Source organism: Phytophthora cinnamomi, assembly GCF_018691715.1.
Source record: "Phytophthora cinnamomi strain GKB4 chromosome Unknown Contig119, whole genome shotgun sequence".
In the NCBI taxonomy this organism is placed as follows: domain Eukaryota; phylum Oomycota; class Peronosporomycetes; order Peronosporales; family Peronosporaceae; genus Phytophthora; species Phytophthora cinnamomi.
Genome location: NW_027151052.1, coordinates 396,482 through 457,429, shown reverse-complemented (window position 1 = coordinate 457,429; position 60,948 = coordinate 396,482). Strand labels below are relative to the sequence as shown.

Sequence of the window (60,948 nt, the reverse complement as noted above, 5' to 3'; positions counted from 1 at the left end):
AAGAGAGCTCACTTCTTGCCGACGACAAATGCTGCATCCGCCGAAGACACAGCTCGACTGTTTTGCAATTTTTACCAGCGTTTGCATGGTTTGCCACTGTCCATCACGTCCGATCGCGACTCGAAGTTTACATCTAAGCTATGGACGCATATCATGCACCTACAGGATACTCGACTTAACCTCAGTACCGCATTCAAGCCTTCCACCGATGGTCAGGCAGAAGTGACGGTGAAATTTGTGAACGAATATCTGCGGCACTTCATTAATGTGGTATCGAGAAATGAAGCCGAAGCCAAAACCCAAAGGCGAGACGAAGGGCGAAGAAGAGTTAGTGGCCGGTGTATTGGTAGCGACGAGTCGTCGCCAGGAACTGGAGGAGCGAGAGCGCACTCCATTTATTTCTTCCCGCCGGAGTATAGCTCCGGCACCCTCGTTTCACGCCGTAAAAGGCCCGGACCCTTCCTTCTGAGGGCCTGCGAGGTATATTTTTTGTGTGAGAGCGTGCTAGCCTTTGCACGTGGCTAGTGACGCTGACTCTTCCGTCGGTCGACTAGCGGAAGCTCGGTACACAGACGAAACATCAACCCGGTGCAAGGGAAAGTTCCTGGGCCTTCAGGTTCTAACCCTAACAAGCCCATTGAGTCTTCGGTGACTTGGTGGGTGTTGTTGGTGGGGAAAGTGTGCTTTATATAAGTTAGCGCGTGTTCCTACACGACATTAATCTGCACCACACTGACTGGGACCGGCTGTTGCCCTTTGCTGAATTTGCCTACAACTCCAGAATACATATCTCCATCGGCATGTCGCCGTTCATGGCGGACCTGGGATATCACCCTCGATCTGTCGCTGATTGTGTCGTTTCAGCGTCAAGACCCACGCGCGCTTCCCGTTTCGTGACTCACCAGCAAGCTATACTCGCTGAAGCTCAAGACGCTATGGCAGCGGCCCAGTTGAGCTGGCACGCTGCATACGATCGCAATCAACCACGTGTCCAATTTGCTGTCGGTGACTGTGCTTCTGGATACTAAGCACCTCGATCTCGCACACTTGGGTACAAACGTTCGGCTCGCTATATTGGACCCTACCCTATTACCGCCGTTGTGGGTCCCGATACATACAAGCTCGGCCTGCCTCCAGGCCTCCGACTGTACCCGGACCTTCACGTGTCTCGCCTGCGAAGATACAATCGAGATGGCCAAGCAGCCCGTATCACTCGTGTACCTCCGGTCCCCGTCGCCGATGGCTCTGAAGGTCATTTAGTTGCAGCAATCCTCGGTCACCGTACTCGCCAAGGAACTCGCCAATTTCTCGTTCGCTAGCTGGACACAACTTTGACACCTTCGTGGGAACCGCTAACGAACTTAGGTCAAGTGACCGGGCTTATTCGTCAATACTTGGATAGTCTTCGCTCAACTCGCGCTATCGCGCGTCTAAGGGGGGAAGTGTCACAAGTATAATCCATGCCCGCGCAATCGCAGACAAGAATGCACTCAGCCCAGTCCCAGCCAGACAAGAAACATACGCGAGGAATCGCACACACCTCGCCTCGAAACTCATCGCACAAGAATAACTACTTCTCTGTCCCACCAATTTATAGGTACTTTGGTTTTTTGTGTACCACTCAACATTGTTAGAATGATTTCATTGGTTAAAATAGTATTGGCTAAGGCGGGCTGAAGTCCACCGTAAAACGGTTGGTGGTGGACATTAAATCGCCACAACAGTTTCGGCAATCAAGATGACACGCACAGTCGGGGCCAAGGACATCTCTCCGCAAACGCGCGTTGCGGTGGTGGTCTTCCTTACCACCTTGAGTAAGGAAGGCCGCCTCCGCTACGGAACCATAGCGCGAGCCAAGCGGCTCTTCAAGCTTAGCCGCGCTTCCGTAGAGACCATCTGGGGTCTACGAAACGACTCCGCTGCCCTCGTCCAGCCTCGGCGGCCGTACCCGCCGAAGAAGACCCGCCTCAGCGCCAAGGAGGTGGGGGAGCGAGTTGCAGCAGTGCCGCTCTGTCAGCGGCAGACTTTGCGTGCTCTCGAAGCGGCCTCCGGCATCCCAAGATCGACGCTGCACCGGCACCTCAAGTCGAAGGCCCTGCGGCGCTTCATTTCAAGGGTCAAGCCGACGCTTACCGACGGACACAGGCTTCAGCGGCTAACGTGGGCTCTCAATCAATAAAACAATGTTTATATTTGTTAATTCCGTACCTAAAACTATATCAATCGATGACTGGATGAAATTATCATGTGATTTGACGCATATCGTCATAACAGCCAATCAAACCTCACTTTTTTGGGTGCCTATTAGAGAGTGTTCCGCACGTTTCTGGCAATTTTGCTGTTACATACGTGGTCACCAAGTCGGAGTGGACATCTGGTAATTTGTTTTACTAATATCGCTAATTTGCCTTGTAATTACGAAATAAAACCTTATTTCTTTCAAAAATGTTTTCGCGTTTGTATTGTTATTTACTTGCTGAGCACTGTTATTAATCTGCAAAAAATATGATAAAGAGTGCGCTAGTGCGGGCTTTTAAACGCGGCTATTCCGGTCTTCGGCTCATATGTGTAGGTGAATCTATGGTTCGAAATATCAACTACCTATAAATTGGTGGGACAGAGAAGTACATCTTTATTTACAACTAGCCGTAGTCAGCCCTAACTCTGCGCTGCCGGCGTCTTTATAATGATCAGTCTTCATTTTTCCTGCTAGTTCACAAGCTCCTAGTCAAGACTTAAGCCTCGCTCCACAGAGTGCAAGACAATGAGGGAAGAATCGCGACTTTCTGGGCTCACGTTCCATCAATGTGGTCTGTGTGATCCATTAGTCGATACCGAAAGCTCACGATCCAGAACAAAGTTGTTCATGACAAAGATGCGGTGATTTGAAAAACAAAATATGTGTGCGATTCAATCCAAATCATCCAATAGAGAAATATGCGAGGTCATTTCCGAATTGCCATCCGAGGGATGATTACCTGCGTGGGTTTCGTGCTACGTCAATGTCCCGCGTTGGAGCGCTTTGAGCGCAGCACCTGGACGATCTCTACATTACTTGGACCACTGCCAAGCCTCTTACTCAGTGAGGCTTGCAGTTGCGGGTCAGTAAGAACGTTGGACTGGATTTGGGCCGCGAGTTGTACGTGCATCGAAGACAGAAGCCCGAGATGGACGCTAACTAATTACCTGCGATCCGATCCGCAGTACTACCGCTGGCAGTTTTCGAAATCTGTGCTCGCGGCAGCCGAACGGGGGATATCATGATCGTGGAGTGGTTATTCGCGCACTTCTTTGGCTGTGAAGTACCCGGGGAAAGGCCGCTCAAAATTGCCGCAGAACGGGGTCACCTGCGAGTGTTTTGTTTTTTGTTAGAGCGCCGATCTGGAGAACGGCACGACACCCACCAGAAACTGAACAGGATCAAGACTCATCTAGAAGAAGAGCGCACCGATCAAACCCAGAGTACCGTGCTAGTCGAAGATACCTTTGACGCTAGATACTGGGGACGCGTAGTGATACACCAAGCTACGAAGAATGGACGACTCATTCAATGCATTCACGATGGTATGCAGCTTGAACGGGACGAACGCGAAGTCGCTGTTATCACTGCGTTGAAACTAGGCGACTACAAGCTGGCTGAGCTGTTATTGCCAAGCCGCGAGTGCTTATTCGATTATGCTCCCTGGTGCCCGCCTGCTGAAATGGTCGAAGAGATGCTCGTGCGGGGGTATTTTCACTGGTATGAAGAGCGCGCCGCAGACACGATGGCTGAATTAGCGGCTAAGGGGAGGCTAGACCTCATGCAGCAGATTTTTCAGCTTTTTTCACCACTTCAACAAGATCACACGAGCTGGAAGAAGCCTTGGCGTACTGCTCTGAAAGCGGCATGCTCTCGTGGGGCCTTTAATGTGTTACAGTGGCTGGTGGACCACCCCTTGGGTTGTGAAGAAATGACGTCTACGGAAGATCATGGATCCTTGTGTCGCGACCTATTTGGTGGTGGAGTCACAAGTGGTCAAGACGGTATGATGCAGTATCTATTCGAGCATGGCGTTCTAAAATACGCAAACACGCGTTCTGATTTGATCGATGAAATCTGTAAGGGTCACCTTGACTCCGTAAAGTGGCTAGTAGAGCACAACTTGATCGGTGATCAAAAGACATTCGGTTTCGTTATCGCGCGCGCTGCGCAATACGGCCGCTTGGACATATTGCGGCTGTTCCAGGCACTGGATTCCGATGAAGCTGTCGGACTGAAGCGAAAGCGAACGGATCGACAATTTTCAATCTGGGGTGGCAAACGAGATACATTTTACTGGGCCGCCCTTGGAGGGCACGTAGCTGTGCTCGACTGGCTGCAAGAGAACTACCCTGCGAAAAGTGGAACGGATACAATGGACACTGCGGCCTTCTATGGACATCTCGATGCGGTGAAATGGCTGCATTCCAATCGGACGGAGGGTTGCACGACGAATGCAATGTACTATGCTGCTGGTGATGGATATTTCGAAGTGGTGAAGTGGTTGTATGAGAATCGGCCCGAGTCTCACACGCCATTCGCCATCGTGAAAGCCGTACAATATGGCAACGTGCGCATCGCACACTGGCTCAGCAAGAAGTTCCCCGATTTCACTCTGAGCCGTCACGACGTGTTATGTCACGATAATATCATCAAGTGGCTTGACGAGGAAATGTTGGATGTGCTGCTCTTTATGCAAGTCGTATATCCATGCGTGTTCACGAAAAGCTTTCTGAAAGAACTGCGGCACAATTTGTCAAACGAACAGAAAACGCAGAAGGTCGGCATCGCTCTGGTTTGGCTCGACGAAAATTATCCCACCACCGAGGAAGGCGAGAACTAGCTGACTGTAGCTGTTGGGGTTGCACTTGAAAAACAGTCATGAATAAATCTCCACTTTTTTACTGTAGTTCTTCCGAAGGTTGCAGCCATGTATTGTCAATTTTGCCCTGCAATAATGGTGGCGAGTCCAATTTACCGAGTTTCCTCCGGCCCACACTATCTATGATACCGTCTAGCAGACAATGAAGATGATCGTGTCGCGAATTATTCCGTCAGGATCTAAACGTGAATGCCCAGGTGTGTGTGTGGGGGGGGGGATCCTCACCCTGCACATATATCAGGCAGCCGTTTGGGTTCAGTCAACCTCAACACACGGTCTCCACTGCAGGATTCCAGCACTCCTCAACCCGCCAGCTTTTTAACAACAACACCAATGTCCATCGAATTGGACGGCACGAGCTCCGATCTCGCGCGGCAGCTCTACTACCGAGCACGGGCCAACGACTCGATCGACCAGGTTTCCATCAATTCGGTGCCGGATACGGTTCAAAATCGCCTGACCTCCTTGAAGCTCGACTGGAGCAAACTACCGGGTCTCGCGCAGCTAGCGCTGCTCTGGGACTCTGGGTTCGCCATCAACTCAAAGCAGGAAGCAGTGCAAATGTGGACTTTAAGGGACAACAACATGTCCACCTTGGCTCTCACCTTGCAGGAGTACCAGGCTGCCGGCTGCCTGCCCAAGAACTGCACGCAGCCCGACAACTCGACCCTGTACGAGAGCTGGCAGTGCAATGGCGCCCAGATGAACAACGCCGCCAAGTGCGTCGTGAAGGAGTTCGCCGATGACCAAACGTACCACGCAGCCATGTGGGGCATCGGGGGTGACCCGAACTCAGCCCCCAGCCTCCGGATGGCGAAACATGACTGGGTGGATAACAACACCCACTACATCGTCATGGCGCTGCACACCGTGGGCATCAACAGCGAGCCTGGCTGGGACGCGTGCCCGAGCAACTCCGAGAACGGTGGCTACGGATCGCTCGTGTTCCCGTGTCGGACGACGGCCAACTTGACGGCGGCAGATGAAGCTGCCATGAAAGGTGTCGAGGGCAGTCGGTGGTTGTCAGATTGGCTCAAGGAGGACTACTCCAGTGTAGCACCAGCGGACGACTCGAGTGGGTTCGACAATATTTTGCTGATCCCTATCGTTGTAGGGGGTTTAATAGCAGTCGTGTTGGTTTGGCTCGGATTCTACTGCAAGAGGAGGAGGCAGCGGAGGGCTGAGAAGGAATATGAACAAAGCACTGCTACTGATCAGACACCGTACACTGTGCCTCCTGCTGCCAGGGAATTTGAACAGAGGGATACAAACGCCCGGCCGACGCTGGGACTGAGTGAGGATATGACGAGTATTTACGCAGAAGATGATCAGACCATACAATTCCCGAGACTTCTGGGGGATGAAGTCGGATCGAACACCACGCTGAGGGTTCTTCTGACGAGTGAAGTTTTGGTTGGAAAGAGGATCCCAGTAGAGAAGTTGATTTTTGAGACAGCGCTGTCGAAAGGGGCGTCGGGAGAGGTTTGGTTCTGCGAGTACGCAGGTCAGAAGGTGGCTGCGAAGAGGCTTCTGCAAACTAAGGAGCACAAAGCGGAAGACGTGCATGAATTCGCCTTGGAAATCGAGTTGAACGCCCACTTGGAACATCCGAACATTGGCGCATTCATTGGCGTAGCATGGGGCAGCTTGAATAACCTGACTATGGTGAGCGAGTACTTCCCGCTGGGGGATCTACAGAGATATCTGAAGAAGAACGCGGATTTATTATCCTGGGCGAAGGATAAAAGCCATATTGCTGTCGGCGTTGCTCGAGCGCTGGAATATCTGCACGGTTATTCGCCCCCGATCATTCACCGCGATCTCAAGTCCAAGAACATTCTTCTTACAAGGCAGTTGGAGGCAAAAGTGATCGACTTCGGTGTCAGTCGCGGCCGTCTGGACAACACTATGACTGCAGGTGTCGGCACGCCGTTTTGGACTGCACCAGAGATACTTGAGGGCAAGCGCTACTCGGAGCAGGCCGACATTTACTCTTTCGGAGTGGTGCTGTCGGAGATAGACACGTGCAAGATCCCGTACCATGACTGCATCAGGGCTAATGGCATGAAGGCCAAGCCATTCCATATCTTGCAGGAGGTCATGACCGGGGTCTTACGCCCGAGTTTTTCGCAGGATTGCCCCCCTCGATTTCGTCGCATCGGTGTAGCGTGCTGCCAGCAGGATCCGTCTCGACGACCAACTGCTGTCCAGCTTGTGGAAATGCTGCAAGACTAGTAAGTATATGGCATTAAGCTCGTATTCTGACGGATACAAACACTAAGACACCTTACGGAGGTGCACAAAGAGATTTACGGGGTGTGAAAGACTAATCTAGCGCATGTACACCTGGCAAAGTTGCGTTGAAAGATGAAAATATAAACACAAAAGCTGCTTCGTTAACTAACTATATTTGCTTTCTACGCAGTAAGAAGCGTTGTGCATACGAAGGCAAGAATCAAATTTGGGAAAAGCTCCTTCTCCTCGTGTTTAGTGGTCACTACCGAAACGCGCGTAATTTTCTTCGAGCCAACCTACTGGCGTCGCGGAAAAAATATTCGCAATCTCCCTTTCCACAAACTTTGGCGTCGACACCTCCGAGTAGTGGAAACGCAGAAACAGCAGGATGTCGAACTCGTTTCCAGCGTCAGATTTAGATATAAGCACGTCCTTCGGCAGGCATCGAGGAAATTGTCGAATCAACCAGTACGCGACACCCAATCGACCGCTTCCAATTGCGTTTTCGAGTGCCTTAACAGTGCACCCTTCCGATCTATTGGCCCACAACAATTGAAGCATCGTCAAGTGACCGTTCTTGGCGGCTTGGTCCATTGCATCTGTCGTGCAGCCTTCCGATCGGTTTCGTTGTAGCCACTGCACTACCTCGAGGTGCCCATTAGCCGCGGCCCAATTCATTGCTTTTCCGTGCATCCCTCCATTCGATGAGAATGAAGCCATTGCACCACCGAGAGATGTCCGTTAGCTGCAGCATTATCCATCGCGTTAGTCGAACACTTTTCCGATCGATGTGTGTGCAGCCACTTGTCGATACGTAATTGCCCATTTTGTGGCCGCCACATCCATAGCTGAACAGGAAGCAGGCCACTAAGCTGTTTTTTTCTATTGGACGATTGGTTATTCCAGTGCGAGAGCAGCGCATCAGAGCTGAGTGTACATCCAACTTGTGAAGTAGGTTGAGGATATCGAGCTGTCCCTGCTCCGCGGCGCGCTTGATAATTCTCTCGGATGAGTACGCCACTGAGTTTGGAAACCTCTCGATGAGCCATTCGAGCACTTCCGCACTCCCTCCAGTAGCTATCGCATATTTCATATCTGAATCACACAGTCGAGTAGATTCATGCTGGAAGATGAACTCCATAACTTCAGTGTGCCCGTGAAGTCCTGCCACGCAGAGGAAATCACACGTTCTGTTCGGCAATTTACCGCAAATGTAGCGGCCTGTTAGTTTCAAATCGAGGTTTGGTTTGCTTTGGTTTGCTTTGGTTTGCAGCGTCTCACTCGGTTCAAACCACTTCGAACCAAACCACGAAACCGTTTTGAACCTGGCTCATTGGTAATTTTGTTTGGTTTATTCTAGGCGTGCATTTTTCGTGGTGCGTTGTGCCTGCTCGCGCAATTGAACTGGCAGCATCCCAGGGCTGCCTGGACAATTTAAAGTTCCTGCTAACTCATAGTGCGGACTATCTGGAAACGATCAACGAAATGAATCAACATAAACAATCAATATCGTGTACCGGAGGAGAGGGAAACGTGGTGGAATGGTCATTCAAAGCCGTCCAATGTTCTGGTCGCCACATTGACGCCGCCTGCTGGCTGTATGAGCACGCCCCACACAGTAGTGGGCCCAAAAGTCTAGCCGAGCTCATTGGCCACATGCTCGATGCTGGAGGTATCGAGCGCGCTGAATCATTGTTGCCCGCTGGCAGGAGTATTTTCGAGTATGCCAGGCTTTGCTCGCGAAGGTCAAATATCATGTCAATCGCATTAATGTGGATTAATCTCAAACTCGCGGATAATTTTGGGACGGCGTCGGATCCTGCACAAATGCAACGTGGACATTGTTGAAAGTGTCTCGAAATGCTCATAACGCGAAAGGTTTCGCGAATTACGTGGTCCTGTGCATGAATCGCTCTGGGCGCATGTAAAGCAGAACACGCAACTCCAGTCAATGAGTTCATTGCTGGTGCTCTCGACATTCGATGGTCCAATGTGGTGAGATGCGGTGGCAATAGCGTGATGCTGGAGAGAGTCGAGTGAAACGCTACGATGAACGACGAGACCCTTCATCATCGCTCACACTGCGAAGTGTAAGGGATGGGATGTAACACGAGAAAATGGTGTGACCAGGCAGCTCGCCTCAAGCAGTGGGAGATGCATCGTTGAGTACACCATGCAGCTGGCTTCTAATAGAGAAGTTCTCGCGCGTCTCGCCGGTGTGCTTGGAAAAAGCAACCAAATGGACTACTGACACGCGAAAGTGGACAATCGTAGCAAGGTTGGCGAGCTAAACTCACTGGCTGCAAATATGATTTCGAGTTTCATGTCTGCAGGGGAGCACAACAAGAAACCAGCAGCTTCGATATCGAGAATCCCGATCGAACAGCCAGTTTGATAACATTTTTTAAACATCAATAAATTGCGAATTTCAGAGAATTGTAGAACGATTTTTGCATGAACGAATTTTGTGGATTGGTCAAGATGGATAGCCCCCGGTTATGATTGTACCGTACTGAGTACTGTAGGCAGGAATATCATGCTTCTGGTCCCGCCGAATGTTGGATACTAGGCTCGTGCCGAGCATCTCAAAACGAAATGCAAAAGAAGGTCTGTGCTGCTAAATTATCATATCGCGTAAAACGCTGCTATTCTCGGACTCAGTTCGCCAAGGTACTTGTAAGCTTTCAACTCGTGCAGCATCTCATCTGGAAGTTCCGGTGCGTCCACAGTTGTCTATTAATGGTATATTGCATATTGCAAACAAACTGGCAGCAGGGTTCCTACTACAAGACATTATTGGTTTAGCTGATTAGGCCACAGTCCAAAGAAAGCTATGGCTGAAGTTAGCCACCACGGAGATATCACAGATGAGGACACGGTCGCTACGGGATTGAGCCTCCGCGCCAAAAAGATAGAATCGGGCTCAAAGCAGCGAGATGCGGCCTTCACCATCTGCGGTCGACTGCGCCAACTCGCGCTCTTTTCCATCTCGGCCATGGGCCTCTGGCCGCTTATCCTGCAAGTCATACTGGTACCTGAAAGCGTGTTTGGAGACGGACACGGAGACCGGTACGAGCAGCTCTCGTACTTCGCCTTCGAGAATGACCACTACCAGGTGCTCGAGCCTCGCAAAGTAATGTGCAGTGATCTCCAGTTGGCGCTCTTCGGTGGCGCGACACCCACCCCGACGACAGACCTTTTGCGCGCGATACCCCAAGCAACGTTTGAAAACATTCGCTCTCTCGTGGTGAACCAGACGACGGGGGACGGTAGCACAAAGTTGTCGGTGGATTCAGGGATTTTCGGGCTTGCAATCGAAAGCAGCGTGTGTTTAGGCGGCGTGGACGGCGAAGGCGCCATCCAGATTGAGGCATTGCTCAGTGCACAGGATTCTGCTGCATTCGGTGTAGATGCGTCGTGTTTGCAAGGAACTGCCTCGCACATGCGCCTGCGTCTCCAATCGACAGAGTTTTTCGTCCCGGACACGATGGGGGAACTCAATCCGTCTCGCGTGCCTGGGGCTGTACTGATAGTGTCGCTCGTTGGGCCAGATCTAAACCCCGTATTGAGCTCGTGCTTCGACGATACACGAAAATCGAGGTACGCAGCAACCGAGGCTCGTACCGAGTATCGTCGACTGGTAACGATGTACTCGAAGCAGTTGCTGGTGGTGGAGACCTGCGCAGAATTCACACTCTTCGGTGGCGAACGAGATACGTTTGGGTGTGCGTACTCGGCGCTCGGTACGTCAGGTGCTGTGGCTAATCTCAACTTGGACGGGTCTCAACGCACGTTCTCATACCCAGCACCATGGCGCATGATTCAGTGCAGCCTGTCGGGAGAGTGTAGCTCGCTGCTGTTCACGCAGCTATGGCTATCAGAGTGGACGGCCCAGGAGACAACGTCCGGCGTGGTGCTGCGGCAGAATTTTGTTAACCACAAGGTGAACGAGGTCACAGTGGACAGTACGTTCAGCATTCGCCTGCTGATCAGTCTGCAGATCCTGTCGATGGCAGTGACAGCATACTTGACGAGCGTGCCCGGGTGGTGCAAGATTCGACGAGCATACGGGTCGCCGTGGACGAAGGTGATGAACGCAACGACGTCGTGCACAATTGCCAAGGTGGTGCGAAGTAGCTACAACTTCATTCTAGTTGCCCAAATGCTTTTGAGCATGATGCAATGGCGCAAGCAGTTGACGGTCGACTTGCTGGTGGGGGCCGACACGAACCAGACGGTGCTCCGCGCGTTTGGATGCGGCACGCTGGTTGTAGTGCTGGCGATCAACATTGTTTTTGCCCGGGCAGGAGATCTGAAGATGCAAGAGATGGAGCCAAGTTTCGCGCACGTGGTCGGCTTTCTTACGTCGCTCATCCTGTTTCTGGTAAGCCGAGCAAACTCGATGTCTGTATCCGCTCGAGCTTTGCTAGCAAAGGGGATGCACTCGGTCTCAGCGAGCGACGTGGCAAAATACTCAGGGTGTCGAGGCTCCTCCGTGTGCGCTACGAATGCTTCTTTGGGTATGTACACGGTGGTTCTGGTCGTCGTAATTGTTGGGGCGGCGTTCATAGGGTTGACATCCCACACCATGCTGCAAGCCACTATCCGCATAGGACCTAACAGTAAGGTTAGTGCAACCAGTGGAGCCTCCTACCGTGTCGGACCTTCGAAACGAGTGTGGTCATCGGCAGTGGTCAACTCATTTACGAGATTTCTAGATGATCGATCGCGCAACACTGCCTTGTATGACTGCAGCACACAGGTGTACGTAGAAGCACCCGGACAAGAACTTCTCTCAACGCGTGCGCAGCTAGAAGCCTGTGGGTTCGTTTTAGCATCGACAATTCTCTTCCGTTACCGAGATCTACCGCTATTTTTCATGGCGCGCGCACTGCCCATTCAAATCCTCAACTTCTTCAACCTTACCGTGACCACGTACGAGCTAATACACACCAGCGAAATGGTTGATGGAATTCCCGTCGACCTCGTTGCAGATCAGGTGATTCACACGCACTGGTCCAAGCTGAAATCCGCGCGGCTGGACTGGAACGAGGGGTATGTTGGCGGGGATGGAGACACTTCGTATCCGTCCATGTCAGGAGAAACGATGATACGGCAGTCTACGCAGAAGCGGTCCTAGTGGAAGAATTAATAGACACATAGCGGATTGTTTGAGTTACTTGCATCGGGTGTGTGGTGGTGTAGGTTCAACGAGCTGTATGAGGTTTATTTATTATTCGTTGTTCACAACGCTGAGCGCAGTGGGGTCACATCACTACTTCTGATCATTCGGCCGTGCGTTCATGTGCCTCATCGGCGAGTTTCGTCCATGTCCAACGTGCAAACAGCATGTAGAACTGCAGAGATACAGAAATGAAGATGCAGAAGCCGACCCCCAGCCAGAGATCCTCGATGCCCATGCCAAAGTGAAAACCCAGTAGGCTGGCTTGCAACGGAGATACCGAAAATGTAGTAGGCTACTGCGTTCACACTGGCAGCCACCTTCTGCTTACCGGCGCCGTGCAAAATGCCCTGGACGACAGCATGCGCAACGCCCTGGGGATCGTTGAGAAAAAGACTCGGAATGCTTCCACGCAGTATGAACGGCGTGAACGAGAAGGTTGACGAAATCCCCAGCATCAGTAGCAGCGAAACCGTGCTCACCTGCTTTGGGGCGTTGGCACCGAGACAATTGCCGACACGAATGTTGGAATCTACCTCAAGACCCATGAACGTCTTCCAGACGATGCTGTTGCTGTTGATCAGCACGGCATGAGCGCTGACCGACACAACAGCATTTGCAAGCACGCCTGTCATCAGCGTAACAGCTTGAATGCCCACCATTCCATCATCATTGTCAGAGCTGACGGGATGGAAAGTCGCAGGAACGGCCACACACGCGCCAAAGCTTCCACCCGCGCTACCACCGAGTACAGTGGTGCGGGTGGTAGTAGAAGCACGGGATCATTAGCAGCGGCTGCACGATGCTGCCGAGCAACCTGGAGAGCTCAATACCCCCGAAACCCGTCGATGTATGGTGCGTCAGCACGTAGCCCATCACGATATTTATGACGTTACCCACCACCGCGGTAGTCACCTGCGGCTTCATGATGTTTTGGGCCTGTAGCACATTGCGACAACTCGAACAGGAAAACCGAAGGCACGCAAAGCATCACCCACCGCGAATAGCTCTACGCTAGCTTGGAAACCTCAGGATATTGCCCAGGTACTCTCGGAGTACCAGTTCATCAGGAAAATCGGTCCAAGACACAGTAGGATTATCTGCAGACAGGTTTGAAAATAAATGCCAATTTTCTCAAACCTCCCCGCTCCGTACGCCTGCGAGCACAGCGTGTCCAGCGCCGCCGTTAGCCCATACCCGATAGAGTACACCGATATGTGATGAACTGCAGCATCAGCAACACCGAAGCCGCACCAGAAACAACCGTTAGCCAAGAAACCATAACACGGTACTTCGAAGTATATACAAGTAGAACAACCTACCATCGTCGAGGGTGTAATTGCATCCACGTATTGCTGCGTGTGCGGAGACTGGAGGTGTCCCACCAAGATAATACGCGTGATGCCCGGCAAAAACTCGAGTGCCGACGTCACGACCTGCACTAATTACCACAACGTCGCCGTTTAACTGTCCGCATCAACGCCAACCGCTGCTGAACTACAAGCAGAACCCAGAGACGGTCGTAGGGATTGCAGGTGGCCTCGAGATCGCGGTCGAAGCCAAACCCGTGTCGTCGAGGAGCCCAGTACGCTGCTCAAACTGGTGTGTCTAGTCGTTAGTGCCTATACGAACAGCTACTGTACTGACGTGCATATCGGCATGACAATACTGGTCCCTACCGTTTTTTTTTTTTTGCGTGAATTGGGCTGTGTGCGCAAACGGCATTTTGTAGGAGCCGTGCGGTCAAAGTGATACTGAGCCAATGCGGTGTTGGTGAATCAGTCGTTACGAGGAGGTTGAAAATGATTGACAGGGCAGGGGAGTATTATGCTGCCAGTAATCTATTGCTGGCGGGCCGATACGGGGATCTCGTTGCCCAAACGACCAGGGTTTTCGCATCATTGCTGACAGCGAAATTTCGAGTCCTCCTTCTCCAAATATAACCGCAATTTGCATGCAGGAATCTTAGTTGCTCGGCGATATACTACTTCTTCAGATGAACTACTGTCCTCTTTTCATGTACTGTACGTATTGAGTGAATAAAAATTCCCGCAGCTGTATCCATAGCGGGTGTCCCATGGTTTAAGTTCTGCTGCTACCAACTGCATGTCCTCCTTCAACGGCCTTGTATACCACATTATTTTCCTGAGTAAGTGTTTCTGACTTGGTTTTATTCCTGCTGCATCACAATCGCCTTGTGCATCCAGCGTCTTCAAAAAGCACAGGATATCCACGCGACCACACCCCACGGCTGTTGTGAAAGCATGGGTGAAGGCCTTTTGGTCGACGAGTAGATCATGCTCTGCTACCCATTTCAGCCAGTCAATGTAACTCTTACACATCCAAAAAATCGTAGCGTAATTGACGGAATCTCCTCCCTTGAAAACCTCTCGACCATAAAGATATTGCAGCTCATTGATATGGCTGCCTGTAGCTGCAGCATCACGTAGCTCGACAAAAGAAGAAGGCTCTTGTGACGTTTCCACTGCACCGGTGTTTTCGCGATGTAACCAGTGGCCTATCAACCACTGCGATACGAACATGTTTCCAGAACTGCTTGACGCATATACTGCGCCACGCCGAGCTCCATTCCAGTTCCGGTGATCTTCCTGAAGCGGCGAGAAAATCTAAAAAAGCTGTTGCCTAAGATCCAACCTACTTCTTCGTGCTAAATCAACCATGACGCTAGTGACACGCTCTTCGTTCCACTGGACATACTCCAGTTTGAGCATCTCTTCGGTCATATGAGGGCGTGGGGACCAGCTGGCATCGTTCAAAAAGTGATCTCCACTGAGCAGTAACAGCTCAGCAAGCTTGTAGTCCCAGATCTTTAATACGTGCCGGATAGCGACATCTCTTTCATCATATGAAAGTGACTTGCCGTCGTTCAGACATTCCATTCCCTGTAGCTCGCTCGATCACAACACGCACCCTATACTCAGTGCGGTAAGAATCTTCAACTAGAATGGTACACTGGCTGTGAACGGCACACTCGTGCTCTCGAGATGCTTCGACCCTCTTTATCTGCACCCACAAAATCCGAAACACCCGACGGTGGCCATGGGCTGCAACAACCTGTAAGGGCCACTTCACAACCGAAAGAATGCACAAATAACTACTCCACGATTGCCACATCTCCTCGTTCAGACGACTCGAGCACGAGTGTTCAAACCACGCGGACGGTGACATGATCATCCAAGGTCTTTATAACTGTGTCGAGATCTCATGAACCTCTGTTATTAACTTAAAACTAAAATTGCTGCCAGGACAAGACAAGACGCCCAGGCACATTACATTGCGCGCGCTCCGCACTTGTTACCGTTGCCGAATGAGGGCGGTCGTAATCTGCCCCGACTGTAACCCCGTTGCCCAATGAGGGGTCTCCACCGACCATCACTCCTGTTTTGGCGCGCAAAAGCACCCGCGGCATTCCGCATTCCGCACTCGCCGCCCCCAGAGACGCACGCGAGCGACGAGCATGGAGCAGCGGCGGCGCCAGGCGGCCGAGGCGCTGCTCAGGCACAGCCTGTTCGGCTTCCAGGTGCACGACGCGGCGGTGGCCGAGCGGCTGCGCGAGCTGCGCGAGCTGCTGCTGGCCACGTGCGCCGAGCGAGACCAGGTGGCGCTGCTGAGCGAGAACGTGCGCGAGATCGAGGAGCAGCTGGGCAGCCGCAGCGAGCGCTTCCTGCTGGAGCCGCTGCGGCGCTTCGAGCAGGAGATGGAGCTGCTGCTGGACGTCGGCAGCGAAGAAGATGAAGAAGAGGAAGAAGAGGAAGAGGAGGAAGAGGAGGAGGAGGAGGTAGAGGACGCGCTGCTCACGGACGACGACCCCTTGCTGCTGCTCTCGCCCGCGGCCGCCACGCCGCTCAAGGCGGCCACGCCTGCCTCTGCAACGGCCAAGAGCGACAAGAGGCAGCCGCAGGAGGACGAGGAGGTACTGTGCGGCGTGTGCTGCGCGCCCGACTCGCTCGAGAACGACCCGATCGTGATCTGCGAGGTGTGCGGCGTGGCCGTGCACCAGACGTGCTACCGGCTGGCGGCCGTGCCCGAGGGCGACTGGTACTGCCACCCGTGCAGGCAGTACCTGGACGCGCAGGACATCGAGAAGAACCTCGTCCCGACGCACGAGCTCGAGTGCGAGGCCTGCTGCTCCAAGGCGGGCGCGCTTGCGCCCACGATCGACGGCGGCTGGGTGCACGTGGCCTGCTCCATGTTTCTGCCCGAGCTCTACCTGCAGGACAAGCACGCGGCCAGGTTCCAAGGCCCGCTGGACGATTTGCAGGTGGTGTGTGGAGTGGACAAGCTCAAGCCCAGGAGACGGCTGCGATGCTGCTTCTGCAAGAAATCCAAGTGGGTAGCTGCTGTGGCTGGTGATTGAGGAGTGTGTGAGGGAATTAACGGCTTTGTGCTGGACCGTGGCTTGTAGTGAGAAAGGAGCGTGTGCGCAGTGTGCAGTGGGGAAGTGCGTCGTGGCGTACCACGCGCTATGCGCGCTGCGCAATGGCATCAAGCTTCGATACATGGAAGATCAGGTATACACCATTTGCTTGCATGCAGGCGCTGCGCATCAGTTCTAATACCCTTTTCACGTTAATGACAGGGGCATTTTGGCAGTGGGTGCCTAAAACACCAAGCTAAGTTTCTCGAAATGGATGGTGGCGATGAAGTTGTCGTTCCCGAGGCTGCGAAAATTTCATCAACGGTAGACAAACCGAACGCTAAAAGGGCACGGAAAAACTCCTGGTCGGATGAAGATGGCAGTGAAAGTGAAGGTGGCAGCGACGACGACAATGAGTTGGACAGCGATAGTGATAATGAAGGCAGCCAAGACTCGCTGTCCGATGAGGATCATAATCCCCATGACAAAATCAAACCAAAGACCCAACCGAGTCCAGCTAAAATGTCACCGCCACGGCTGCTCGGTGGGCCTCCACTAAGGAAAAGCGGGAACAAGCCAAAGCGAAGTCGCCAAATCAAGCTTTCGTTTGCATCAGCAGAAGACACGCCGGCGAAGTCTACAGCTGCGAAAACACCACCCATTCTTGCCACCTCAGCTTCGTCTAATCCCGTCCCTCCGGTCGCTGTTTCTGCTTCGCAAGAAGTGATTCCAGCGGGGGTTCATCGCAAGGAAGACGTTCCCACTAGTCGTGCTATACTCCAGTCCAGTGTTTTCGCCCCCGCATTCTATCCTTCAGAATACGAGCGAAGAGATACCAGTGAGCAAGATTTTGAGTACGTAATGGTGTTGATTACTAGTCGCCCTTTTGGCGTCGGAGTTGCATCTCCAAACAAGGGCACCGGCATTTTTCTCCTCGCACGAAATACGTCCAACCCCGCGATCCTGGAGGCTATCAACCGTGGCGTCATTCAGAATGGCGATGAAGTATTTGCTATCAACGACCAGGTGTTGCGATACTCAGATACCAAGAGCTTTCAGGAAAACGTGGTTCCGTCGCTGTCGTTGCCTGCTCGTTGTTGGTTTCGGACTAAGCGAAAAAATAAGGTGTTTTCAGCACCCTCGGTTCGCGTTGTTTCGGCTGAAGTAGAGGCCTCATCTCCATCGATCGTTGTCAAGGTAGCTAGCACACCGCTCTCCGGAATAGCGACAGTGACCTCCAACACTGGCTTCATGTCGCCGAACAGCCACCAGCCTGTTACTCCGTCAAATCAAAACACCCGTGGAGATGTCGGAGTTGTGTCTCTTGGTATCGATTGGCCGTGGGTTTTTCTTCGATCGGACGGGAAGCTGGCGATGAACCTCTTCTGGAAATCACTTGATTCAGCATTTTTTATCCGGAAAGTTAATAAGCGTACGTTCTCGCAGACTCAAGAAAAGGTTGAAGACATGTCCGGTGTGCGTTTGAGCAGTTCTCATCCTGAATACGAACAAGTCCGAGATCTGCTGGTGATGCCGCGGCGTGAACGTGTACCGGCGTATCTCGTTGAATTTCGTAAAACGCGCGAGGAGAAGCAGAAATTTCTTTCATCGGATATAATTATGGGTGTCTCGAGCGAATCAAATGATTCTGAGTCAAAAGTGGATGAACAAACTGCTTTAGCTGTGGGCACGACTGTCACTGTTGCAAAGCGCACTTGGCCTGGAATGAATAAGCTTGGTGGCGTAGGTCGAATCAAGAAGGTGAATGAGGAAACTCTATCCGACGGTGCAAAACGATTCACGTACAACATCGTATATGTCGTCGCAGGTGGATTTGAAAAGAATGTGGAGCGCAAATATATCAGTGTCGTTGACCTTGAAGCGGAAGAGTCCGAAAAAAACGAAACCAACAACTCGACTGCAACCAGCAGAAGACAGAAAACGGAACCAGAACCTGATGTGAATGCAGACGAAGTCGACGTAAGCACATTGAGTCTTCGACTTGCTTTCACGCTGAATCGGACATCAGATGAGGAAAGGCTGGCCGCGCTACCAGACGCTAATATTGAGCATCCGCCTAAGAAACGTCGTTTCCAAATGCAGTTCTCAACAGATAATGCCACCGTTTACTGCGAGAGGAAAAGTGAAGCGAAAGGTATCGACTCGCGTGAATCTGAAAATTCCTCGTCTGCAAAGGTGGTACTTCTGCATCGCCATTTCGATGTAAAACTGCCCGAAGTTGAAGCCCTCACAAATGCATGCTTCTCTTCGGAGTTGCTTCACATCGAAGATCGTGTAGGCGATGAAGTGGATGAAGATGATACGGATAGCGAGGGCGAAGCGGACGAAATCAAGTCCGAGTTGGCAACTCTGCAAAAGCAGTTCCGTTCTGTGATGGAATCAAATGAACTTGCATTTGCCTTACTCACGAAGAAAGTAGAGGAAGAGTACGCTTCGAAGGAGTACCGTCAGCAGGAGCTTCAGGATATTCAGTGGCGAAACTATGAGCGCATGTACCAGGAACTCCAGGTTGCTAAACGTCAGTTTGACGACAGCGACGACGATAGTGATTCTGATCACGAGAAATCAGGGGCTGGAACCAGGGCAGACAGCGGCGAAGAGGAAGAAAGCGAGCCTGAAGATATATCTTTTGGTGGAATGTTTGTGAACAAACTGAAACAAGAGGGTAGTGAAGTGTGCGCATTATGCGAGTTGAGTGGCGGTGATTTTACCGGAACTGATACGGGCAAAGTTGTGCATCCTCAGTGTGCAATGTTCACGCCTGAGACCTTCTTCAAAGATGGTGTTGTACACGGTATCGACCTGGTGGATCCTGAACGTCGGAAGTTAAAATGCACCATTTGCGGAGGCAAGAAGGGATTGAGCAAGATCCAGTGCGCCAACCGAAAGTGTGTACAAGCATTCCATGTTGCATGCGCTTTTGTGAATGGTCTTCTTACGAGGGACCCCTACTATCAGGCTTGGTGTCCTCGCCACTTGAAAACTTCGGGAATGGGACAGTTTGTTGAGCTGCCAGACCACTTAAACAAGCACGCACAGTCAAGTACAGCGACCAGTAACGACACCCCGAGCGCAACTCCGGCATCCTCCCCAGCTCGCCGTAACAGGAAAAATAACAAACAGCGGACAGCTCGTCAGAGAAAAGGGCGCAACCGTCAGGACTCGACGCCCGCGGAAGCTACTACTGCGGCTCGTGGGGATATATCCTCTTCGAAGACGAACCGGAAACGCAAGCGAAAGGGTAACAATGCCAGTGCCCCTGTCAGTGCCCCCAGTGCAAGGAATGCTACTCGTGGAACCCGAGGTGCCAGCCCTCGAAGCGCTATCGTTATCGAGGACCAGGAGCCTCGATGCGCGAGGCGTCTTGAAATTGACGAGATTAGCGATGACAGTGATCACGAGAGCAAAGCAGTGGAGGCATGGCAACGAGGTCAAGATTCAGAACACGTTTTTGCTAAGAACGATGTTGTAGAAGTGCTAGAGCGTGTGTGGCGCGGTAGGAACAAACCAGGTGGCGTTGCTCGGGTGCGCGCTGTGGAGGTCGTGCCGAACCAACAAGGCGGGAAAGACGTGTTCTACGACGTGAACTACATCCTTGGCACGTACAAAGAGAAACGCTTGCCCTCCAGGTTCGTGCGCAAGTACAACCAATCCAGTATTGAATAAAACCAAACTGACATAGAGTTAGAGTAATAGAGATAACTTCGTAGTTGTGTTCACCAGCTTCGGCTCGAGCCCCCTTCATCCTTTAGAAACTGCATCACCAGGGTGCTTTTACATAGGTTGGGCTGGTAGTCTACATGGTTAAAGCCTCGTGGACACAAAATGACAGCAGGCAGAAGAAAGCGTGCGTGCTGGGCTGGTAAGCCTGTCCTCCCCCTCCAACACGAGCTAACATGAACTTGATAAAACAAACTCCTCAAACGTAATTATAGGGGATAATTATCCAAGCGCCGAAGCTATCCATGTGAAGATAGATCTTCACGCTTTAATAGGGGGATAGTTTTCGTCGAGCCAACCCAGAATCAGGTTGACCGTGTGCGAACCGCTTGAGTAGTCATCCCGAAGTTCTTGAAGGAAGCTTGTCGTGAACACGCTTGGATATGCAATAGGAAGAAATAGAAGCACCTCCAGCGTGTTACCCATGAAGCAGACGCCACCGACAATGGATTTATGACTGGGTACATGGTAGCGGCTCAGAGTGAAATTGGGGAATTTCTTGCTGAGCCAGTGTGCGATGCGCACGTGATCATTTTGTACGGCTTTCACGATGGCGAATGGCATGTGAGACTCGGGTCGGTTCTCATACAACCACTTCACCACTTCGAAATATCCATCACCAGCAGCATTGTACATTGCATTCATCGTGCAACCCTCCGTCCGATTGGAATGCAGCCATTTCACCGCATCGAGATGTCCATAGAAGGCCGCAGTGTCCATTGTATCCGTTCCACTTTTCGCAGGGTTGTTCTCTTGCAGCCAGTCCAAGGGCGGCCCAGTAAAATGTATCTCGTTTGCCACCCCAGATTGAAAATTGTCGATCCGTTCGCTTTCGCTTCAACCCGACAGCTTGCTGTAATATGTCCAAGCGACCGTATCGCGCATAACGCAGCTGAATGTCTTTTGATCACCGATCAAGTTGTGCTCTACTAGCCACTTTACGGAGTCAAGGTGGCTCTTACAGATTTCATCAATCAAATCAGAACGCGTGTTTCCGTATTTTAGAACGCCATGCTCGAATAGATACTGCATCATACCGTCTTGGCCACTTGTGACTTCACCACCAAATAGGTCGCGACACAAGGATCCATGATCTTCCGTAAAAGTCATTTCTTCACAACCCAAGGGGTGGTCCACCAGCCACTGTAACACATTAAAGGCCCCACGAGAGCATGCCGCTTTCAGAGCAGTACGCCAAGGCTTCTTCCAGCTCGAGTGATCTTGTTGAAGTGGTGAAAAAAGCTGAAAAATCTGCTGCATGAGGTCTAGCCTCCCCTTAGCCGCTAATTCAGCCACCGTGTCTGCGGCGCGCTCTTCATACCAGTGAAAATACCCCCGCACGAGCATCTCTTCGACCATTTCAGCAGGCGGGCACCAGGGAGCATAATCGAATAAGCACTCGCCGCTTGGCAATAACAGCTCAGCCAGCTTGTAGTCGCCTAGTTTCAACGCAGTGATAACAGCGACTTCGCGTTCGTCCCGTTCAAGCTGCATACCATCGTGAATGCATTGAATAAGTCGTCCATTCTTCGTAGCTTGGTGTATCACTACGCGTCCCCAGTATCTAGCGTCAAAGGTATCTTCGACTAGCACGGTACTCTGGGTTTGATCGGTGCGCTCTTCTAGATGCGTCTTGACCCTGTTCGGTTTCTGGTGGGTGTCGTGCCGTTATCCAGATCGGCGCTCTAACAAAAAACAAAACACTCGCAGGTGACCCCGTTCTGCGGCAATTTTGAGCGGCCTTTCCCCGGGTACTTCACAGCCAAAGAAGTGCGCGAATAACCACTCCACGATCATGATATCCCCCCGTTCGGCTGCCGCGAGCACAGATTTCGAAAACTGCCAGCGGTAGTACTGCGGATCGGATCGCAGGTAATTAGTTAGCGTCCATCTCGGGCTTCTGTCTTCGATGCACGTACAACTCGCGGCCCAAATCCAGTCCAACGTTCTTACTGACCCGCAACTGCAAGCCTCACTGAGTAAGAGGCTTGGCAGTGGTCCAAGTAATGTAGAGATCGTCCAGGTGCTGCGCTCAAAGTTCTCCAACTCGTGGCGTTGGCGCAGCGCTAGTTCCACACGGGTAGACATCGCTTGTCACGTTCACTACTTGAGTGAACGTTCAGAGAGAACCCCACGCGCCAAAAGTATCGTATCCCATCAGTCAAGTTATGAAATGGAAGTTAATGATTGAAAAAGCCACAAGCACGAATCTAGTTTAAGGCACGGAATCGGATTCGCTTATAACAGTATGAAAAAATACTCCATTATCACAGCCAGAACTAAACTTAATTACACATCTCCTGCCTGGGCTTCTTCCGACCCCTTTTCGCCAGCCTTCTTGACGCGGGGGATCATACCCAGCTGCATCTTGGTCATAATGACCACGTAGAAGAAAATATTCACCACCATGACCGCAGCCAGCGTGAAGAACATGTACTCGATATGTCCGTTGTTGAGGTTGGACGGGATGTACTTGCCGAAGAGCAGCACGATGATGGAGAGCAGGGTGCTACCCATGGAGTTGACGAAGAATCCAAGCGCGATGGACGTACTGCGCATGCTCTGCGGCACCTCCGAGTAGTTGATGTCGTACGACGGGATGGCGATCATCACACCAGCCAATGCCACAAGCAGGTACTGCGGGATGGCCGTCCACCAAGGGATGTCGTTCATCACCTGTTTACCGTCGTCGTTCAGGATGAACTGGGTCACGCCGTCCGAGTCGACGTACGTGAGCGGGGAAGTGCTGCGTCGAATGATCTCGTAGCACCCCGTCCAGATCATGGCGATGACCGCCACGCAGTAACCAGCCAGCACCTTGCCGTAGCGACTTGCGGGCTTTCCCGCGTGCTTTTCGTAGAGCGGGTAGACCACCTTCTCCATCAGGGGCACGAAGATCAAGACGCCAATGGGGTTGAACATCTGAACGGTGGGTCCGGGCATTTGACTCGAGAACGGACCGCTCCCGAGGCGAGTGTCGGTCTGCTGGACGATCGACTGGTTGTTGCCGCGTTGGTTCTGGCAGACCCACCAGAAGACGTTGAAGGCGTTGAACGGGAGGATGCGGATCACCTGCTTCACACCGTCCACCAGCTCGGGGTCGAACCGGCCGCCCACGGTGTCCTTGGCCGACTCCATGAACTCGGAGCTCTGGCCGAAGTAGACCCAGAGGACCGTGGCGATGACGATCATCACGCCGCAGGCGTACGAGATGTTGTGCCCCACCTCGCCGTGGTCCGACAAGACCGACGCCAGGATGTTGAGCAGGAAGGCGGCGATGTACAGGACCGTGCCGAGCACTACCATCTGTGCGTTGAAGTTCTTTTTGGCGTGGTGGACCACGATCTTGATCACGAGTGCAATGGACTCTTTCGTGGGGGGTACGTTGACGTACCGGTTGCGCGTGAACCAGAGCAGGCCCACGAAGATCACCAGCATGGCAAAGCCGACCAGGTAGACGGAGACGTAGCCGTACTCAGCCGGAATGGCCCCAAAGCCGTGGATAGACACGGACGGGAACACGGCATAGCCGATGAATGCGCCGATGTTGGCCACCCAGTACTGGATGCTGAAGAACAAGGCCTTCTCCGCCGGAGGAGCAGCGGGCGAGAACTGGTCGCCGCCGTACGAAATGACCAGCGACCGCAGACAGATCTGCGAGACGGCCACGCCCAGGAACAGCCCGACGTTGAAGATGGCCTTGCTCACGCCGAGGTGGTTGTTGACGACCACGGGCAGCGCGGCGATGACGAGGAAGAGCAGGCCGAACGAGTCGAGCGTGGCGGCCGACAGCAGCGTCTTGAACTTGCCCAGCCGTTCGTCGGCGATGTAGCCGGCCACGATGCACATGAACTGGCTGAAGGAATCGTACGTCAGCTTCATGGACGTGGAGCCCTTGTTGGACCAGCCCAGCTTCTGGAAGAAGTTCTTGAGCGACTGACCGATGGCGAAGCTCGTGACCTCCTCGCACGCGGTGAGGATCAGCAGGAAGATGCACACGTGCTTGAGCACGTTGGCGGCGTACCGCACGGGCCGCTCATCCCAGAGCTTGGTGTTGATGTAGCCCGAGACGGACGGCGTCAGCTGCGGCGTGAGTATAGGCGACTGCACCTTGGACATCTTGGCACGAGGCGGCGAATTCCGGAATGAGCTTCTGGGATGTTGTAGTTTTTGCCTCCGTCTGGCGGTATGATAGGAACGTTGTATTTCGTTGCAGATGACATGCTCTCGCTTGTCCTGCTGGACGATGGATCGGCCACACCTGGTGACAGGCTCCAGCTACCGACTTTGGCCCCAGCGTGTTGAAGTGTAAGCCGCATTCGTCCTCGCCATTGGCCTTCGGCGGATACCGATACGGCCAATTGGAACTCGAGCACCGCCAAACGACAAACTTAACGCCCGACACAGTACCACGAGTTGACAGCTGGCACTGCGAAGGACACCCCGGGGGTCGATGGGCAGGCTCTCGGCTGCCTGCAAATTGCAGGGCCGCCTTCATCGCGGCCCTCGAGCTACAGCTAATGTGTGAGAGCACAGCACCTACCCGGTTAACACCTGGCGAAAGTTGAGGCAGCCCAACCATCGGAACGTGGTTATCGGTGTTGGTGCCACCGCTCGAGTGTGCCCTGTCTACCGCGGCGTTCTCGCGTCCATTTTGCTAGTTGAGCCTCCTCGGTTATGCTAGTCGCGCGCAATGGAAGTCTCTTCGGCATCAAGTCCCTTGTGTGCGCACTATGGGTACACGGACACGAACCCCCTCCTGCTTTCGGTTGATTCCTTCGCTCCGAGGGGCGATAGCGACGCAACCCTCGTCAGATCGGGGCCTGGCACGCGCTTCACCGGTGATCTTCCTATGTGTGCGCGCGACCCGCACGTAAGCTGCGCTGCATACGTGAAAAAGTCCTTCCCGCTCCGGAACGTCCACGTTGAAGTGGAAACATACGCGGTCGTGATTCGCCGCCAGCCGCAGCCAATCACCAAGCACCCGTTAAACAGCGGCATAATGGACCATTTGCCGTGTCCTCACGGTCTGGCTGCACATTGGCCTGCACCTCGCCAATCGCGCGTCCGGCAATCGCCCGTGTCATGGCCAGCGCCGTCACCCCGCCATATGGCCCATCCTCGCTGGTGATGTGACTGTGGAGCCCCTGATCCGATAGTTGTTAGCTCACCGGAACCAAAGTGCCTGACATGACTGTCGCCTCGCCACAAAATAATGCAACCACGATGAGATGGGCTCTGGATCCCGAACGACACGTACGTAGGGGGCTCAAGAGTTCACTTTGCAATTCGCGTAACTCGGGACACCCTCACAATGGCCCCACAGCACCAGAACGAGCCGACCAAGACGTCGGGCGCCCAGACCTCCGAGCCCGTGGCCATCAAGAACGCCTTGAACCAGGAGGTGGAGCACGCCAAGTTCGAGCACCCGGAGCTGCTCAGCGTGTACTCGGATGACACGTTCGATCCGATCCCCGAGCTCCCGTACGAGGACCGCGGGCTGCACGCCGACCCGACGTTCAAGAACCTGCTCAAGGACGCGACGGTGACGCACCTGGCGCCCAAGATCGGCACCGAGTTGTCGGGCGTCCAGCTGCACGAGCTGAGCGACGTGCAGCGCGACGAACTGGCGTTGCTCGTTGCCCATCGCGGTGTGGTCTTCTTCCGCGACCAGGAGATCAACATGGAGCAGCAGCTGGAGCTCGGACGCTACTACGGGCCACTGCACGTGCACCAAAACCTGGGCCACCCCAAGGGCCACAACGAGGTGGTGGTCGTGGAGAACTCGGTCGAGACGAGCGACGGCTTCCTCAAGCGCCAGATCTACGATCCGTTCAACGCCTGGCACAGCGACGTGTCCAACGAGCGCCAGCCGCCGTCCTACACGAGCTTCAAGGTGCTGACGAATCCGCCCGTGGGCGGCGACACCCTGTGGGCGTCTGCCTACGAGGCGTATGACCGCCTCACTCCCCCCATGAAGGAGTTTATCTCAGGTCTCACGGCGATCCACACGGGCATCGTAAGGAGTTGCTGTTTGGTTGATGAGGGTGTGTTTGGATCGTTGTCTTAACGTGTTCATGTGTGTCGACAGCCTCAAGCTGCTGCCGCTGCAGCGAAGGGCCAAACGATCCGCCGCCCGCCGGTCGAGTTTGAACACCCGGTTGTCCGCACTCACCCGGTAACGGGCCGCCGATCGCTTTACGTGAACCCGGCGTTCACGAGGCGCATCGTGCAGTTGTCTGCTGCGGAGTCTGGTAAGGAGTTAGTGTTTTGGGGTAGGTGGACGCGGCTCGCTAACTGTTCGTTCACGTCTATTCGACTGTCGCAGACGCTGTGCTGCGACTATTGTACCAGCACGTGACGGAGGGTCACGAGTTCCAGGTGCGCTTCCGCTGGACGAAGAACGCTGTAGCGCTTTGGGACAACCGCTCCACGTTCCACTACGCCACCTTCGACTACCTACCTGGCAACCGCCACGCTGTCCGCGTGACGCCGCACGGGGAGGTGCCGTACTTCGACCCCGAGGCTGCCCCCAAGTAAGTGAGCTATGCAGGTGCGGAGTTATATGGAGATTCGGTCTTGAATTGATATAAAAAAAACAACTCGATGATTTCAAAACCTCGAAACCTTCATCGGAAGGCACAGCATACGTTTTACTAATTCACCATCAAAGGTTCTCGACAGTTGCCGGTTCAGTAGTCATTTCACAATTCAAGAGACCCTAAATTCGCACTTGCAATGCTCACCTCTGTCGAGGTAGTGCTGCGCCAGCACCCAGGCTTGCGCTCGAGAACGTCCGTCGGCAAGAAGATTTAAAGCGTGTCGGCCCCTCGCCAACGCTTACGTTGCATCGAGCTTGCGCCATGGGCTCCCTCAAGCTTCTCGATCTCATGTGAGAGACAAGTTGTACATGGGTGGTCAAGCGGTCTGCAGGGTGACCTCTCAGCACCTTTCTTCGGCCAGAACCCCACTATTACCGTTGGGGAGTCCATTCTATCAGTCATGGTAGCTGCGGACTGTGGCGATATGGCTACGGTGCAGTGACTTTTCGTTCATTTCTCGGGTTGCGAAGCATCAGAGGATGCGTTTGATGCCGCCGCGACAAACGGTCATCTGTCTGTAGTGGAGTTCTTGCTAGCCAACAGCGGCAATTGGCGACAACAGTTCCAAGAAGAGGAAGATGTCTGCTGGCGATGACACAGCATCATCGGAAGTGTTTTAATTCAGGGCAAAGGTAAGCGGATCTGCAGCATGTGGTGGACTAAAACCACTCACGTAATGGATCTGGCTGCAAAAAGGAGTCATTTGTCCGTTCTCGAATGGCTGGTGGTGAATCCGCCCGAAATTTGCACAACGAGCGTTTTATGGATGAAGCGGCGACATTCGGGCATTTCCACGCGATTCGGCCAGAAAGCTGGACTACGGAGGCTATGGACTCAGTAGCAGCCAGCGGAGGCTTGCGTGTTGTGTAGTGGCTTCACGCTAATCGACACGAGGGATGTACGGCTGGCATCATGGGGACCACAGTCAGTTTCGCGTCGTAAAGTGGCTGCATGAGAATCACTCCGAGGGCTACACGGCCAAGGCGATCGAGAACGCCTTCTGGATGGGGACCTGCAGGTCGCCGCTTACTTGACGCAGCGATACCCTGGACTGACTCCCCACATCGACTTGTCATGGCAGATGAACAGCTTCGACGCCCTGCTCTTCGTACAGAGGTTCTGTCCCTACGCCATCAACTTGATCGCCGCCAAGCGGCAGTACGTTCTGAGGTGGTTGCTGAAGAGTGTTGGGCTCTGATCGCTCGACTGGTAAGGATGGCAGCGCTGGAATATAAGACCACTCTTTCGATTCCACCGCAGTAATGAAGCGTGTCGATCCGCACGAAAAAGCCCAGCTTTGCTTGTCAAATCATGTTGAAGTTGTCAGGCGGGACGTGCATCCACGGACGCTTCCCATTGGCTCATAAAACATCCTTCACCACCAATGAAAACGCTTGAGGCATTCTGGTGGTGCGACGCTCCCCCTTTCTATGCCCACGCGGGTATCGACAATGCATAGCGCCAGTGACGTAGCAGGCCTCCGCTGGCCGAGCGTGTCTTGGTGGAGGCCAATGAGAGGCGCCATGAGCACCAATGTCACCTCCGCGGTGGCAGCAACCCTACATGGCACACGCTTTGCCTCGAGATAAGCCCAGCAGGAATCCTCAAGCGATGCATGAGAATCCATGTGTGTTCAACAATGGGTCCGACGTGTTGTGGAGAAAGAGGGTCTGGTCGTCTCTCACTTTCCAATTCGCCCCACCCGTGACAAGCCATGGCTCCGCAGCAGCAAGACACCCTCCAGACGGTGACTCCGACTCGCGCCTCGACCGTCCCCGTTGCGGCCAAAGCAGCCTCGTCCCAGACCACTCCGAAGCCCGTGAAGAACGCTCTGAACCAGGAGGTGGAGCACTCGCCGTTCGAGCACCCGGAGCTCAAGTCCGTCTACCCGGCCACCACGTACGACCCGATCCCCGTGCTCCCGTACGAGGACCGCGCGCTGCACGCCGACCCGACGTTCAAGAACCTGCTCAAGGACGCGACGGTGACGCACCTGGCGCCCAAGATCGGCACCGAGCTGTCGGGCGTCCAGCTGCACGAGCTGAGCGACGTGCAGCGCGACGAACTGGCGTTGCTCGTTGCCCATCGCGGTGTGGTCTTCTTCCGCGACCAGGAGATCAACATCGACCAACAGCTAGAGCTCGGACGCTACTACGGGCCACTGCACGTGCACCAGAACCTGGGCCACCCGGAGGGCCATCCGGAGGTGCTTGTGGTGGAGAACTCGGTCGAGGACAGCGCGCGCATCCTCAAGCGCCAGGAGTACGACCCGGACAACGTGTGGCACAGCGACGTGTCCAACGAGCGCCAGCCGCCGTCCTACACGAGCTTCAAGGTGCTGACGAACCCGCAAGTGGGTGGCGACACGCTGTGGGCGTCTGGTTACGAGGCCTACGAGCGTCTCACGCCGCTGTTCAAGAGTTTCATTGAGGGGCTCACGGCGATCCACAGCAGCAAGGTGGGCATTTTCATCGGTGGCAATCGTGTTATCGTTACCAGTTACTGACAGTCTGATCCTCGATTTGACACTTGCAGGGTCAAGCTGAGCGAGCCGACCGTCGTGGCCACACCATTCGTCGTCCGCCGGTCGAGTTCGAGCACCCCGTCGTGCGCACCCACCCGGTCACCGGTCGCAAAGCTCTCTACGTAAACCCGGCCTTCACCACTCGCATTCCGCAGCTCTCCTCTCGTGAATCAGGTACGGACAAAGTGGTTCGTTTAGCCGTGTTGTAAGGAGGGAAAACTAACTGCGTTTGGGCAAATGCAGACGCGGTACTCAAGGTGCTGTACAAGCACATCACGGAGGGTCACGAGTTCCAGGTCCGCTTCCGCTGGACGAAGAACGCTGTGGCTATCTGGGACAACCGCGTGACCGCACACTACGCGACATTCGACTATCTGCCGGGCAATAGACACGCCGTTCGAGTGACCACACAGGGAGAAATCCCTTTCTTCGATGGCGAAGTGAAGAAGCCGTAAGAGGCTTGAAAGCGTCGAAGTAGATCGAGAAATTCTACTTGTACTGTAGCTACAAAGCAGGTATCAAAATATAGTTACGCATTGTATTTTCATTGTGGTATCACGGAGGCAGGCTCAGATGACGGATTGTGAAACGAGTGCGATGTTTTCGGAACATTTCTGTTGTGGCACGCTTTGCGCGTTGGCAAATGCTAATTTACTAACACGTCTCTGACTTAACAAAGTTCCAACGGTCCCTTGACGGTCTTCCTGTACTCAAAGATGGCGAGTAAATAGCACGATGCAGGTGTAGCATAGCCGGCACCTGGGCCACTAGCCAACTCATTGGTTGTATTCCATAAAGCATTAAGAAGTAGAGTACCGAACCAGATATTGATGAATCATTGCCGCACGAGTTTTACGACGCAGGACAACAACACACTAACTGAGGCAATTTCTTACTACTGTATTTAACACGACAACCAGTATCACTGTTTAGTGGGACGCTCAGGATACTCCACGTCTAGCCAGTTCTGTCACTCCCCTTTCAGTACCCCCAGCTAATTCAGATTCCGTCCGAATTCCAGAGTGAGTATATCAGGGTAGTTTGCCAGAATAAACAGCAGCGTGTCAAAAAAATTCTCCGGGTACATTCATAGTCGGCTATGACTAGGAACGAACTCAGGGTAGTACCAGCATAACCAGCACGTAACGCGCAGATTTCCGTTGTCAATCGCATTTTCTACTGCTTGCATTGTGCACCCATTGCTTCCATTGTGTGCAACCACTTCAGCAAATCGAAATGGCCACATTCCGCAGCGGGATCCATCACTTTTGACGTCAACGAAGCAGTCGTAGCTCTTTCCAGTCATTTCACTACTTCCAAGTGGATATTGAGGGCGGTTTTCTCCAAGACAGCCGGCGTGCACCCTTCAGACCGGTTAACCTGCTGGCTTCGTCGATGACACCCCACTGTCTTCAATTTTCCTTCACTTGGAAGCTGAAGCGTACAATGGCGCATGGAAGAGCTTTAAGATGTCCAAGTGATCGAGCTTTGCGGCTTCTAGCACAACACGGGCACCCGATCACTGTGGGTGGTACTGGTAAATGTGTTCAAGTAGCCATTCGATGCAGTTCATGTGTCCCTTACGAGCTGCGTTCACCATACCATGCGAGTATTCATCGCGGCATCCTTGCGCGACGAGATACTCCAATGCCTCGATGCGGCCTACTTCAGCGGCTTTGTGCAGCAGTACCATCGTAGCTATTCATGACGGTGTCTTCCTTCATTTGCTTGCAAAGCAGCCGGCCGGTTGGGTGCTCCATCATCCACTCGATCATCTCAACGTCTCCCCCTTCGCACGTTGAAGTCATGGCGTAACCCCAGAACTGAAGCCACTCGTTGTTCTTGCCTCGTGGTGGTTTCGGATGTTGCGCGGCGATGCGCTTCATGAGGTCTAAGTTTCCTTCTCGGGCAGCGACCCAAATCGCTCCGATCGCAGCAATCTTATTGTCCTTCAGATATCTTCGCTGCAGCATGGGCTCCGCTGCTCGAGGTCCCATCAAGTACCCAACATAGTTCGCGATTTTGCGTCCGCGAGGCAGCAGAAACTCCGCAAACTCGAAGTCACCATTAGCCACGGCGCGTTCCACGGCGCGGTTAACGCCGTCTGCGTTTGACTGGTGAGGCGTGTTATCGTACAGCCACCAAGCAGCCTCCATCCTGCCCGAAACGACGGCGGAGTACATCGCATGGCCTCTCCACCGGACTGCGTTGCCCGAGCCGGTCCACTTGGCGTCCATCACAGGCGCGCTGTCCCCCCACTCGTTGTCCTCCAGCTCCACTCTGTCCACCTTGTGGGGACGTCCCCGCCCTGCGTCCCTCTCCAGCAGCAGTTGCAGGTGACCCTACGGCGGTCATTTCGCGGGCTGCGATGCGTCCTCCGGCGTCGGAGGACACATCGCAGCCCGAGAAGTGGTCCATAAGCCACGTCACCACGCTCACGTCACCCTGACCGGCTGCAACTTCAATGGCCTCGTGGAACTGATAACGGTAATAGTGTGGATCGGACCATCCGTCCGGTCTGGCGTCAGCGCTGACGCAGCTGCGCTCCCAGAGCCAGTCGAGCAGGCGGGTGGACCCGAGCTTGCAGGCCTTGGTCAGCGACAGGTTCGGGTCGGGCCCGAGGAAGTCGGACACGAGCGGCACCAGGTGCGGCAGCGCGGCCTGCAGCGCTGGGTGGTGGCGCAGCACCCACGCCGCGACTTCGAGCTGCATTTCACGACACTGGAAGTGTGCAATGGTGGCAAATTGCTGTCAGAGATTTGACGTGGTGTTTTGGCCAATCAGAGAACACCATTTAAATGTGGTGACTGCCATATCTACGTATTTGTTTGTGTTTCTCCATAAACAAAATCGAACTTAGCAAGGTTCGGGGTGAACCTAGCACGCTATCGTTTGCTGCTTCTAATTTATTTACTAAGCCGTGCTAAAGCACGGAGAAGCTCTGGATTTTATCGTGAAGTAAGTTCCTACACAGCCTCTCTGTTACTGCCAGTGCCTCTTGTGTTGGCGTGAATGGGCGATCCCGAAGTTGGTTGTCGTCGCGAACATCACCGCTGACCCCAAAAGAGCCGCCTACCTTGCTCAGCAAGCGCAAAAGAGAGTAAGTTTGGCTCACATTGCGCGGCGCCTATGTCAGACCACTATGAACAGAACCTCGTACGAGTGAGAAGAGTGCCATCACGCTGGTAAATGAAAGAAAGGCAAGCAACCAGTCGAGCATAGAAACTTCGCTTTAATTATGCTGCCGCACTTGCACTGCGGTGTGCAGGGTCAACTGTATTTGTCGACTAGGATATCTTACACGCGCCGCCGCCCTGCTCGCGCTGAAGTGGTCAGCTGTCATGAGCTTGGCTCACGCCGAAGAGGACATGTGCTTGAAGACGCCCTCCTCCGAAGCGAACAGCTGCACCGCCTTCTTCAGCTCAGGCGCCGCCAGCAGCGCCAGGTCCGTGTCCACCATGTCCTTGCCCTCCGCCTTGTACTCCTTCTCCGACGGGTACCTCGGTTCACGTCTCGTTCAGGAGTACCTGAACTTAATCGTTCGACAGCGTGCGCGAGTCGTTACTGTACGAGCCGCTATAACCCAGCACCTTCTGCTGCGCCACGCTGCACGGACGGCCAGCCCGAGCCACCGCCTTGTACGGAGACACACCCAGGATCTTGATGTTGCCGCGCACGGAGATCAGTGTCGTGTTCTAGTACTCGCGCGGGGCCAGGATCTCCGTGCCGTTCCCGTTGTTGGAGTCCGTGCGGCCGCCCATGAAGTCGATGGTCACGTTGTTGGCGTCGTCGAGGGCCACCTGGCCCGCCAGCTCGAACCGATCGGCCGTCGACAGCGTCGGGTACGACTCCTTCACGGGCTCCAGCGCGGAGATGATCTTGTCCACACCGGCGTTCACCGGCCAGTTCTTTTGCGGCGAGAAGCGGCGTGACGTTGCTGGGACCTGGCGAAAAAGCGTGGATAGCTGGGTCCTGAGCCACCTGCTAATAGCCACGCAATTCTGGCGTTATTGGGACTTAGCAAAAAACCATGACACCTACGGGAGATCATGCGTGACCGAATAACGTAGCCTTGGCTAGGGAGTATGAATCTGTTAAAATGAACAGAATACTGTAGGTAACTCTCAACAATATATTACTCTTAACCTCTTATTCCTATGCCTACTACTCTAGGTCCGTGCTCGGTACCTGGGGGCAAAAGAGGAAGTGAGCTCCTGCGTCCTCGACAGCTCACTCCTCGGCCTCTTGTCGTCATCGCACTATGGATGGCAGGCAGCTCTCTGCCTGATCGCAGCTGGCGATCTGAACATTTTCCAATCGTACTTGCTAATATAAACATTAACAACTTAACGAGGTTTTTCTTTCATTATCCAATTACTCGACTGGCAGACAGGCGTTGCCTGCTGCCATTCTACGAGCGGGGCGCGCGCTGCGCTCCTCCTCATTCAACAGAATCGAAGGAGTGTACCAACCGAGAATGACCTGTGGTGCGTTTGTTTTACATGTATTATCGAGGAATTACCTTATCTAAGTGAAAGAGCTTTTTGGTGGGTTGGGGTGACGCACTCCCGGAGCGCTGACGGGCTTGATGCTCGCCGGTCGCTTTAAGGCAGTGCTTTCGAGCATTTGCCAGTCTCTAACAAGTCTATCCCTCACATCTATTCCCACAACACCCTCCCCGAGATCTCTCTCCCCCCGCCTCCTTCGCTTAGGTACGTTCAATGTGAACTCCATTGGTTCAGAGCGCAAGAAGCTCGACACGCTTCCTGCAGACCTCGCGGCGTACCACGTCGACATTGCTGCCCTCCAAGAGACGAAGATATGCACCGACGCCACGCAGTCCATCGGTAACTACTCTCTGATCACCCTGAAATGCACTAACCCCCACTACGGCGTCGGCTTTGTGGTGGCGCCTCACCTGCGCCGCTACGTCACCAGCGCGTGGGCCGTCTCCGACCGCCTCGGTGTCCTCCAGCTACGGCTCCGAAGCGGACGCATGAACATCATCAACGCATACGCCCCACACATGGGCCGCAGCATCAAGGAAGCCGACCGCTTCTACGCTGACCTCGCTACGACACACAACAAGCTCCCCCGGCGCGACCTCACCTTTGTTCTCGGCGACTTCAACGCCAAACTGGGCCAACCTCACGACGGCGAGCACTTCGTAGGCAACTGGGCCCTCGGATATCGCAACCGCAATGGGCACTTACTCGCTGCTTTCTGTGAATTACATGGACTAACTGCAACTAACACTTTCTTCCGCAAGCGTGCCAAGAATCTTACAACGTGGACGCAACGACGCGTCGGACACTGCATCTACAATCAAATCGACTACGTGCTAAGTCCGGCGTCCATCCTCAAGCTCTGCACGAATGCCCACGCATGGGGCGGTACCCTCACTAACTCCGATCACAAGCTAGTGACTGCTGACTTCAATCTTCGCGACGTCCCCCGACGCCGCTTCCAGACCCACGTCGCCCGCGACGAGGAAACACGCCTCGCACGCAGCCGCCTCTACTACGACGAAGACGTCCGCACCGATTACCAACGCCGCCTCGCCGCTGCACTCCAAGACGACGCCGAGACCCTAAACACCGCTTCGCCCCAAGACCGCTGGGACCCGGCTATCAGCAAAGGTCGCTTCGACGACCCGCAGTTAAAAACACTCTCCTACCTCCAGCAGCAGCTACGCCTTGAAATCTACAACAACACCAGTGCCGACGCTCGTCAGCTGCGCAAGACCCGGAACGAAATCCTCCATGCCATCAGAACCCGCTGCCTCGAACTAGCGAACCAAGCCTTCGACCACCAAGCAGAAGTGATCGAGTCACTCAGTACATCGAGTCGCGTCTACGAAGCTACACGTGCACTTTTTCGCAAGCCGAGCCCCCGCCAACACATCCGAGACAAACAAGGTAAACTAGCTCTATCTACTAACCGAACTAACCACCTAGTGCGATAGCACTTTCGCCATCTCTTTGTTGACTCATCCCGAGAAGTAATCCACCCCGATTCGGAGCGCCGACCGCTGCAGCTACCGATTGACCCAGCCGAGCTCGAACGCGCCTTCCATCGGCTCAAGAACGGCCGCGCCGCCGGCCCAGACGCCGTATCAGCCGAACTACTCAAGTATGGCGCTGATGCTCTCGCCCAACCGCTCGCTGAGCTCATCAATCAAGGATTCGCCACAGGTCAACATATCCGGCTTGGTGCCGGCCTACTGATTGGTCTGCCCAAGCCGAACAAGCCTCGCGGCGAGTGCTCCAGCCTCCGTCCAATCGTACTGCTCAATTGCGTTCGAAAAGCACTATCGGTCGTGGTGCTTCGCCGGATTGCCGGCAACGTTGCAGGGTATCTCTCGCCACATCAGAGCGGCTTCCGCCCCGGTCGCAGCACCGCCGATGCCGTCTGGGCCCACCGCTGGATCGCTGCACGTGTCCAACGCTATCGCGAGGTATATCATATCCTCGGCATCGACCTGTCGCGGGCCTTCGACACCATCGACCGGGCCAAGCTCATGGACGTGCTCCGCAGTTTCCTCGACGACGACGAAGTGCGCCTAATCCAGCTCCTGCTCGCGGACACAACGCTGTCGCTCCGATCTGGATCGACCACGCTGAACCCGTTCACAAGCAACCTCGGTACGCCCCAGGGCGACTCACTTTCTCCTGTTCTGTTCATTGTCTACCTAGAAGCTGCTCTACGCGATCTCGCCGACTCCCTCGACGTTGGCCGTGCATTCCTCGACGATATGATCGTCTACGCAGACGACGCCGACTTCGTGTGCCGCACCGTCGAAGCCACCGCCTTCATCCAAGACAAAGCCCCAGCGATCTTGGCTCGCTGGTCGCTGGCCATGAACTCGTCGAAGACCGAGCTGACGACGGTTGCTCGCGCATCAACCAGTACTCCTACTCGTCACGTCCACGTCCAAGAGGAAGCATGGCGCAACACCAAGAAACTCGGTTCGCTTCTGGGTGATGCCGAAGACGTCTCGCGCCGTAAACAGCTCGCCTGTGCTGCCCTCAACCGAATGTGGACGTTATGGCTGCGAACCTCGCAGACATCCGAGCGCACCAGAGTTCGCCTGTACAACAGCTACGTTTTGCCGATTTTGCTATACAACTGCGGTACGTGGGCGCTTACGAAGGGGGACGTGCTCGGCCTTGAGAGCTTTCATCGCCGACAACTTCGCCAGGTACTCGGCGTCCGCTACCCTCGGCGGATCTCCAACGCAGCGCTCTACAAGCGCTGTAACGCTCGACCTCTGCGCTACCGCATCACCAAGGCACGATGGGTACTCTTTGGACAGGTTCTTCGCGGCTCGGATCGCAACCCAGCGTTCATGCAAATTGCTCGCTACTTCGACAGCTCTACTGAAGGTGGCTGGCGAGGACGCCCCCGCACGACGCTACCAACGATCTTGGATCAAGACCTTCGCAATACCAAGCGAGGACGCCGGCTCCGCACCAAAACTGACCTTCTCACGCTTCGTACCCAAGCTCAAAACACGACCGAGTGGAAGAAACTCGTGGGAGACATAATCGCATGGATGCCATGTGAGGACGACTTGACGTATGCGGATACTACCCTATGCCGGAGACTAGCTACTTTACACCTAGGCTCCCAGTAAGACAGATTGACGCGAAGACGTAATACAACAACAACAACAAGTGAAAGAGCACTTAGATGTGCTAACACATGGCGTCTGCCCGCCATTCACTTAGTAGTGTTTGACTAGGTTCGCACACTAGCTACTTTAGGTTCGCACCTCACTTGGGAAGCACCAACAATGCCCACGGAACTCCGCACGCAGCCCGGTCGACCACGCCAGCGCAAGCCGCGCACGTGCTTGCTGGAAGTGTGCGAAAGTATTCGCACGACCTGCCAACTTGCGCCGTCACCTAAGTCGAAAAAGGCGCAGCAGGAGGCGCGGAAGGTAGCAGCGAGTCGCCTCAGCCAGAGATCCGCCAATACAGTATGATATTGAATCGGATCCACCGGCTGCCAGTAATAAAAACTGCAATTTCAAGCTAAACAATAATAAAAATTACCGCAATTTATATTGTATTGATATAGGAATGGTACAACTTATATCACTTTACAGAGGGATACAGCAGTTGAGATCGCAATTTTCAAGAGAGTAGGCTCAATCTAATGGTGCTAACTGGGAGTTGAACGTCGTCATCAACAGGTTCAGGGAACCCCAGGCGGCGCAAAACTGTCCTGATCCCGCCACTATTAAGATTAAACTCGGTTGATCGGCGATAGAGGTGCTGGTAGTGGTGACAAATGAGCAGGCTCGCTGTTGATGATGCATCCAAAGCGGCTTGGAAAGATCCCGCCGCAGCCCTGGCGTCTGCCAAAGAGCTCGCCAAGGTGAACTTTGCGGGCCTCGTAGACCTTTGTTAATCGGCGATTAATAAATTGGTGCTCCCACTCTTACCACTGTTATGCTACCATTCAGTTTTGTACCCATACGTGTTACCGAGAGTGTCCATGCAATCGTGTCCAATTTCCGTCAGACTTTTCGATTCCCAACTGCAATGGGGTGTCCGAAAGGTGTCAGAATCACTGCTAATTCACTTCAATGTCACCACAACCAGTGCGTAAACGTACAGTTTTAAAAATTAATGCCCTAAAATTGACAAGTATCACTCGGCGTGGAGCTCATCCTGAGCAAAATGAAGAGTGAAAAATGAACCGGAAACGCTGTGCTTATCGCTTTATATAGACCTCCTCCCCGAGTGAGACGGTGAAGGCTCAACGGACTCATCTGGGGGGGGGGGGGGGTTAACGGCGTTCTATTTGGTGTTAGGTTTTATCTATAGAAGTGTCGTTATCTCCAACCCGTGTGACCTTCTTGTTACACCACGGCGTAGGTAGATAGTTAACACAAGTTGACCACCTCAGCGGTTGGGAGCGCCACGGCTAGCAGGGGAGTCTACCAGTGCGAGGCCGTTCAGTGTCGACCAGACTTTACTGGCCTGCACGCATGGCTAGGATAGGGATGGCTGGGAGGAAGCATTATCAGCACTAGTGGTCGGGTGGCCCCACTAGCCGCTTCCTGCTCGTAAACCCGGTTATATGCACCGGACAGCAGAGCCCTTCGCACACTGGCACATGCGAGCCCTGTCGTCCCTCGGCCGAGGAGCTCCAACTACCACAGCCCCCGTGGTCTCTCTCCACGGTCCCGCCGCCCTATTCGAACACTGCCCTCATCTGTGCACGAGCCTGCCTCTGCTCACCTGTCTCGACCGTAACCCTGCGTCGGCGCAACTCGTGTATATTAGTCTTGATCCTCCACTAACCAGTGAAAAATCGCAACTGAGGGTCGAGCCGGCCGACCGCCGCTCGCTGCCCTCCTACTCCCCGTCGATCTACCTCTACTCCTACTGCACGGGCGCCTTCCTAGCCTACTGGACCTCTCCCTCACCGGTACTTCAAGGCCTCATAGCCTCACGTTCCTGCTCTTGATCTCGCCTCGCCTTGCTTGCATACTCTTCGCCCTTGTCCGTCGGCGTGTCGCCCCACGCCTGCGACCTTCTACCGTCGCTGTCGCCACTTCAACCTTCCACTGCTTGCTCAACGCCCGTCGGTGGCTGGTGGCACTAGCCCACTGGCTCGCCCTCGTCACCACCCGTATCTTGTCCCACACTACGGCCCGACTTGGCCACTTGTTCACCGTACTCGCCTCACGTCAAGTCGATCACCGCCACACGATCGTCTGGCAGTGCTCGTTCGTGGCCTTGCGCAACGCGACGAGCCAACCTACTACACGCCATTCCCGGCTCCAAGGTCGTCCGCGACCTTGGCAGCATCGTCAAGCTGCTCAAATTCTTCTTCAGTGAGCCATCTTCGTCCTGTCGGTCGCCCTGGCCCCGTGCTGTACTCCACTTGGTGCTCGCGCACGTAGCGTCCTGCTCGGTTGCGGACCCGCCGTCGTGCTCGCTCCACGATGTACCCAGCCGTCTCCACTTGCAGGAGTTCGGGCATGGGAGGCTGCCAACGTGGACGCCCTTGTCCACGAAGCATCTCCACCGTTGCTCCTCGTCCGCCGTCGACTGCTGACTCTTCCGTATCGGCACTGTCCTCGCCGTGACACCCGTGATCGTCAGCGTCTGGTCCTCGTCGTGCTGCTGTCTCGGCCTCGTGATCATCGGCTTCCGCACCTCCATGAATCCCACTAGCAGCGTCTGTATTAGCTGCTTCTGCTTCTGCGGCCTCTTGCTCGTGACGTGTAGCCTGGCGTCTTGCTGCACGTGTCTCGCGCTCGTCGGCTTCTCGTCGCCGGCGCTCCTTCGTTTCCTCGTGGGCTTTGGCTTCGGCATCCGCTTCTGCCCTACGTTTCCACCCTCGATTTCTGACTGACGGCTTTGGTTGCGCTGCTGCGCTCGACCTCGCTCCATCTGTGCTGCTCATCCTGGGCGCCGCTCTTCCTGGTTGGCTTATTTCATTCGCATCTCCGCCTTGGTCCGCCGGGGCTGTTGAAACGCGTGTCGCCTCATCGGCTCCTGGGCGTGCCGTTCCATCACCCGACCGCTGCTTCTCTTCCTCGTCTTGTCCGGCCAGATTTGTTCTGGTTGACACTGGTACACTCGGTCGTGTTGTTGTGGCACTCCCGCGACCACTCGTTCCCGCCATGACGTCCCTCGTGGCGTCATCTCGCGTCATTTGGCCTTCGTCTCGGCCCTCGCCCACTATCGACTCGTCGGCCGTATTGCCACTGCTCGTCGTGGCCGCTGCGGTTTCGCCGTCGTGCTGCGCTCCTCCCTGCTCAGCGCCGTCGTCCACCGCCAACTCCCCGTCACTATCGTCGTCTTCCGGCTCCAACTCTGCGAGGAGCTTCTCAGCGATCACTTCCAGCGAGTCGCTCGGACAGCGGCTGGACACTAAGAAACTACAGTGAACGATCAAGTGCTCGTCCGTATCGTCGCGGACGACTTCCCAATATTCGAATCCTGCTGCTTGTACGATGCGTGCCGGACCCATCCACTGGTGTGACAGCTTCGTAATGCCCTTGCCTCGTGGAGGCTTGAACACCCACACCAGATCACCAACGCCAAATTCCACGTCATGCCGGACTCGCCGGTTGTAGTATCGCTCGCGACGCAGTTGGTCCTTCGCCAGCGCTGCGTGCGCTGCACTCGTAGCTTTTGCGATGTTGTTTACCAGTCTGCGGTGGTACTCCGCAGCTGGTCCAGTCTGCGTGATGCCGCTGCTGCGTAGTAGCTCGCTCGGCGCTCGTAGTTTCCTTCCCATCATGAGCTCGTTCGGGCTGTATCCTGTGGCTGAGTGCTTGGCGCCATTGTACGCGTACGCCGCGCAGTGTAGCCACTGGTCCCAGTCGTCCTGAGCTTCTGCCACATACATCGCGACCATGTCCTTCCAGGACCGCTGGAAGCGTTCCACCAGCCCCAGCAAGGCAGGTCTGTAAGGTACAGGCGTAATCTGCTTCGCCTGTAGAGCCTTCACTAACGCGTCCAATACCTTCCCGTTCAGTTCCGGTGCTCCGTCCATGACGACCTCGCGCATGGGGCCGAACACGAATACCAATTTATTCGCGATGAACTTCGCGACGTCCTGCGCTGTGTGGTGCGGCACCGCTGCCACCACAGCGTATCTCGTAGCGTAGTCAATAGCCGCCACTACATACCTGGTGCCGTCGGCCGTGACAGGCAACGGTCCTGCGACATCAAGTGCCCAGCGACCACCCGCGCTGCCCACGCCCTGACTCCTGAGAGGCGGGATGACTTCCCTCGGCTTCGTCTTCCTCGACCCGCAGTCTCTGCATGACTGCACCCATCTGCGTACGTAGACCTGTATATCTGGCCACCAATAACTCCGCGCAACGCGCTCAGATGTCTGAGGCGTGCGTAAATGGCACGAATAGATCGAGTCATGCCCTTCCTTCAGAGCCGCGGCCCACAAAACGGTGGGTAGCTCGCCCTCTTGCTTCCGTCGCCCTGCACGATGTAGACAATCTCGTCCTCCACCACGATGGCTCTGTCGTGGTACTTACCCTTACGCCGGAGGTTCTTCACCATGCGATCTCTAGCTTGCTCCCTCAGGACGGCTCGATCAGTCAGCTGCTCCTCGCTGTCTGTTCCGCCCGGTCCACGTACTTGCTGCTCTGCCACGCCCACTACAGCGTCTACCGGGGCCCGTGAAAGCGCATCAGCAACTACGTTGCTGGTGCCCGGTCTGTAGATAATCTCAAAGTCATATTCTTGTAACTGTAGCGCCCAGCGGTGCAGCCGCCCTGTCCATTCTTTCGACGTCATCAACCACTTGAGCGCCGCGTGATCCGTCACGAGCTCAAATCTACGACCATACAGGTACGGCCTAAACCGCTTTACCGCCCATACGACCGCCGCACACTCTAACTCGGTAATGGTGTACGCCGCCATCGTCTCGGAATTGATCTTAGACGCGTAGGCTATCGGCTGCTCGCCCTGCCCTTGATCTTGGGTCAGTGCGGCCCCGAGCCCCACCTTCGACGCATCCGTAACTAGTTTGAACGGCTTCGAAAAGTCTGGGTAGGCCAACAACGGCCTCTGCGTCAACTCCGACTTCAGCTTCTCAAAGGCGGCTTGCTGTGGTTCCGCCCACCGCCACACAACTCCCTTCCGTAGTAGTAGCGTCATAGGAGCTGCTTTGCTCGCGAAATCCGGCACGAAACGCCGATAATATCCCGCCATATGTACAAATCTTTTCACTGCTGCAGCATCTGTCGGGGGTGGGAATCGCACGACGCTGTCCACCAAACTCGTCATCGGTCGGACGCCTTCAGCATCCAATTCGTGGCCCAAATAGTTCAATCTCGTCGCCGCGAAAACGCACTTGCTGGCTTTCAACGACAACCCTGCCTTTGCCAGCCGTTCGAGCACTACCGCCAGCTGCACGATGTGCTGCGCCACATCGCCCTTAGAAAAGGCAATAACATCGTCTAAATAGACTAAACAGCTTTGCCATGTTAGCCCTCGTAACACTGCGTCCATCATTCGTTGAAATGTGCCTGGCGCATTTGCCAAGCCGAAGGGCATTCTCACAAACCTGAAGAGCCCCCTCCTGGTGATGAATCCGGTCTTATCTCGGTCCTTCTCGGCTACTGGGACCTGCCAATACCCAGCATGCAAGTCCAAGCTGGTGAAACCCCTGGATCCATGCATGTGGTCCAAGGTGTCGTCGATACGTGGTAAGGGGTAGACATCTCGCTTAGTGATCGCGTTGAGGAGTCTGTAGTCTATACAGAATCGCACCGTGCCGTCCTTCTTTTTCACTAGCACAACAGGAAATCCCCACGCGCCATTACCCTCTTCGATCACGCCGTCCTTCAGCATCTTCTCCACATGTTCATCTACAATGCTCTGTTCTGCATGTGAGTGCCGCCGCGGTCTCACTTTGACCGGCGCCTCATTTCCAGTGAGAATCTCGTGTGTTACTCCCAGCTTCGTCATCGGTGGGCATCCACTTCTCGGCTCTAGTAGTTCACGGTAGCGGCGTAAGAGTTGTAATAGAAGTTCTTTGTCGTGATCGTCCATGTCTCCCAGCACCAAATCGTCTTCGTTGCTCAACGGCGTCTGGTTATGGCACAAGTCTTCCAGCCATCGCCGTACACGGTCCTGCCCGAACTCGCCCGTCATCTCGAGTACCTCGACGTCGTTTGCAGTCGGCATCCACGTACCCAGCGCCTCTCTCCTTGGCAGCCTCACAGATTTGCCTTCGATGTTCATCACTGGCACAACTACCTTGCCTCCGCGCACTGTTGACAATGTAGGAGCTAGGAACAGGTGTGGCTCTACGCGTCGAGCTGGTACGAACAGCCCCACAGTGCCTTCGGCCGCTGCCACTCCTAACTCCACATTACAACAAGTCCACGTCCGCACTCGCGCTGTCCGCACTAGTCGTACTCTTGCTGCTCGACCTGGGTGCCTGCTGCCGCTTGAGCACTGGAACGGCACGATCTTCTTCGTGTCGTCCTCGTACCATTTCATCTCACACGAGATGAATTCGATCTTGACTCCCTTCCTGAGTATCCAGTCCTCGCCCAAGAGGAATTCCTCCGTCGCGCCCTCGACGATCAGCGCGTCGACCTCCATGGTCTGTTCGTACTGCGTGCGAAACTTGAACCTCCATACGCCCAGCACGCGGGATACCGCGCCCGTGAACCCCTCTACGTAGTCTACCGGAGGTAGCGCGTGCTGCTTCTCGCCGTATTGCCGCCATCCTTCGCCGGCCACACTGTATTGTGCCCCCGTGTCGAGCTTGATCCGCCGTTGCTCGCCCTGGACTCTCACCACCGCTGTCGGTAACGTACTCACCGTCGGCGCCTGTACTGCGCGCAATTGGCCAACGCGCATCGGTCGGTACTGCTGGTCCATCTTCTCCACGCGGGAGCACGCGTACACACTACCACTGTGGTACACGTACTGCCGTGTATCGCTCTTTTGTCGCCTTGGTCACCGACCCTGCCCTCTCGTAGTACTTGGAAGCGTGAAGCCAATTGCTTCGGCCTCCTCGCGGCTCAAGATTTTTCCTTTGTCGCCTCCGTGTCGTCGATACGCCTCCTCGACAGCTCGGTAAGCCGCCGCTGGTTGCGGTTAGCTTTGCCAGCGCTTCTCGCATCTCACGTTGTTCTTTGGCTCTCGCCTTGCGCAGGCGCTTCTCAGAGCGTCGCCTCGCCCTGGAACGCTCCAGCGCTGTGTCACTCACGCCATCCGTCCGCCAGCCGTTCGCGCTCGGCGCGCCGTTCCCGACGCTCCTTGGTATGTGCGAGCCGCTTCTGCCGCTTGTGGAGCTGCCGCTCCGCTTCCTTCTTCTTGGCCTCGTTGAGAGCCTGCTGTCGAGCCGTCACCATCAGTACTCGACCCCGCTCCTTGTCACACACGTGCAGCTCCGCCGCCAGCGCCTCGTGCAGCATGCCGCCGGCGTCACCGTGCTCCGCGTTCTGCGTGTTCTTCACGTCGTCCGTGCCCTTGCCGTCTCCGTGCAGCTCGGCCTGTCCGCTCTGCGCTGCCTTGTCCCGTAGCACGTCTTCGTTCGGCAGGCCGCTGATCTCGCCACCGTCCTTCGTCGACTCGTCGTCGAAGTTGATCACCACACGCTCCTGACCTGTGCAGTGGGTCGACTTCGCGTCTCCAACGCTCGCCGTGACACCGTCCATCGCCGATCGTCCGTACTCGTCACCGCCACTCACCACGCCGTCGTTCTTTGGCAAGATCGGTGGCCGCTCGTTGCTGCGGGCCACCGTCACCGTGGCATGGAACAGACGCGTCGTCTCGGCGTCCGCGTTCCGCATCGCGCCGCCGTCGTCGTTGCTGCTCACCGCACGACCCTCGTCGTTCATCGACGGATCCGTCCGCTGGACCATGTCGACATGCTCCATGTCGTCGGTCACTGACTCCGCCTCGACGCCAGCGAATGTCACACGTCGCTGCGTCGGCTCTTTGACGTCACTAACCTCGATGTCTGTTGGACAGGCCACCAGCACCTGCCGTCCGGCGCCATCCCTAGACCTCCGCCATTCCTCCTGTCGTCTTCTGGGGTCGGTGCGTGCCACGCCATCCCCAGACTGCAACTCCCCATCGTCTTCACCGCGAATGCATTCGTGCGCGTCGTCCACGGCGCCATCCCCAGATTCAAAGTCCGCTTGCCACGCTCCTCGTCGTCTACGCCCGCGTCTCCCTCGTCTTCGTTCTCCGTCGTCGCTGGCAGCGCGTCCTTGCCGTTGCCCAGGCCGCTGCCTCGCCGTCTTACCCGGTCCAGTGCCTGCGAGCAGTAAGGCCGGGGCCCTTACGCTCGCGGGCCGTTTCCCGACTCTTCCGTGGTGTTCTCCGTCGCGCTAGCCACCGCACTCTTGCCACTCGCTTGAAGGTCCGCCTCCTTCAGCTCACAGGACCGCGCAAAGTGCCCAAGTCGTCCACAGTAGTAGCACTCCGTGCCAGGCCGAGGAGTGAACTCGCGCCTTGGCTGTTCTCGTCGATGCATGTAGCGCTGCTGGTTGAGCAGCCTACCTTCGCGTGTCGCGAGCACTGGGTTCGACACCCCGCCACTCGCTGCTGGTGCTACGCTGTCATCACTGCCCTCAACCTTCAGCGCCTTTGCAGGACGCCTCGGGTTCTGGTCTCCAACCTCTGCTGGCCGCTTTCCTCGCGCTGCGAACTGGTCACTGCTAGCCGTTCGAAATTTTGAACCGTCTCCCTGGCTGCTGCGTGTCCCTACCGGTACCAGCTGGAAACCAGGGGGTATCGCCTTCCACCAATCTACACTGGCTTTTCCAGCGCTCACCTGCCGGCCTTCGGTGTCGTACCTAGGCGGTGTGGCCGCCGTGCCCCACATGGGTCCGTAGCCAGTCACCACACTTCCGAAGTTCCCTGTCAGCCCAGACTGTTCCTGGCCGCCAGTCGTCGCCGCGGCGCCCACCCCGGGCCTGCGCCCGCTTGACGTCTCGCGCGCGTCCCAGTGCGACATCGCCGTCTCCAACCCGACGCCGTACCCCTCACCGTACTTGCCAATGTGGGGCACCGCCAAGTTCACTTCTTCGTCCAACGTTTGAGGCCTGTGCCCTCGTACGTGGGTGGCACCCTCGGGGCTGCTCATCCCCTTCAGGAAGGCGTTCACCAACCAGTCTTCTCCGACGTCGCCGCGCTCCCCGATCTCGCGCAACGACTGCGCGTATTCGACAAGCCGCTCGCCTCTCATCTGCCGTCTCGCGTTGAGCAAGTCGCCACTTCCGGGCCAGTGCGTTGCGTCATGTATTTGGCGCGTAGCATCCCAGCCAACGTGCTGATGTTCTCTTTGCTCTCCGGCACGGACTCCATCACCGTGGCGAACCAGCGCTGCGCCTCGCCTTCGAGGTTCGACGCGACCTCGTGGTAGAGCTGGCGCTCCTGCCACTCGACTCCCAGCGACACTGCCTGGCGCCTGACCTCCGCGCGCACCGTCTTGAGCCACATCGTCACTGGCATCGTGTCGTCCAAGCCCTTGAACTTCTTCAACTTCAACGCTTTGGCTTTCTCGCGAACGATGATCGGTCGCTGAGGAGCGTTCCCCTGCACCGGACCACGCCCACGAGCTGCCATTGCTCCTTCGTGCGGTTGGGGAGGAGGTGGTGGTGGTGGCGTACGCCCCGTTCCGGCACCGCCGCTGCCACCATTCCCCGTCAAGTCCACTGCGTCCCCGTCCGTCGTCGTGTCCAAGTTCGCGCTGGCCTGTTGCCCGCTACCGCCGTCGTTTCCGCGGCCGCTTCTCGGCTGCGCGCCGTCACCGTCCGTCGCCGTCCGGCTGCCGCTGCCCACTTCGTCGCCGTGTCCTGTCAGAACATCACCGCCTCGACTCGTGCCGAGGTCGCCTTGCCCCGTTCCGCCTGCTGCCATCGGCGTGTCGCCAGATGCGCGGCGTATCTCCTCCGTGCTCAGCGTCACCGTGGCACCGTCCTCCGTCTCCAAGGTCGTGACCGTTGTCGGTTGGTGCTGAAGCTGCTGCTGTTTCGCCGCTTCCGTTGCCGCTCGCTCCGCTGACGCTGCTCGCCGTTGAGCGCGTTCATCACGTGCCAGTTGTTCTCCGACCACCGTCATTTCGTCTCTCGTAATCTGTTAACGTAATACCAAACTCATTAGTTTCATCGCTCATCTCTTCTCTCTTCTCTTCCTCTTTCTCTTTCTCTTCCTTTCTCCCTTCTCTCTCGACTGCGGCTATGCCCACGGATGCCAAGCCGCCAGCACCACTTCGTGATACTGCCCGGTAGGCCCCTGTATGACCACCATGTCGTTATCTCCAACCCGTGTGACCTTCTTGTTACACCACGGCGTAGGTAGATAGTTAACACAAGTTGACCACCTCAGCGGTTGGGAGCGCCACGGCTAGCAGGGGAGTCTACCAGTGCGAGGCCGTTCAGTGTCGACCAGACTTTACTGGCCTGCACGCATGGCTAGGATAGGGATGGCTGGGAGGAAGCATTATCAGCACTAGTGGTCGGGTGGCCCCACTAGCCGCTTCCTGCTCGTAAACCCGGTTATATGCACCGGACAGCAGAGCCCTTCGCACACTGGCACATGCGAGCCCTGTCGTCCCTCGGCCGAGGAGCTCCAACTACCACAGCCCCCGTGGTCTCTCTCCACGGTCCCGCCGCCCTATTCGAACACTGCCCTCATCTGTGCACGAGCCTGCCTCTGCTCACCTGTCTCGACCGTAACCCTGCGTCGGCGCAACTCGTGTATATTAGTCTTGATCCTCCACTAACCAGTGAAAAATCGCAACTGAGGGTCGAGCCGGTCCCGACCGCCGCTCGCTGCCCTCCTACTCCCCGTCGATCTACCTCTACTCCTACTGCACGGGCGCCTTCCTAGCCTACTGGACCTCTCCCTCACCGGTACTTCAAGGCCTCATAGCCTCACGTTCCTGCTCTTGATCTCGCCTCGCCTTGCTTGCATACTCTTCGCCCTTGTCCGTCGGCGTGTCGCCCCACGCCTGCGACCTTCTACCGTCGCTGTCGCCACTTCAACCTTCCACTGCTTGCTCAACGCCCGTCGGTGGCTGGTGGCACTAGCCCACTGGCTCGCCCTCGTCACCACCCGTATCTTGTCCCACACTACGGCCCGACTTGGCCACTTGTTCACCGTACTCGCCTCACGTCAAGTCGATCACCGCCACACGATCGTCTGGCGGTGCTCGTTCGTGGCCTTGCGCTACGCGACGAGCCAACCTACTACAGAAGCCTGATATGCAGTTAGACGAGCAATCAATGTGTTCGTCTGTCGGGTTAGAGCGGTAGTTGGTTTTCTCTGGAGGTGTCAGCTATTCTCCATAGGTAAGCCTGAGGATTTTGCTCACGATCAGTCGAGAATATACAACTTACGGTCTCCTTACTCTTGGCGAGAAATTTTGCAAGTGCAAGCGTTGACCGTACTGGCTTCACCTTTTGGACTGCGAAAAAACGATCCAAGGGATGTTCACGTTCTGTGGGTGTGGAGCTCCTTGGTTTTAGCTTCGTCCCAGTCTCCATGCTTTCAATTCGCAACAATACGTTGGTTGTCTCCTCCATTTCAACGGACTTAACTTAGAAACACGCAGCCATTTCTAATGTGCGCTTCCCGAGATATGGGTTATTTCTAATTTCGTAGCGAACTTAACTTCTTACTACAGAACCGGACTTAAAGACCAGTCCACTTAGATGCTGCAACTGCTCGCCATGTGTTAGCACATCTAAGTGCTCTTTCACTTAGATAAGGTAATTCCTCTGTATTATCTACTGGTTGGCTTCGTAACTCCCCCTCCCCTCATACTATGCGCTACAAACAACATCCAGATTTTTGTCACGCGAATGTCGCCCCTAAAAGACACAAGCGACACGCACTGGATAATATACTATATGTCCATGTATAAAACCTAACATGTTCGTTCCGATATATTATTGTTTTGTTATCTTATAAAATATTCAGGGTTCTGTTTTTATATAGGGATTAGTACGCGCACTTGTATCACCTCAGCTACTCTGGATAAAATCCGGAGAATTTCATCTCGCGCGAAACTCGTGCTTGCAGCCAGTAGTGTGCTTCCGCCATGCCGTAATTTAATCAACAACACTTTCATCTCTGCTACAAATTGTGGCGTAAAGCACTGTGGGCAACGCGAAAGGAGCATCTCGAACGTGTCAGGTGTGTACGACATCTTCTTACTCCTCTGGTACGCGCTCAGGCCGGTTCTCAACCGAAGCATTTTTCTCGACGCGTACGTTACATGCGTACCCTACCCCGTATGCTCGGTTGAGAATGAAACTGACCCAATTTGATTGGCCCAGTGTTTGATCAATATTATCCAATCATTGTACTGTTACTCTGTGATCTACATGTGGTTGACGACTCGACAATTTCTGAAGCACTGATCAAGAATCCCCCGTCCGGCAATGGAGAGCGAAGCTGGCCCAACCCACCAAGCCCCGGTGGCGCGTAACCTTACGCCAGAGCTCGTGCAGGCTTCTCCCCCACCACAACAAGTTTCATTAAACGTCGGAGCACCCAGTGCGCCTGCCATCGTCCAAGTAGTATCTCATGAAAGCTGACTCTCTTAGTAGCGTAGAAGCATGCACTCGCCACGAAATTTGTTCTCGAACTGTTGGATCTTTTTTTCATGCTGCTTGGTGTCGCTTGATGGCTACCAAACAAACCTGAAGGCCGCTTCAGCTTTCCAGCGACGCCGCTGCCTTGCGGTGGGGGTGCAGCGCGGGGGAGAACCACGTCGAAGCCGGACCGGCGCCATGTCAGAGGAGGGGGGAGTGTTGTGAGGGGGGAGTGCTGTGAGGGAGAGTGCTAATGCTGGGAGTATGCAAATGCTCCAGTGCATTGATTGGCCAAAAGTAGTTAACGCTTGTGTTGTGCAGTATCGTTTTTGTAACGTCCTGTTAACCAATCAAATCACAAAGTGTCCGAAAACGCATGCGTCCGCCTCGGTTGAGAACGGGCCTCAGGGTCCTTAGCATGGAACCAGTCAGAGGGGCCGTTGCGAGTAATTGTTTGTATAGTTTGCGCAGTGCATCTCTCCCTTCGGTCGGCGTAGAATCACTTTACCACAGCAAGGTAAACCGAGAAACGAGAGAACAGTCGCTTTACGAGCTGCAAATCACCGTGACTGACTGTCACGTACCATGACTTTGAGAACTGGTACGAAGTAAGGATCAACTCCTTCGAGATACCTTATTTTCACTGAAGTGCAACCGAACAACCAGAGCCAGTCTAACAGCTTGATCGAGCCACAGGTACAGGTCTTGTATCGGGACATATTCGAAGCACGGGGGAGAAACGAATTGCGATGTCAACGTGAACAGGCAGGTATCGGACTTCGTACTTCCATGAATCAAGATTATACAAGCAACACGACCAATTCCAGACCACGTCCTTATTCCGGCCACGATATCCCATACAAATGTAATCAGGGAATGCAAAGCTGTTAATGATTTTTTAATCACTACAACGGGGTCTAGACAATTTGGGCTGGCACGAATGCAACGTTATGTATCAAGTTAGCTCTGCACTCAAGTTTAGACAAGAATTGAGGCCGAGAGTTCGAACTGGAGTGCTCGTCGATTCTCCATAGCAAGTTGCATGGGATAAGCGAACTAGGATCATGTACATGCATCCCAACGCTATGTATCGACTCCTAAGACGTCACTCGCACCCGCAGCAACGCCAGTTCATTCCCGGACAAGGTTGAAATTCGCTGCCAAATTTCGCTCCTGCAGATTATGAGCCATCCGAAAACGTTTGCTAACACGTCATTGGATGGAAACAGATGCAGATACCATCCGACGCTCGCGATTGCTCGCGTCGTTGCGCGTTACTGCGAGCGGGGACTCTTGCCCAATCGTGAAGGAAGCACTACTTACGTGCATGGGGACAGTGGGTCGCGTGGTACCAGATGACGCAATGTAGGCCCTGGTTGGAGGCTACATCAGTCGACCGAAATGCAGAACAGCTCGGCGCATACGCTGCGTATCTCTGGCAGTATGGAATGAACCGAAATCCCGTTGGGAATACCTTTCAACGACCTGTGGGAAGCGCTGGGTTGTACGGCAGTTCCATCACAATTCGGTTGGTTGTGACCCGGGTGTCGACGCGAGTCACGCGATTCTACTGCGCGGAATTCGGAGATTTACCGATCCCGTGGTGAAACAGCAACCTTTACAAGGGAAGATGATCGCATTATCTTTAGCGAACTTAAGCTCACACAGCCCCGAGAGCAACTGTTGTGGGGCGGGCTGCTTCCGGGATATTTCTTCCTGCTTATGCGGTCTGAGTATCTATTCATTGGGAGAAAAGTCCACTCGTCTATCCTACAGCTATCGGCAATTCAATTATATAACTGTGACAAAGAGATCGTGAGTCCCAAGCGAGCAGAAGAGGTTGGCATCACTCTAAGAGGTACTCAAAACAATCAATTTGGGCGAGAAGAATTTCGGTTCCACTACAAGGCCACGGATAAACTACTTTGTCCACTGCGAGCAGCTCGGTGGATCGTCAAGCTGTTCTGCCGATTGAGGAGTGAGCGCATCGTGTGCAGAATGCGGTTCTCGGTACCCGAGCCGATGGCCCAGCACTGGTAACGAGATAGGGAGGTATAACCGCAGATGATGTGTCGTCGGTCATAAAGAAGGTTGCATCGAGAATGGGCCTCGACCCGGCGAGATTTTCGACTCACTCGGAGCGTATAGGGGTGCTACTGCTTTACTCAACGCAGGAGCCGACTGCCTCGTTATTAAGATCATGGGATGCTGGATATCGAACGCTTTCGAGGATTACCCGGTGTGGTTAGCAAAAGGATTGGCTGGTCTCGCTCAGCAGATGTGTTAATTTGCAGTGTGGTATCTGCCCAAGTGATGGCTCCTCGCGGCGGCAGCGTCATTATGGGGCAGCCGCCACGGCGAGCCCTTAATGTGGCAAGCATATATTTTATTTTGCCCTTCACGAGGACATTGTTGGAAATACCTAAGCCATTGAAGCGATAATAATATCCCAACAATATTTAGATTCAGTTCATCCTGACAGCCAAACAAGCTTATCGATTTTCTGCTTGGTCGCACGCTCTCTAAGAAATGCTAGGAGAGTCAGAAACCGGATCTGGTGTGGTTATGACGTGGTCGTGACGTGGTCGAAGCGGGAAGGCGTCTTCATTCGGACTCTGAAACTTTCAAACGGGGAAGTTGTGAAGGTGGAGTGTTAAACGCTTGCCGAGTGTGTGAACCGAGCTTTTGACCTCGGGATGGACGTCATGACAAGCGTAAAACGGTAGGTGATTAGATAACCATGAAAAAAAATGCATGGAGGGGTCCTGCATGTGATAATGAAAACAAAAGGGACAAATGGCCTCTCAAACCCTCTGTGTTTACCTTTACCGTTCGCTTACACTCTGTTTCGAGTCGTTTCGACGTTCCTCAAAAATCAGCGTTGCATACATGCGCGTCGCTGGGATAGCGATTTGGACGTTTTACTCATTTTTTTCCGATCAGAAGGAGCGTTCCTTCGAATTCAGCGGCGTTTACTCATGTTTAATGGCGCCCCGGAGAAGTTGCTCGGGCAGACAGAATCACACTGAACATTACTTCAACCGACTGTGATATAACGTTCGCACCCAACCAACTACAAGAACGGAAATTCTACACGAAGTACAGCAACGATTGCGGTATTTCCGACTTTGAATGCTGAATTGAAGTTTCTAATCAAAAAGTCGCTATAAGAATTTTGCGGCTCTCGGGTTTGAATGCACGTTGGTCGCAGAAAGGTGTAGTAGCATGCTAATCGGCAAAGGAATTAGCATATACCTGGAATTGACCCATCACCATGGCACTTCTACTCAGAAAGTATGACAGCAGAAGAGCGCATGGCGTCAGAATGGAAATACATCTTGGGAGGGTTACATTCAAAAGTCCGGCCTGATGAAATGCGAGAAGCCTAAAACGACTTCATGAGTACCCACTGAAAACAACTTACAACCGCGGTAGCAAGGTATATTAGCAAAACTAACAACGTGAGAGGAGGTAATTGCAGCTATTGACCAGTTGCTATCACATGATTTCTACAAAGATTTCACGGAGGAGCTTGCCGGTTGTTTTGCGGCAGTCTATCTGGCTATACAAAATGGAGCTGCAGTACCTGAATCATTTCTTGACGCTGTTGTAATTTCCCCCCCAGGAAAAAGGGTGATTCGAGAAATGCAATGGCCTATCGTCTTATCTCAATGTTAAACACAACGTATAAAATATTGGGCAGAATATATGCTAATCGCATTCATCCATTTCTACCGCGTCTCATCAGCGGAGGTCAATAGGGATTTGTTTGGGGAAGGCAGCTAACGAGAAGCGTATCAATGGTACAGGCGTTGGTAAAGAAAGTTTTTGAAAATCCAGGTGTCGACTGGAAAGATTTATCTGCTATATTATGTGTACGTCTACGGAAAGCACTATGCAGAAACTTCATGGCGGCCGCATTAGAACAATTTGGATTTTCACAACAATTCCTAGACATATTCCACAGCCTCCACAACGGACAGCAGCGAGCTACTTAGTGAATGGCGAAGAACCCACAAAATGGGCCGCACACTCTGGAGCGCACCTGGGAATCAAAGGGCTTGAAATACCTGGATCAGGGGAGTTTGTCATGCGTTCGATGGATTTTTAGATGATAGCACCATATTTCGCTCAACCACACAAAAACTGACAGTTGTGAACGACATATTTTTCCGCTTTGGTGAACTCTCTGACTTGCAAGTCCAACCAAGCAAAAGCGTTTTGATACCACCCAACAATGCGTGGAAACAAACTAAATATCATGTATACCCGGTATTGGCCGAAATTGATACAACACATATTGTAGGTTCTACTCGAAATCCCCATGGGCGATTGGTTCAATGAACCGCCGCGCAATCGCCGCGGTACACTTGCATTGGCTATAAGATCGAAAAATTCAGAGCAAAAACGCCCCTAAATACGGATTTGGCTGGGCGAGTGGCGGATTTGGAAGCGGGTTGATTGAGCTAGCCGCCTCAATCAGGGAAATTTGGCCCGAAATCACAATACTACTTTGGAGTCAATGATATCACAGAACTCAATTGGGAGATACACTTGCAAAATATTAAGATGAGAAAATTCTTCAAGTAGCTACACAAGTTACTAACTCAGTTAAAGAGCGGGTAGTTCTTTCAACACGGCCGTGCTCCCAGTAATTTTATTCACTGGCCAACAGATCCCTACAACAAAGAAAACGCTGAGACAGCTAGAAAGTCTTTAAAAAATATTTTGAAATGGACAACTGGGAAAGTACAAGCACGGCATAAGTTATCACTGGGGTTAGTGTATACCCCAGAAGAACGGCAGTCTAGGGCTTAGAAGCATTGGAATTGCGTTCAAACTACAAGGATTAACCTAGCTAGATGGTTTATGAGCTGGAAATTGGAGCAATAACGCTTGCATTGTGGATCGAAAAGGCAACCACTAAAAGCCAACAATTTACCTTTGTTGTATTCATGCTCACTGTTACAACTACTAGTTTCTTGGTTAGGCCCAGGTGAATTTATTCAACTACCACCAGTAACAACCCGATCATTTAATAGGGGTTGTCAATTGTGCAGCAGCAAGCAAAAACATTTTTTTGCAGCAAGGCCAGAATTTTTTGCGGCCATCTGATTGGCTGACAGTGCTTTTTGCTACCTGCACAAAAATCGATGTTTTTTGGGCTGCAGCAGCAAGTAGAAGTTTTTCTCGCGATCGCCGAAGATCGTGCGCCATTTGAATACCTGCAAGAAACTGAATGACACGCTCCATTTGCACTATCCGCGCTGAAGTAGCCAACAACGATGTTGGGGGTGAAGATCCTGAAGCAGCTGGCGTTTGTGGTGACGTTACGCAGGAGCAACGCGCTGGGGGTGGCTCGCAAATCGCAGCATCAAGTCCTCCCGCTGTGCTGATGGAAGGATTGCGACAAACGGGGAGATTGTGTCGCATTGCGTGTGTGCAGCAAGGCTGGATGTTATCGCGTCGTGCATGCTGCGTGTTCTTCTTGTATGCTGGAGATCTTCGGCGCTAGCTCTGCGTTCAAGTGAATAGCCTGCAGCAACCGCTGCTATAACGGGGGGGGGGGGGTCAGAGAACCTCTATTTTGTTAGGAATTAACTATAGAGTCCTGGAATTTTTGTAGGCTTTGCCTAATTGTTGCGTTATCCGGTGGCCATTTTGGGCTAGATTCTCGAATACAACGCCGACTTAATGTTTCCTTAAGCCTTGGAGGTAAGCTGTTGAACTCATACATCCCTGGGGTAATTGTACCTCGTCGCGACAGTTTGATTAAGTTCGCCGGGCCTGACACCTCTTGAATTCTGGTTGTTTCCCACATATATGAATTGAACTTGTTGAAGATGCTTGGATCATCTGGGCGTTGGGTCGCCGGTGCAGCACCTTGAATCGTGACATGTACTGTGCTGGGGAGTGTGATTTGACGGAGCTTCTGCAGGGCTACTTGAAGGATTTCTCTTATCCACTCCTGAGTCGAACAGTAAACACGTCGTTCTTGTATTCCAATGACTTCGATTGTGATCCTGTTCACTTGGCTGGGTCCTAGGAGTATCCAGGCCCCGCGATATTCATTCGGCTGTTTTACTATGTGATATTGAATAATCCATTTTTGTAGAAATATCGCTTGCTGCAAAGGTGACACTCCCTTGAATACACTGTGGCATTGGGCCAGTCTAAATCCTTGATTATAGGTTGCCGTATTGGATGTCCACGCCAGAATTACGGCTGTTGTCTGAAAGTCTGCTGCCTTCCACACTATCTTTTCGGCTTCTTTCTGATGTATCTGGACATTTTCAAAGATTTCCTAGTTACGTATTCTCCATAACATGCATTGTGTGCTTGTCGTCCAAATACGCCACAGAGTTTGCATCGCCTCGGTAAGCTCGTGCGACCATTCAGAGATTGAGCTTCTTGCAGCTGCCAAAACGTCTGGAGTGGTTGATGGGGTCGATCTATCTGCTGTAAAGCTTCGCAACTCGGTCATCTCCTGATGCGTTGGATGGTGGCCAAGCACGATGGAATCCAGGTTAGCCAAACACCTTGCGCTCTTGCACAATCCCAGAGGATGTGTTCAATAGTCTCCGGTGATGTTGTGCAGTGTTCATACGAACAACGTCGATTACTGGGCCATCCGGCATGAAAGAAGTTCAAAGTTCTAGTGCAAATTCTGTAGATCGTCCATCGCTGATAGTCTGTCAAGATACCATCATGTTTCCAAATTACGGCTGGGTTTTGCCGCTATGTAGCTTCTATCCATGGGTGTTTTTCCGCGGCATCTCTCATTCGATTGAGGATATGTTGTACAGAGAATTTGGGTTTTCGCCGAAGGCGTTTAGCTCGGATTTTTCGGATAGTTTGACGTAGATTTCGTGCCAAGGTTTTTGGCGGGGCTTTCCATGGTGTTGAATACAGACTTGGGTTGTCTTGGAAGGCAATCCCGTTAGTTCTTTCGACATACAGCAGCGTTGCGAAATCTTCATCAAATCGAGTGTCATGGTTTCGCTCTGTGATTTTCCATGTCCATCCATCGTTGTATTGACTAAGTTGAAAAGCTTCTCCTCGTGGTACTGTGAGAGAAAATGCCGTCACCTTATGATACCACGTTGATACCCATTGATACTCTTTTTTCAAAGTGGGGAGATACCATGGGGTTACTGGATTTGGTAGTTGGGACCAAACCTTATCGGGAATACTCGAAAATATGCTTGCACACCACTTACGTATCAAACGCTGCTATAATGCGTTAGTCAGGTCAGTTTTGGGACGATCATAGCTGATGCGATCAAGCTTCTCTGATCGATGGTTAGCGTTTTTAAGCTGGCCAAGCGTCGCCGCGTGGTGAGCTGTTTCTCCGCGATCACCAAAGTCTGCACTGGGTTGCGAGTGCTGCCCACATAGATGCGCAAGTAGCGCCCCTGCTGGTCCGTAGCTTGAAATCGTAGTGGCTGAGGTAGCCGTGCTCCTGGCCCAGAGGAAGAGAGAGAGCAATCACAGTGTTTTTTTATGGTTGAGCCGGAGGCCACTCGCAGCCCCAAACTCTGCATTGACTGTAAGCAGTGATGAACCTGTTCAGGAGAGGTCAAATACACCGTTGTGTCATCCGCGTAGCCCGCGACGCGCACCTGTACCTCACCAGCCTTTGACCGAACCAGGACCCCTCTCAGATCCGGATGCCGCTCCAGCTCTCTGTAGTGGGCAACAAGTGCCAGGATGAAGAGTAATGGGGAAAGTGGACAACCTTACCTGATGTCGCTCGTCACGTTAACCTGGCTGGACCGGAAGCCGTTGGCTTGGAACCTTACCGTCGTGCCGTCGTGGAGTAGGCGGACCGTTTCGATAAACCGCTGGGGATATCCGTGGTTCCGGAAACTCCGTGCCAGTGAGTCATAAACCTTCATGAAATCAAGCAGCAGCGCCAATGCGTCAGCTTGAGTATTATGTCCCATGACAGCGGCCTGAATCGCCTCGAACAAGTGCAAGGTTTCATGTATGGTCCGACCAGGCACGAACCCATTTTGGTTCGGGTGGATACGCTCAGCCAACGTAGCTCTCACCCTGGAGGTCTGTATCCGCGAGAAAATTTTGTAGTCCGTGTTAACCCTTCTAACCCCATATTCTGTATCCTACAGAATAAGCATTGTTACAGGACAAAATATCCAGCAAAGTTGGTTTCTACTCCAGACATCGCATATAGTTTTTATATGGTCTTAAATCAGCACATCTTCCTTTCGGATCGGCGATGGGTAGATAGACAGGGATGCGGCTAAGGGAATAGAAGATCAATATAAATCCCCAGAATCCGTGTGAAAGCCCAAAACTGCCGCGTGTCAGCCATCCGTCGATTCCCTCCTTTTGGAAACGATGAACGACCCCGGAGAGAAGACGTTCAAGTAGCTGTGGCGCGAGCTATGCAAGGAAGGCTGAAAGGCGCGCAAGCCTACCGGTGTGGCGAAGGATCATCGCTATGTGAAGCCAGGGATCAAGGGTCGTCTCGACGAAACGCGACGCGAAATCGACTTCTTTGAGGGTGGGTATCTTTACATTGCGGATAGTATTGCGTCTATGCTAGTGGCGGATGTATTTCCCTACGCGAATGGTGTTCGCACGCCGATCTGACCGTCTGGATCTCCCCTCTCCGGGTGTGCCCAGCGCCCGAAAGTCGGTGCGAGGCCTGGCTGGCAAGCAAGCGTCGTATGTCGCTATTAGCCAGCCGCCATCATTGGCAGCTACACAGACGCCTAGCAAACAGCTGCAACTACGAGCACGGGCGCGGACGCAGACCAGTTGCTGATGCAACTCCACAAGGTGCTCTACGTGCCCCGGGTGTGCATGCCTCGCTTTCCACCACTTGTACGGCGGTGTTGGCGACTCCTACGATAGTGGAAGCTTTCACTACGGATGCTACAGAGCAAGGTGGTAGGGTGGGGGCTGCTATTCCGGATGTTACTGATCAAGCTGTCGTGCCGCGTCGTATGGTATCCGGTGCTGCCGAGCAACCGCAAGTGGCACGCGGTTCTGCAACAGCTGCTGCTGAGCAACGTGGCGGAGCGGCTGCAGCTATTGCGGATGCTACAGAGCAGGACGGTGTGGCGAACGACGCTATTCCGGATCCTACGGATGAAAGAGAGAACCCGTTGGACGTCGAAGAAGCCAAGAGTGATACTGATGAGCCCCCAAGTCAGTGTGAAGGCCGCATCGATTAGGACGGTTTTAACAGCGACACCTTCATGGAAGGGCTGCGGAAGGAACGGCTGTTTGGACCAACAGCTGAAGATGACGTGAATGTTGTGGCGACTGCCGATTTGAGCGACTGTGAGTCCGATGCGGATGATGAAGATGTTATGGCTGATAATGTGGTAGCTCCAGACGGTGTAGACGACGAAGAAGATGTCGAAAGGAATGAAGACGATCTCGACACTGGGATGTTTGACCTGACGGATGGTGATCTTCGGATCATTGCGGAAAGTGGTTGGGTAGCGTACGACGAGGATAAAAGCGGTAAGACAGATGTTACAGACTACTTTAGTTTACAACTGTGCTCATTCTGTATTATTCATCTTTATGACACGGCAGGAAATCTCCAAGTCGACGCTGCAACGGACTATTACGATTGACAGAACGGCCCCACCCGATCCGCCATTGCATACGCTGATTCCCCGTTGGGAATGCTCTTCTACTTTCTGCCCAAGGAGCTGTGGACTCGTATTGCTGATGAGACAGATCGCTACCGGAGGCAGAATGTATCCGCGATGGCAAAATCTCGCCGAGAGAAATTGCTCGCTCGGCACGCCAAGGATCCGCGCGTGAGTGTGCCTAATTTGGAGGACATTGAAGCAGACTTGAACACGTTCAAGCCTATTCAAGCGCATGAGATTGTGCACGTCGTGGCGCTGCGTTTTGCAAGAGCTGTGGTCCCGATTCGAGATGGCCAGACCCACCACTGGTGTACCGACGAAGATGGGGTTATTCCGCGTGGAACATTCTCACCCTTCATGAAACGTGGCCGCTTCGAAGACATTATGAAGTTACTGTACTTCAATAACAACGAAGGCGATGGAGCCCACGCTGACAAGGCATGGAAAATTAGGCCGGTGCTGCAAACAGTCGAGAGAACGTTTCGTCGTGGATATCGTCTGGTGAGGGTAATCTCGTTCGACGAAGGCATGATGCCGAATCGCAGTAAGTTCAACCCCATGCGCATCTTCATGCCGGACAAGCCCAGCAAGTACGGCACCAAGTTCTACATGACGTGTTGTCCTGATACCGCATACTGTACGAGGTAAGTTTCGCTGTTCTGTAATCACTATTTTGGATCCTACAGAATAAACTAATCTGTATTATGGGACTCTGTATACATGCAGGGTTGAGGTGCAGACAAGCAAAAGAAAAAAAATAGAAGAAGTCGCCAACAGAAACCCTGGGGCTGGTACCAAAGGCCGTTGTGAGGAACATATCAAAAGTGCTAACCAAGCAGCCGATGAAGCGCTTGATTGTGATGGATAGCTTCTACTCCACTGTGGCTCTGAGCTTGAAGCTGCTGCCAATGGCTTGTATCACGTTGGTACCACACGAATTGATCGTTTGGACTGGTGCCCAATCCAGTTTACGCAAAACAAACACCCGCAACGGATGCGAAGAGGAACCTACCGTATCGCGCAAGCTAGCGACTAGTTGCGCTGAGATGGATGTACTCTAAGCCAGTAAATATACTGGCCACTGGGTGCAGCACCCACGTTGCCAGCGTGCTGAGGATGGAGAAAGATGGAACGCGCAGCACAGTGCCTTGTCCGCAGCTGGTCGTGGACTTCGGTCATGGCATGGGGGCGTGGACATCCACGGCCAGCTACGCCTTCAGCGTGGACGTCCACGACCAGCTACGACTTCAGCGCTACAACATTCAGAATTGAGAGTGTGCGAATGAGGCTTGATAGTCGAGTGAGTAGTTGGAAGGAAATCCGAAAGTGAGCTCGATTTGGGTTAGTGTTTTTGCCAGCTAGCAGTCCTTACTGTTAGCAATGTTCCCTAGTAGATGAGTCTTGTAAATGTGGTCCAAACGATCTGGTCTGCGGTCCCAACGAAGTTGCCAGTCGTAGGACTGGTCCACCTAGTCACTGCTGCGTCTCAAAACGGTTGACTCAACACATGCAAATCATAGGCACCCAAAACAAAAAATTGAAGATGTCGTCTAATCACATTCCAGTATCAGAAGTAATCCAGCCAATCAGGTTGTGATGTCTTCCCATCTTCAACCACAGACCCCCGGTGGCACGTGCCAGCACGCGCAGGCCGTCTGCCTCGCGGTAGGGATCCAGTCGATCAGACC

General features: G+C 53.9%; 9 protein-coding genes across 9 annotated transcripts; 6 read left to right on the top strand and 3 right to left on the bottom strand.

The window, feature by feature from the left end:
* Positions 1 to 1,738: 1,738 nt before the first annotated feature.
* IUM83_16769 (uncharacterized protein) lies at positions 1,739 to 2,179 on the top strand (the record flags this gene model as incomplete). Its single annotated transcript, XM_067941674.1, has 1 exon — positions 1,739 to 2,179. The coding sequence occupies one exon, from the start codon at positions 1,739 to 1,741 to the stop codon at positions 2,177 to 2,179; it is 441 nt and encodes a 146-aa protein (XP_067781225.1).
* A 3,055-nt stretch (positions 2,180 to 5,234) lies between these two features.
* Positions 5,235 to 11,713, top strand: IUM83_16768 (uncharacterized protein; the record flags this gene model as incomplete). The annotated part of the gene is made up of 3 exons (XM_067941673.1): positions 5,235 to 5,976; positions 9,950 to 11,520; positions 11,708 to 11,713. 3 exons carry the CDS (start codon positions 5,235 to 5,237, stop codon positions 11,711 to 11,713), a joined length of 2,319 nt encoding a protein of 772 aa, XP_067781224.1.
* A 427-nt stretch (positions 11,714 to 12,140) lies between these two features.
* Positions 12,141 to 13,245, bottom strand: IUM83_16767 (Multidrug/Oligosaccharidyl-lipid/Polysaccharide (MOP) Flippase Superfamily; the record flags this gene model as incomplete). The annotated part of the gene is made up of 3 exons (XM_067941672.1): positions 12,141 to 12,272; positions 12,639 to 12,915; positions 13,061 to 13,245. The coding sequence occupies 3 exons, from the start codon at positions 13,243 to 13,245 to the stop codon at positions 12,141 to 12,143; spliced, it is 594 nt and encodes a 197-aa protein (XP_067781282.1).
* A 2,551-nt stretch (positions 13,246 to 15,796) lies between these two features.
* On the top strand, positions 15,797 to 20,383 carry IUM83_16766 (PHD finger protein c; the record flags this gene model as incomplete). The annotated part of the gene is made up of 5 exons (XM_067941671.1): positions 15,797 to 16,668; positions 16,745 to 16,850; positions 16,919 to 16,931; positions 18,726 to 19,605; positions 20,218 to 20,383. The coding sequence occupies 5 exons, from the start codon at positions 15,797 to 15,799 to the stop codon at positions 20,381 to 20,383; spliced, it is 2,037 nt and encodes a 678-aa protein (XP_067781267.1).
* Positions 20,384 to 22,726: 2,343 nt separating this feature from the next.
* On the bottom strand, positions 22,727 to 24,556 carry IUM83_16765 (Proton-dependent Oligopeptide Transporter (POT) Family; the record flags this gene model as incomplete). Its single annotated transcript, XM_067941670.1, has 1 exon — positions 22,727 to 24,556. One exon carries the CDS (start codon positions 24,554 to 24,556, stop codon positions 22,727 to 22,729), a length of 1,830 nt encoding a protein of 609 aa, XP_067781228.1.
* A 1,195-nt stretch (positions 24,557 to 25,751) lies between these two features.
* On the top strand, positions 25,752 to 26,977 carry IUM83_16764 (putative alpha-ketoglutarate-dependent sulfonate dioxygenase; the record flags this gene model as incomplete). Its single annotated transcript, XM_067941669.1, has 3 exons — positions 25,752 to 26,456; positions 26,529 to 26,691; positions 26,766 to 26,977. The coding sequence occupies 3 exons, from the start codon at positions 25,752 to 25,754 to the stop codon at positions 26,975 to 26,977; spliced, it is 1,080 nt and encodes a 359-aa protein (XP_067781227.1).
* A 1,776-nt stretch (positions 26,978 to 28,753) lies between these two features.
* On the top strand, positions 28,754 to 30,018 carry IUM83_16763 (Poly ADP-ribose; the record flags this gene model as incomplete). Its single annotated transcript, XM_067941668.1, has 3 exons — positions 28,754 to 29,497; positions 29,575 to 29,737; positions 29,807 to 30,018. 3 exons carry the CDS (start codon positions 28,754 to 28,756, stop codon positions 30,016 to 30,018), a joined length of 1,119 nt encoding a protein of 372 aa, XP_067781226.1.
* A 1,212-nt stretch (positions 30,019 to 31,230) lies between these two features.
* IUM83_16762 (La-related protein 6) lies at positions 31,231 to 32,275 on the bottom strand (the record flags this gene model as incomplete). The annotated part of the gene is made up of 2 exons (XM_067941667.1): positions 31,231 to 31,851; positions 31,910 to 32,275. The coding sequence occupies 2 exons, from the start codon at positions 32,273 to 32,275 to the stop codon at positions 31,231 to 31,233; spliced, it is 987 nt and encodes a 328-aa protein (XP_067781280.1).
* Positions 32,276 to 58,597: 26,322 nt separating this feature from the next.
* Positions 58,598 to 59,239, top strand: IUM83_16761 (uncharacterized protein; the record flags this gene model as incomplete). The annotated part of the gene is made up of 3 exons (XM_067941666.1): positions 58,598 to 58,802; positions 58,893 to 59,123; positions 59,199 to 59,239. The coding sequence occupies 3 exons, from the start codon at positions 58,598 to 58,600 to the stop codon at positions 59,237 to 59,239; spliced, it is 477 nt and encodes a 158-aa protein (XP_067781281.1).
* Positions 59,240 to 60,948: the final 1,709 nt, after the last annotated feature.